This window comes from Sprattus sprattus (genome assembly GCF_963457725.1).
Source record: "Sprattus sprattus genome assembly, chromosome: 16".
NCBI lineage: Eukaryota > Metazoa > Chordata > Actinopteri > Clupeiformes > Clupeidae > Sprattus > Sprattus sprattus.
Window position 1 is genome coordinate 27,995,974 of NC_137914.1, and position 71,921 is coordinate 28,067,894.

Consider the following 71,921-nt stretch of genomic DNA (forward strand, 5'->3'; position numbering starts at 1 on the left):
GGTGCCTTTAAAACCTGTTTCATAAGCAGGCACCAGACATTATTCTGAGACAAGACAGTGACCCTTGTCTGACCCTTGTCTGATCAGTAGGTGTCTGACCGCAAAAATGTATCACTTCAGCAAAGTGTCACAATCATTCATAACGCAAGAGATGGAACCTTAATTCCGTACATGGAAGCACTCAGATTAAAAATAGAATAACAATGTATTAAATGTCTCTATCAGTTAGGAAATCAACATAGGCTGTAACCTTATGGGTGTCGTCCCATAGATATTTGTAGTTTTTCCAGATGTCAAAGGTCATCGACCTCAGTCTCGTCTCAGGCTAGCACCCAAATCAATGAATCTCACGGCAAAAATCAGTCTTCATTAATCTCACGCCAAATAAGCCTTAGAAGTTTGCAACCTTCAAAACCTAAGTCAGCTAGTTTGTAATAAATTACACTGCCCAATGTATATTATGGACAATATGTGCCTTCTTTATGTCGCCAACAGTGTTGGGCAAGTTACTTCAAAACTGGAATGCATTATTTATTACTTGTTACTGTCATTTTAAAGTAATTCGTTACATTACAATATTACTGTTTTTAAAATGTAAGGCATTACACTACTATTGTATTACTTGTAAGTTACTTGCACCAAAATCACTGGAAGTATGGATTTGGCAATCTTACTGTAATGAAGCTCAAGACGCTCAATTAGTGAATCACACATCCACTGGAAGGTGATGTGGTATCTGTACTTATGGTAAACAGTAGAACATAATAGCCACAGTGATGGCTCATGGCACAATACAAAGAACAATCATCGCAAGAACAGACAAAAGGTCAAAGTCTGGCAAATTGTGATAGAAATACTGTAACTTTAGGCGTATTCATATTAACAATAATTGGACTGTATTGTAATGTCTAAAAATATGACAGGATACAAAATTAGCATTTCTATGCCTTTATTATTTCCAACTTCACAGCATTAAGCATAGTTTATGCGTCATAAAAAATAAAAAATTGTTTGCAACTGGATAAGTGTATGGGCTGTACACCTATGGTGGGGAGGCAGTACACATAGCACCTGGGCATCCAAGTCCTTTGTGAAGGTTTTTCGGCTTTGAAGTACATGCTGAAAATATAAGAAAATAGCCAGATTTCAAATTCAAGAGTCTAAGATATAAACAATACATATAAAGGGGCCTTACAATGTACAACCCAAATGAAACCAACTATTTTTGTAAGGTATGGCTGTGCTGAACATGAAGATTGAAATATTTGGGTGCATTAGGCTACCTGCCCCATGAGAACATTTACATTGAAAAATTAAAGTGTGTCAAAATATTTTTTTCTATGGGAAAGGCTAGTGCACCCCAATATTTCAATGTTCATGTTCAGCACGCCCTTACAAAATTGCTCCACATTATATTTCAAATTTATAAAACGCATACATGTATAGGCCCTAGGCTAGATCTAAAACATAAAATAAAAATCCATATGGGACAGAAACAGGCAGTGCATCACACATTTTCAATATTAACCTTCAAATTCAAGTTCATCTTATGGTTTATTGTATTAAACATACTTCTTGTAGACTACGTTTCATCTTAATACATTGACGTGGTTCACAATTACGTTATGTATCTGTTCTGATCTAGAACTATGTAGGTTAAACCAGATACATAGAAGGATTCTAGAAAGATAGAAAGATTCTATGGCTCTGGGCTAAACTAGTGTTTAATGATTTGTAGGTAAAGTGCACTTTAACAGAAAGACGCTTTATCCTACCTGTACACTGGTAAAATAGCTAAGTTAGTAACGTTACCTAGTATTTTCAGCTAACAAGCTAGCGGGTTATTCAGTGAAGAGGTGGGTTTTTAGGCGTATTTTTGATATGAAACAAAATCCCTGTGTTCAGTTAGGTAGCGGAACTAGAGACTGCCAATACATTTGTTTGCTTTGATAAGAGTCTTAAGTCAAACGATACAGCCACAGTGGCGGGTGAAGTAACATCACATAGCCTAGCCTAGGAGGGAGAACCTTGGTGCTAAATTAGGCTAACGTTAATTCTCTGAACTTGTCTGATCATGTTGATGGCCACATATTTAATCGTTTGTGATTCATTTTTTAAGCTCTATTCTGAGAATGGAAAAGTACATTTTCATTCATGTCTGTTAGAACCAATGAATTTGTGGCTCCAAACCACATTTAATTTAATTGTGACATGGCTTCAGAAGGAAAGTTACCTTAGCCCAGTAAGAAAAAAACATGTTGACGCAATGGTAGTGTGGGTATGCAAGGATACCATATCTGAACGTTTTAGCCTTACCTTGTCATCATTGCTGCTAATGGCCACAGGGATCTTGCTGCCAATTTTTCGGAAAGCTGGCGATTCCACCGTTGAAAGCGGCATCGACTAGCCTTAAGGAAAAGGAAGTGAAACATTTTGCGCCGATGTTTCACCTCTGCTGATCTCGCGGTGATTTTGGCGAATTTGGATGAAGGAAAATAAAACACTTCATTCCAGGTTAAAAATGCATTGTAGTGCGCGTTACTGACATTTGTACCGAGGTAAATATTACCAATTTTTTTTCTGTAATGCCTTACATTACCGCGTTACCGCAAAAAGCAATGCATTACAGTAATTAGTTACTTTTGTAACGCGTTACTCCCAACACTGGTCGCCAACAACATTATATTAGACATACTCCACATTCAAACGCTTAGAAAACAGTGTATATAGTGTGTTTAACAAAAATGGCTCATCCTTCATTTGTTATGTTAACTGTTCATCTCCATTGTCACAATAAATAAAACTACGCAGAGTCATATTTCTGTCAAATCTTTTTGATATGATTGTTTGGCTTCTGGTGTTGTCTTTGCTGGTTCAGCATCCTTCAGCTTGTCAACAGATACACATGTAAACTACCACTGTCAATTAGGGGGTCTCAAAGCTCGATTTCTATTCACAACAGCGGTGTAAAGGTGAACTTCACTCCGTAATTTTTGGGGGAGCTCAGTAGCAAAAAATACCTATACTAGCATAACAGGGCTTTAAAATCAAACAAATTCAAAGGTCTTTTTTTTCAGTGTAGGATACACTGTTTAACATTTGGAATATTTGTATGATAAATGGACTGATGGTTGACGCCCGCAGAGTTGATACAGCTCCATCTTTGTAGCCTGACTACTTCAAGTCGACAAAACTGTCCAGACTGACATGCAAAAGCACATCACCACTGAATGACCCCTGAAATTTCTAACAACTCACCCCAATTAAAGTTTAGCCTCTTTTTTGGATGACCCTTTGGAAGAACATATACATTTCTTCCTTAAAGGCCTAGTCTGTGATTCTAGCGAAAAGTTTGATATTTGATAGGTTAGATAAGGTTAGATATTTGTGCACAACAGGCCAATCAAATTACATCCCTCCATTTTGTGCTCCTCAACCAACATGTTGATAGGCTGGAAGAGTGTATGGCTTGGTCCGAACTCATTCACAGAGCCAGGACTGTGTGCAAAAACCAGAGTGCCCTTGCTAAATATAGGCTATCCCTGCCCATAGGCGGAGATCCCGGGGGGGACGGGGGGGACACGTCCCCCCCTTGCATAACGTTGTCCCCCCCCCAACAAAATTGAAAAAAAAGAAGAAAAAAAAATAGTTATATGAAACAAACGCACGTCGACACAAGCGGTGCTTATTATAAATGAAAAATAATGTCAATTTTAATTGTTGAAAAATCATGATCCCCCTATTCCTCAAAGAGGTTCGGTTCACATGCTGTTTCCAAAGGGCGGGGCTACAGCTCCGTGTTCCAGTCAATCTGCCCAGTATACGGTCAGGTTGTGAGAACAACGGCAGTAACCCGACCGGTGGTCTATCGCACGCCCATTGAGGGAAAGGTAGTGAGTGCCTCACCTCCGTGCTTTTTCGATGTTTTATTTCAGACCAACAAGACTGAATAGGTTCTACGCATGTGCACGTTTGTGGTTCAATTCTACAGACTTCCTGGGATTTAAACAAATAAAATAATAATAATAAATACGGCAATATGTCTACATTCATTGTTTCCATCAGGTCCGCTTCACCTGCTCTCTCTCACCTGCTCTCTCTCTCTGACAGCCGGTCAGTCATGTCCTTACGTTCACTGGATAAAGGCATTTCCCATGAGGCTTTGCTCCGACCATCCTACATTAATTTATGAACAAAAAATGTTTTTAATCGCTGGCCAATTTATATTTTTGGTCATGAAAGTTATGTAAAGTCTGAATAAAAAGAATTAGATCAAGGTAGGAGGCTAAGCAAAAATCAGTAGGCTGGATTAATGAAAGTGAGTTTATCTCACCATAAGTGAGATGTTGTTAGACAACAAGAGCTATATTGGTTGGACCACATCTTTTCATGCCTACGGACTTCTTGGAGATTATCACGGGAACTTGACATGTTTTTATTAGTTATAACTCACTAGCCCCTTATACATGTGTCAATGTGATCCGGTCAAATCGCGTGTGATCCGATCAAAGCTCGTAATGCGTTTATAATTGCCTCATGTAGCACGAGCCTAAATATGACCCGGTCGTTTTTCCGACGATGTCTGAGCCTTTCGGGAGAGGTGGTCTACGCCGATTATCCGCTCAGAAAAGGGTGTGTCAAATAAGGCCGATGTGCCATGGGGGAGGCGGTGACAGGAGGCTAGAAAGTTAGAGGCTAGAAAGTTCTTGCCTGTTCTTGAAAGGAGACTGATCCAATGCCGCAAAGATATTTAAAGGATAAAGTCCCTAGTATGATAGCCTATTGACTATGTTGTAGCCTATCCCCAGAATATTATCAGTGAAGTGACGTCTGTCTCCGATCGATGAACATGGAGAAAAATAAATAAATATCCAAGCACATTGCAAAAAAAAATAAAATGCAATTTGGTACACCATTTCAATATGGTAATATAGCCTACTGTTTTTTGCAAAATGAAAGAAAGCCTATTAAGGAAACGCCGACTCGAGCCTATTAATTCCGTAATGTCACCACATTGTAGGCTATACTGTAACAACCCCGACACTTGCCTGCTTCCCTTGCAAATCAAAGTTTTTTTAGCTGTTGATGTTACTGAGCTAGAAGTTTAACTTGTTCTGAACATCTCGTGCTGCCAATGCCCAATGTCACTTCTGAGTCAAATCACTCCATCATCTCTTTGAAATTCCTTATTCCACGAGTAGTAGGCTACAATGACTGGCTGTTTTAATATATAACTAATAGCCTAACGAAACAAAATAACCCAGGCAGTTTCAATGAATGATGCCAACAATGAAATATGCCATTACAGTCAGACAAACTTCTTGGCATTGTGTTGCGCCCAAAACGCAAGCTATATGCCTAAACGTAGCCATCCTAATGTAACCAAAATATACCTCTGCTGATATGCCTAACCTTCTTTCTATTTAGAATTTGTCTAAGCACTATGCAGCAATAAAATAGCATCTACAGTGTCAGGATTCAGGCGAGAGCGCCTGGCTTCTATAACGCGCCCTGCTGCACTGAAGGAGCGCTCACTCGCAGCACTTGTTACTGGAACGCATAGAATTCGTTTTGCAAGGTGCTGTAGTCGCGGGAACGACTGGCCTTGTTTTTCCCAAAAGGAAAGTAGATTTTCCTCTGCCGATCCCGCGTCTATATGGAAGTTTGTAGAGAGAATGCAGGGGAGTAAAATGCTCCGCTGCCGAAGTAGATTACATGTTTTTAACTTCGGGGTTAATTCCCTTTCCTTTACGTCTGCTGCTGGTTATACAGACAGCCGGAAAGGTTAACAAACGGAATGAAATAGCTACACATTACACACGCTATGCTTTAATAAAACCCACGTTACTCACATACTGGTTAACACTGTTTGTTACAGCAAATAAATGTTTGTCGCTACATCCAAACTATGCGTCACAGTTGTCCCTCCCTGTATGTGCTCCAGCAATGTGCACCTTAATCATTTTCTACAAACATGATATGCTATGTATGGTGTAGTAGACCGAGACTCTATTCACTACTGCACAAAAACTAGACACGTTTGCAAAACTAGACGTTTGCAATGAAGTAGGTTAAACAACTTTCGCCAATATCTCCGTAAGGGAGATGGGTTATTTGCTCAAATTTCTTGGGATCAAAGAAGACGTTAGTATTCATGTGCAAACTAAAAATCACGTCTCAGGAATGCCGCGCATTCAAGTTATTTCAGGTGTATCAACTGTACCCATGTCTCAACTGTACTAATACCACTGTCATATAATTATGAGTTCAGTAAAAGACGGAGCAAACACAGTTTTCTACCGTTGTTGAAACACATCCACGCGTAGACTCGTTTTATTTCCGTCCGGTTATTCAAAGAAAATATTAAGAACTATATGCTGATAGAAAGAAGGGAACTTTTAGCCACTACACTGCCTGTGCACGATGTGGATCCCCGTTGATGTTGTTAGTAAACAAACCAGGTGGGAGCACATCTCCAGCGTCTTTGCGCATGCCCGAGGCAAGGTAACCGGATCAAATTTCACACATGTAGACACGTAACGACAACATTTTCACACCTACACGCGAATACGATACGATAAATTGACCGGGTCAAATTGACACATGTATATGGGCCTAATGGACGGCTCATGGACTCCACACGGCTACGCAGGTCACTAGAGAAGACGTTAATTTGCATGCAGCTGAATTCCTCCTTGAAGAGCCTTGATTTGCGTTTGAACTTTCAACATTATTTGTCTGTGAGTAGATATTGTGTGTTAGGACATGTATTGTCGTTTAGAGAATTTAAAACTGACTTCGAATTTCTGTTTGTCACTGTTATTAGAGAATTCGGTATTTAGCAGCTAAGTTATGCTAGCTCTAGTGACAGCAATTTTTTTCATGTCCCCCCTCCCGGAATTACTCTCTGATATGTTCCCATGTATTGTCCCCCCCTGCAATGAAATGGGATCTCTGCCCCTGTCCCTGCCTCTGCTGAATTATTTTTACCCCCGGCGGGAGCATTGGCTTCACCAATTGACCATATCAAATACTTAATAGAAAACTAGAATGCGTTTCGTGAACGAACTGCGAGAGTGTGCTTGCTCTGTTGCGGCCATGACCGAGAGAACAAGTGCCTTGGAATTGGGGCAGGTGTCAGCTCTCCAGCTCTCCCTGCTGGATGAGCATGCACAAATGAGTATGCACAAATGAGTATGCATGAGTGAGTATGCATGAGTGAGTATGCATGAGTGAGTAAACATGAGTGAGTATGCACGAGTGAGTATGCACGAGTGAGTATGCATGAGTGAGTATGCATGAGTGAGTAAACATGAGTGAGTATGCACGAGTGAGTAAACATGAGTGAGTATGCATGAGTGAGTATGCATGAGTGAGTAAACATGAGTGAGTACGCATGAGTGAGTACGCATGAGTGAGTAAGCATGAGTGAGTAAACATGAGTGAGTAAACATGAGTGAGTATGCATGAGTAAGTATGCATGAGTGAGTATGCACGAGTGAGTATGCATGAGTGAGTATGCATGAGTGAGTATGCATGAGTGAGTATGCATGAGTGAGTAAACATGAGTGAGTATGCACGAGTGAGTAAACATGAGTGAGTATGCATGAGTGAGTATGCATGAGTGAGTAAACATGAGTGAGTACGCATGAGTGAGTACGCATGAGTGAGTAAACATGAGTGAGTATGCATGAGTAAGTATGCATGAGTGAGTATGCATGAGTGAGTATGCACGAGTGAGTAAACATGAGTGAGTATGCATGAGTGAGTAGAGCCCTGGTATGGAAGGTGTCTCTTAATATTCCTAGTTATACAGTTGAATGGAGAGGGACAGAGAGAGAAGAGGAACCGTGCGCAGGTGTCAGTGAGAGTTGTCAGTGAATCACAGGTGCAAGCCAGTTTAATGAGCCTATTATGATGTCATAATGCCTCAAAGTTCTGCCATGCAAGTCTATGGAGAAAAAAGGTGATGGAAAAAGAGGAATAAAAAAGGAGTGGCAAGGAGTACCGCCACGAAAAGTCATAGCAGCTTGCACCGGATCGGGCCGGACGTTTTGGTGTTTGAACGGCGTCTCTATCTCAATCGGGCGAGGAGTAGTTAGCTGCAAGAAAAACTACTAGAATAAAAAAAATAGTAAAAAACGAAGAACAATAGTGTGCTTCCCTTCGGGCAAGCACACTAATTACTTAATAAATATATCATAAGTTAAACACTTCAAAAAATATGTAGTAATTGCATGAACAAACAGTTGGATCGTGACTGCAGTGCACACCTGACTTTTGCCTTTGCATCTTAAGACAGCTACCACATATCTATTAAATCAATAAATCCTCAAATCAACCAGGGCCATCTGGGAGCACTTTACAATCACTTCAACTCACACAACTAATGCAAGGCCACAATAAGCAGAGGCAGGGATGTCAAACACATATTAACAGGCAGCTCAGTCAAATAAACAAGAGAAGTACAGTAAGCATGTGGAAATATATAATAATAATATAATAATAATAATTAATGATATGCCAATATTACATTAATTTGATGCATTAAAAGCCCAGCATTGCCATTGATATTAGGTTAGAATATACAATATTGAATGTGACTGCTGGTACCAGCCCATTGACCGTCGCTACCTCAAGTCAAAGATGAGCTGCAGAGATGAGAGGTGCCCAAAGTGCAATGACCGTCGCTACAAGTTAAGATGAGCTGCAGAGAAGAGAGGTGCACAGGGTCATAGAGAGAGAGACTGTGATGGAGTGCCGTCACTACATATGAGTATGGGCTCTGACTGACATGCCAATGAGCCTGGCTCTTTGGCGTTGCGGTCAGAGTGCATGTTTGGCAACCTGTAGACCCAGGTTCAAGTCTGGGGGGGCTGACTACACTCCTCCTTGGCTACAGTGACACAACCAACTGGCTAGTGGTCCCATTCATCAATCCCAGTGGCTCAGTGCATATCCGGGGAGGGCTAAACTATCTTAATGATAACTAAGAGAGAGAGAGAGAGAGAGATACACGCTGCCCATCACAAATGAGACTCTAGCTAAGTTAGCAAGGGCAACAGTGTTTGTGTTATTAGACGCAGCATGTGGGTTTTAGCAGATCCACTTTTGACGTGAAAGCAGCCCTCTCACAACGTTCATCACTGCAACTGGGCGTTAGTGTGCCCGTAGAGTATCTTTTTTTTTCACCAGAAATCTTTCAGAGAAAGATGAATGAACTATTAGCCAACCTGGAGGGGGTAGTCGTCTCCATGGACGGTGTGACCGTATACCGGGACAATCCAGAAGTACGCGATAAGCACCTCAGCTGGAGAAATGGAAAAGGATGGACTGAAACTAAACAAGCAGAAGTGCGTCTTCAGGCAGTCACATCTAGCTATGCTTTTTGCCATGTAATGAATCAGCAAGGAACAAAAGAAAAACTCATCAGCCCTTGCTTACGAACACACATAATGTACACTTTTAAGCACAAATACAGAGACAGAAATGACATGTTTCAGCTCACAAAGGCATATGATTAACTAAAGTCAGAGTTTCAAATTTCTCCATCAGTGTTAATGAAAACGATACATAGTTACTGATTATTCATAATGGTAACATAATTATTAAAATACAAATACTACCGTCCATTTCTGCGTATGGATCCCCCTAAATACCCTGGTCATGTCATTGATTTGGGTAACTTTACATGATTGCTTTAAGGGGAATGCCCTGAAAAAGCACGATTGTGAATTTGCTCAATATAATTCTGTGCAGGGACGTGCAATGGAATAAAGGGGAAACACGTTCATTTTTGTCACCGCCGCTACCACGCCCCCGTCCCCTGGACGCATATTTGCCTGTATCACTTGAAACTCTCACAAACCGCCGCTGCCACACCCCCGTCCCCTGGACGCATATTTTGCCTATATAATTTTAAACTCTCACTAACCTCCGCTGCCACGCCCCCGTCCCCTGGACGCTTATTCCTCGATTATTTTAGCTAGGCACATGAAGTTCTGCAGCCGTAATACTATTTTAAAATATATATATATTTTGTTCGGAGCGGCAACTTCAGTCGAGGAGGGCAACAGGCAGTTGCCCGAGCAACCTTAGCCCCCCCTCCTGTACACATCCCTGATTGTGTGTAATATTTTTACCTTAGTTTTTTGAATAGTTCCAGTATAATATAACACAAAACTTTTTGTTTAATTGGTTTATTTGTTTTTGCTTTGTTTAGCTGTCTGTCTGCATTCTATAAAGCAACTTGGGCTTTTGCCAAAAACATGGGGCAATTAACTAAATTAAATTAAAATACTAGGGAAAGAGGGCATCACTTAATATGAAGATACTAATTTCAGACATCCTTCTTTAATTAAACATCAATGCCAAGCTGTACATTTTCAAAAATGGCACTGCAAGACTCACCATGCACATGGTATAAAACAGTTGTTACATTTTCAACAAAGTCTCCTGGTATTAACTTTCAATTACTATCTTTCTCTGCATTAAGCCTACATAATTTCTACATGTTAGGTCTTCCATGTATTTCTGTTGTCAACTCAGTTCACAATCACCATGAAAACAATAGTTCTCATTTCTTCAACAGAAAAACCAAACCTCCAGGTAGGCTATAAGCTTTCAATGATGACCTTTCTCTAGTCTACACCTACCCCATTACCACACATTGGGTGGTCTACTATGTAATTTTGTCAATAGCTATTTCAACAACTGTCTCTAGGCCTATTTGCAAATCACCGTTATAAAACATTACTCTCAGAGGTTAGAAGTAGTTATTGTGAGGTATATGTATTGTGAGATATGTGTCTGGTGAGCCTCTGATGGCCATGCAGGGATTTCTCGTTCCACCTTTAATGAAACCCCGCCCTAAAATCAGTCGATCAAATTCTGCATCACACTCATCGGCGTTTAACCAATCTCAGTGCAGGGGGAGTGGTCTTCAGATGGTGGTCCGGGACTGCCTTAGCCAATAGTATTCAGAGTTCATTAAACAAAAGAGATTACGAAAACTGTCGTTGTTGTCTGCAACAGGACATTATTCATGTGGCCAGTGGAGATTCTTAAGGAACCATACAGAATTCTATAACTGCCATTCGCGTTTTGCCGAAATACAAACACAGAACATTCCTCTTGCATGGAATTACCTTGTATTGGTTATGAACATCGTGGTGTCTCTTATGAATGTTGACTTCAATATTATTTTATCCGGGAACAACCGACGGGAGTCTATTTCTAAAACTTGTAAAACAAATCGCTAAGTAGGTTAAGCCAAATCATTTCAGTATTATTTACAATCGTTAAAATGATTTAGAACCTTGGCCAGCCATGAATTGTACAAGACATGCGATACCATTTCGACTTTAAAGTGATTGTTTTCCAACTTAACTTCGTAATTTATCTTGTTAGGCGCAGTGGAACTTGATCAACATTATTTAGAAAATAGCAAAAATCACGTTACAATAACTGGTAAGGAGTTACTATAATAAAGTGTGAAGCTAAAACACACCCACTGCCTCAATCACCCAAACGTCTGTGCTCGCATGACCGTGTTCATTTAAATTAGTAGGGAGGGAGCAGAGGTGTTCCTCCGTCCACTGCACATCAGCTGGTATAGTCACAGCTGCAGTTATCTCTGTTGAAACCACGGAAGAGGCATGTTGTCTCTCTGTTAAGAGTTGAAGGAAATTTATTTTGAAGTAAAGAAAAGGACAGGGCGTCCGATAGGTCAGTCGATCAGTACTTTGACGAGGAAAGACGAAAGAAAACCGGATTCAAAAAAGGAGTGGTTGTCAGAGACTCTCAGCGTTAGTATTAGGTAGGGTAAAAACTGGGCTTAATCTACATCAGTCATACTCTCACATTACAATATGACGAGAAGATCGTGTGCCATTTATGGTACGGGAATTGTCTGTGCTCATCTACTAATTCTCGGGATCGCGCTTCTTGTGGCTCAAGTCTTCCAAACGATGATCCACAGTCGCTTGAAAAAGGTAAGATGGTCTCTCTCAGCAAGTGTGGTTTGTTAGCTTTGTAGCTAAAGGTATAATTCAAGTAACGTTAAATCAACAGTAAGCGTACATTTAGGCTGTGCGTTTTAAATCTCTTCAGTCAAGGAACTTTAACTTGATGCGGACATTATATGGTGTAACGTTAATGAATCAGTGTAACAGGAAAATGTTTATTTCGTTCTCCAGTCACTGAGAAAGTGTAGCCAAGCAGTAAATACCTATATGAATTCTTGTGTGGACTATTTTCTGTAACGTTTTGTTTAACATTTAATGTTACACCACGTGTAGGGGGCAGAAAGACGGCCAATTTAATCTCAAGTCAACCAACCATGTGATGCGAAATCATATTCTATCGTTGGGTTTAGGTTAACCTCTCTACTTCCGTCGTCTCGGTGGGGTTCCATGTCTATTCCTACATATGCCGGTCAGCGCTAGTGTAGTGGTGGTTGGGAGGTGTCTCGGAGAATGCGTAGGGGGAAGGGTCTTCTCACTGCAAAAGGATTGCGAGGCTACCTTTCTCTGAAATACTTGGAATTCTATTGCCCTCCAACTTTTTATTTGTGCCTGGTACCGACCTCAAGAGGAATCTCAAAATGTAGGGGTTGTCTCAGAGGTCACATTGTGCCTTCGAAAGCTGACACCGCTGTCCAACCAAAAAGTAGGAAGTTGCTCTTTTAAAATCTAAGGTCAGCATTAAAAATACAGAACCATCGCCTTAATGCCTATGTGAGGCAACACTGCCGACACAGAAGTGTTAAGTTAAATCGCTAGCAATGCCAAATGTGTAGGCTATGATAATATTGTGTAATTGTCTAGTTATTTCACCTACACACGATCTAATATCGTATAAAGCATTATATGCCTCTTGGGCATGTAGGATAAATTACAGATGCCAGTTCGTTCATGCAATCTGGAACTGCTCAACTTGGTTAGCTAATTTTCCTTAAATTAAAACAAAAATTGTTCCTCGTTAATTGTAGTGTTGTGTGGGATATTCACACAGGTAATGGATTGAGGATTTGTAAAGATGATTGTGGTATGTTTATTTGGATTTGAAAATATTTTCGTTTTGATGATTGGTGCATGACAACTGCCTTTCTCATCCCATTCCCAAGGTTGGTAAAATAGCTCTGCAATGAGATTTAATCTTAACTGAAGGCCATCTTAGTTGAAGGTGGTTCAAGTGTGAAGTTTGAAGGCTCAGGCTACCTTTTTCGTCACACCATGCCAATGACAAGTTAAGCTGTTCTGATTTATGAAACATTTTATATTAACATGATCTGTTTCAACCACACTTTACACACACTGTGAGGAGCACGGAAGGGAGGGGTAAAATCTGATTGGCTGTTGAGCTCATATATCAGAAACCTTTCGCCTGAAATGCAAACTGTATCTTTTATTAAATGTTTTGTATTGTAACAGTTTTTACAGCGTCAATTTTATCAGGCGTAGTTAAATGCGTACGTTTTATTTTTCCCCAGATGTTGTATCATTAACATTGCAGATAAACATATTTTTGCTTACACTGCTTTGTAAAATTCATAAGGACTCAGAGAATGATTGTATAAAATATTGTAAGTAACCTTATATCTGGTAGGAATTTCACAGATACTTGGAAATGAGTGGCCTTGTGATGTTTTTGCCTGCACATGTTTTGACAAGGGGACATTGTCTGTTGTGTGCCTTGACCTCTGTTTTTCTTTTTCTTCAGGAAATTACTTTGACTGAAAACAGTCGAGTCTTAGATGGATGGATTAACCCTCCTCCACCCGTTTACATGGAGTATTATTTTTTCAACGTCTCCAACCCCGATGTTGTTCTAGCTGGTGGAAAGCCTTCAGTTACACAAATAGGGCCCTACACTTACAGGTATGGGAAAAACATTTTGAAGTGTCTCCTTAACAGATGTTTAGTTTTTACTGGGGAAATACAAGATACACCACTAGAAGTCAAAAGTTTGAATAAGCCAGCTTGGAATTATTCAAAAATCATTCTCTGAAGGGCTGAATTCGCAGATCATGTGGCCAATATACTCAGCTGCACGGAAATACTCAGAAGGGAAATCTGCAGGGCAAACATGTCAATGTAAACATGGTGTTTGACTGGTTGTGGGTTAAACGGATGTCATTTCCAAGGAAATCCCTGTTTCGTCCCTGAGAAATGCCCCTCATCGTTGTTGTGACTGCCAGGAACATCAAGATCAAGATTATTATCAAGGTTTCAGTGTAAAACATTGGCATACTGTCAAGGACGTGTCAGCTTGCAACATAAACAACCAAAGCGTTTCCTTTTCCAAAGCAATTATGAAATTTTAAGGTGTTGGAAATGTGTACTTTCACATGTATCGGTCATGCTCTTTCAGGGAATATCGACCACGAGAAAATGTGACTTTTCTGGAGAATGGCACAAAGATTTTCGCCTTAAATCCAAAAAGCTTTGTGTTTTTGCGGGAAAAGTCTGTGGGCGATCCAGAGGTTGACCTCTTGACTACAGTCAACATTCCTGTTGTGGTGAGTATGCGTGTGTGTCTATTGTGTTTGAGCTCTCTATGGGTCTGTTTTGGACCGGTTCTCATGCCAAATGACCTTTCCACAGAAGCCTTCTGCTCAGCCTTCCTCTCTCTCCCTCATTCCTTGTAGGCTGTGATGAATGAGCTGAACACCTACAACTTCTTCCTTCGCACTGCGGTGGCCTTTTGGATGCACTCCCAGAATATCAATATCTTCATGACTCAAACAGTTCAGGAGATTCTTTGGGGTTTCAAGCATCCTTTGATGTCGAAACTGCACTCCTTGAAACCTGACGTTGATGAGTATTTTGGACTCATGTATAAGGTAAGCATCTGCTTTGCATTTTGGGAAAATTGTTGTCTTTGTCCTCCTGTCATCGATTTGAATGTATGTCAAACATACCTCACACAAGTGCTCACTTGCGAGTAGAAATGCATGGCAGCATGAAGTGCTCTTAAAGTGAGCACATGTGTAGACTCATCTCCTGGAGACAAGCGGGAGGTTTGAGCATGGCAGCATGTAGTGCTTCTTAAAGTCAGCACTTTTGTAGACTCATCTCCTAGAGTCAAGCGAGAGTTTAAAAAGCTTTTCCTGCCCAGCAGAACGCCCTACAAGATAGTAGCAGATATTCCTACGTGCAAGTGTGGTATGAAAGTCCAAGAGGGCGTTTATGCCCCAGAAGGGATGGGACCACTAAAATTTGTCCTTGAGTAATTTCCTCTGGCTAGCTGGTTAACAAGCCATAAATGCAGAAACTGTGTGGAGCAGATACGTTTCAACCAGTGACTATGACCAGCACGGGCAGCATGATATCGGCACTATGATTGAAAAACAATTCCAAGTTCTATTGTTTTATATTTGTTCTAGGGATATTCTATGAGGCAAGTCTTGATTTTGTAAATGTATCCTATGGTAGTTCATGTCCTCCTGTTTTTACTACTAGAATATACCCTTTTTTCTCTTTCTTTTCTCTTTCTCATACAAGTATAAACATTAAACATTACCTTCAATATCAGGTTTGGGTACTCGGTTTATGGTTATACCATAGGTGGTCCCAAAGTGTTTTGGCCTTGTCAATTTAAGAAGGGGTGGGGAGTATTTAGAATATCAGGACACAGTACTGAAAATCACAGAATTGTCTTCACTTTCTGTACAGCACTTAGAATGTACACAGTAGAGATCATAGCAAAGTCTTTTCTTTTTAATGCTACACAGAAAAATGGAACCCATGAAGGAGAATTTGTCTTCAATACTGGTGAAAACGATTACTTGAACTACGGAAAGATCGACACGTGGAATGGATTACGGTAAATATCTGAATGATTTAGTCAGATCTGTTCACATTTAAAGGTTGGAACAAATGGTGCAAGTACAAGTGGATTCTTATATACACGAAAGCGTTTCAGTATCATTTAGCTTTCGAAAGCATTCCAAACAGGCTTGAATCATGTGAATGAATACCTTGGTGAATAATACATTGGTGACTAATATATTTGTGTGATTTTGGTCTCCTGCAGACAAATGTCATGGTGGTCGTCCAACCAGAGCAACATGATCAATGGGACAGATGGCAGTGTGTTCCACCCTCTTCTATCAAGAGATGAACTCTTGTACATTTTTGCAGCCGACTTGTGCCGGTACAGTCTATATTGTTCTACTGATCCCTGATCAGCTTTTGTCATTTCATTCTGTTTAATGAAACAGTGTTATTTGTCTTGTGTGCTTTTGCTCATGTTTGTCTTAAAGTTAAACATGACGTGTGAAATATCCCATAATACCCCAGGTGTGTATTTGCTTTAACAATTGAACACACCCAGTTCTTACTGGAAACCAGAGGATATAAAGAGACCTGTTTTCTTTTTTGTACATGGAAGCCGAAGTTGAACTAGATTCCTCCTACAGAAATACTAGCGATGTAGCTCACGGTCCTCTTCAGAGTGGCCTTAGCGACCCCAATGTTTTTGTGCTCGAATCGGCTTTATACTTTATAGGAGAATGAAATTATTGTTATCCTGCTGAACTAAATAGTGATGGTCATGGCAAAATCAATATTAGGAAAATAAAATGATCACCAAGCTTTTTTACCAGGCGGCTGATGGTACATTTGCAGTAATGGGAACATTTTAGTTATGTTTCCAGGGTGTGTGTGTGTGTGTGTGTGTGTGTGTGTGTGTGCGCTCTCTGTTACTGAAATGTTCTTTGAACTCACTGACACAGATCCATTCATCTTGGCTATGTGCGGGACGAAGTTGTAAAGGGCATTCCTGCTTACCGATTTGCCCCACCTTCTGACGTGCTAGAGAGCCCGGACAAAAATCCTGCCAATGCCGGCTTTTGTGTCCCTGCTGGTGATTGCCTGGGCAAAGGTGTGCTCAAAGTCAGCGTCTGCCGGGAAGGTAAATAAAAACCCTCCCTCCCTAATACACCAATCCACTTCAGATGTAATGGGCTGTGTGTTTACTCTACAGGCTGGTGTATAGGCTTTCTCTTGAACACACACATGGTTCATTATTTAGGAGGTTTAAAACCACTCTGGGATAACCTCATCTTAAACGTGGTTTCCTCTGTAAATCACTGCTGCTAGTATGCATAATGCCAAATCAAAGCTTTATTGCTTGAATCATGTACGAGTGGCAGACTTCTTCCTCTAATAATAATAATAATATTTGTAGATGTTGTCCTATACCTGCTAGATAGTTAATGGTTTATGTGAAAACCATGTAAGAATCCCTTGTTTGTGATTTCCTGTTGGCTGCCTAACCAGAGTAGCCTAGCACAGGTATTTTGGTCTAGCTATGTAAATTATTATCAGGGCTGCCAACTCGGGCAGTTTCCTCTGATGTCATTTTATCTCCTACCAAAATAACTCGTGGAGGTTTTGAATGTCCATCCTCCAAACCTTATGATATTTAAAAATGGATAGTATATGTACCATGAGAGTGTCGTTTGAATGCGTCCCAAACATACATGTGTGAAGAGAGTGCAATGGTGCAGCCATACTGTGAGCGAGGCTCTTTTGTAAAACATAATATAAGCAGGTAACGTTTTCCTTCTCGTGCGAGGATCAGTTTGAATGATGCGTGTTCTAAAAGACACCGGATGATGTAGATCTGTCAGCAAACTGCTGTGGTTTAATCAATGACCTGATTTCCATTTACCAACCTGATGCCAATGCAGCATTTGGGTTTGCAACGTGTCGTCCTGCGTTGACCTTTGTCATAACCAGTCGATGCACGTCTGCCTAAAAAAAGCAAGTGACAGAATCCATTGGTGGGCTATCCATTGGTGGGCTATTGACAGTATGTAGTATTTCTTCATATTAGGGCTGGGCAACGATTACAATTTTTAATCGCGATTAAACGCATTATTTCCCTGATTAATCGCGATTAATCGCATTTTTATACGCAAATTCCAAAGATGAATTAAAAAGTAGTGTATATAGTGCCATTACATTGGTTGTGCAAACAAACACTTAACATCAGCATTTTTATATAGTAGCAGTTAAATAAAATAAATAATTTGTGTTAATTTCAACTTAAACAATTGTATCAAACACAAAACTAAAGCTTATTGCCACTGCATTAATGTTAGAGTGTGGTGAAGCACCAAAAATGTGATTACATTTACGTAAACCAGAAACAGCAAACCTATAAGGAAGTTAGCCAAGGTGTATTTAATTGTAAAGACATTTTTTATTTTCTAACATAGCCTACTGTAGGACTTTACAAAGGGAAGAGCTATGAACAAGATTGACAGTTCAATCAGATTAACTCAACCCACAGCAAACTCAGATACCACAATTACCTCGGAGTTACAGTGCATTATATCGATGAAAAGTGGGCGCTGCATTCACATGCTTTGACTATGAAAACTGAGGAGAGACATTATGCTGAAACGTGTGCCGGTCCGCCAGACACTTTACTGACGTTGCACAGCAGTGGAATGTGTCAAGTCGCCACACTTAGCATAGATAGTGCACGAAATATGATCGCTGCTGCAAGACAACTGCCTTTTGATCATGTCCCCTACTTCGCCCACAGTCTCCAGCGTTCTGTCACAGTATCTCTGCATAACAGTGCGTTTGACAATGTCCTGGCCAAGTGCAGAAAGGTTGTGGGGCACTTTAAACACAGTCCAGCAAGTGCAGCAGAATTAGAGCAACAACAAGTTGAACATGGACAGAAGAAGGAGTCGCTTATGCAAGACGTTCAAACCAGATGGAATTCTACCCTGGACATGATGAAGAGCATCCGCAGAAACAAACCGCCACTTTTGCAGTCCTCTCCTCTTCATATAACTTGTGTATTCTCCGTGTGATGGTGACCGTCTTTAAGAACTTTAAATTGAAAATGCCCATGTAAAATCTCCGTACCCTTCTCCATGTTTGTTTAACCATAAGTGTTTTACCGCAAATGTATTTCCTTTTCCGGTTCCACAGCAGTCACAGGCAAACTTTTACAAAATAAAAGCCTGTGACAACAGACATTTAGAATAATAAAACCTGCGTTAACGCGCGTTAATAATTGTCGGCGTTAAATGATTGATGGATTAATGCGACATTAACGCGTTAACTTGCCCAGCCCTACTTTATATACTATGATATTTATATTTTATTGATATAATATTTATGAGGTGTGCTGAATAATATTGTGGTTGCACTTCTCAATCATTTAAAGAAGTATTTCTTCTCTTTTCTTGGAATGAAAAAGAAAAGTTAATAGTGATGTGATTATCACTAATAATGAATATAAGCACATGTAGTACATGAAGTCTTTTGAATATGAATGAGCTCTGTTTCAATGACCACACTCTTGGCATGTGAAATGAAATGTCACACTGACACTTAAAGTTGTATGTCGAAGAGCACACAGTTCCTCATATGTTTCCTCCTCACTGAGTCATAGCCTTGACTTTCCAAAGCACAATACACTTAGCTCAGACTTCACTTAAACAGGACGAGGCAGTTCCCTAGTTTCCCATGATATCTTATCACATTTTTCAAATACACAAAATGTGATGGTAAATGATGTAATGACATCACTGTATGTTTACCAGTCCAATCATTCACATGATTCGCAAATTCAATGCAAAAAAAAAAACATTTCGGCAGCGCTGCATATTTTCAGAAAATAAGCCTTGATTGCTGCTCATTTATGCTTCTTCTGGCCTCCTGGTGGTGGTATAAGGTTAGGCACAGTCAGTCACAACCACTGCCACTGCTTCTCACTCGTTTGGTGTCAGTTGTGTGATGGATTGATGATCGCAGTGAAGGTAGCTCGGTATTAGACGGAAGCTTAACGTTCATGACGCAGCCGGATCTACAGCTCAACTGTTCTCTCTTTTAAAGTTGAATGAACTACGTACACATTATGTTATTCTGCCTTGCTTTCAGTTGTGAAATTTTGAATAAAGTTCAAAGTTCAAACATGATCTTATACTTTAGGCACGTTGTTGTGTCCAACTGTTAGCCAATTGGTATTTATTCAGCCGGTCGTCTTGAGTGGAGATGGCATTTAAAAGTAAAGGCACATTCCTAAATTCACGCGTAGGACTATTGAAGGATAATTTCAGTAAGTAGAATATCGGTGATGTTTCCATGCAATCTCCACTCAAGACCAATACAAATTGGCTAATAACATTATGAGCCTGTCAGTGGTGTTAACAAGCGGTTTACTTTGACGCAGATGCTTGCCCCATGGGATTACTTGTATAGCTGTTTTGCGGTTGCCAGTTATAACGTTCTAACTCCATAATGGACCGATTTTGATTGTTAATTGTTCTTAGTAAAAGTTTGGACCCAAAAAGATCTAAAACTTGGGCCCAGGTTGAAGAGTCCCTAAATTTCCCTTTAAGTGGAGTTTGTAGAGAAACAATAATCGCAGAAGTTTTTGCAAACATTTAGAAATCACCATCACATATTCTGTCATTTTGATCACAATCATCTCAAAATCCTGGAAGGATTGGTATACCTGTTATTAAATGCAAGCTATGTTAGATTTTCGTACGTTGCTTTAAAAACCCTTTGTTTCTCCTCTGTCTTCTTCAGGTGCACCAATAGTCGTCTCCTTCCCACACTTCTATCAGGCTGAGGACAAATACATAAATGCCATTGAGGGGATGCACCCAAATAAGGAAGAACATGAAACCTATCTGGACCTGAATCCGGTAGGTTTGAGTTTTTTGGTCCAACTTAAAAAAAACAACGACAGCACAGTTGGCACTGATAAAGGCTTGCTGGCATGCTAACTTGGCAATACAGTTGGCAATGTCATGCCTTAAAAGCTTTTCTTACATTTTGCGGGGTGGTCCGTCCTGGATCACAGAACTACATAGCCAAAACTAGTTCCTTTTTAAAACCAAAATGTATTGTAGAATAGAGACCAGACAAAAATAGATTAGGGATAATTGGCAAGGAAGAAAATGTGCACAGCTTTATCAATACCTCAAAGTGCATTATTTTCTACTACCCACACACTGTATGCCTCATATACCACCGGTGTCACACTTGGATATGTTAATTTGCAAATGCTCATATTTACATTAGAACTAGTAATAGGAGACACGAGATTGAGGCTTATTGTAAAAAAGTATGGACAGAAATCAAATGGGTTTTGTCATGGGCACTAGTCCATCATGGCAGTCCAACCTATGGGCGTCTTCAGGAAGCATGGGCGGACATTTCTGCTTTCTGCTCTCTGATTAACCTGATAACATGTGACTTGTGCCACCTTTGGATAGATCGATCAGTGCATGTAGTTAAAGAACATGAATCATTTCTCCTCCAGACGACAGGCCTGCCTATCCGTGCCTGCAAGAGAGCCCAGCTGAACATCATTCTACAGAGAGTTTCCGGCTTCCCGTGAGTAATCACACAAATCATGCTGACATTCGTCTAGTTCAATATTTCAAATGTAAATGGTTAACAACCTTGCATTCTAACCACATTTCCCTCTTTTTTTTCAGTAAAACGAAACATCTCAATGGGACTATTTTCCCCCTCATGTTTGTAAATGAGGTAAGAGATACTCCTTGAAGTTTTGCAGTCCTGATACCTACTGAAATGTACAGAGCTGTTCTTGAACTACTAGAGAAAGGATGAACTCAAACCCTTAACCTACCTGTAACTGTGTCTGTGTCTCCAGACTGCCACTATCGATGATGAATCTGCTGCCCAGATGAGGACTCTGCTGCTCATCGTCACACTGGTGTCCAATTTCCCCCTCATCATTGTGGGAATGGGTGCCATCCTTCTGCTGGTCCTCATCGTTCTAGTGTGTCGCTCGCGCCAGGAGAAGGTTAGTGTGGGACATTATTTTATAGAATGGAGCTTCTTGTTCATCTGTGGCAGATAAATGGCACCTTCACACTGCATTCTCATATGACGTTGTGGGCCCTAGCTTGAGAGCGAAAACGGCTGAAGACCTCAAAAGTTAAATCATATTCTGGCAGACTTAACAGTTAAACCCCTTGAAAGACTGGCATGTCTTCTTCTAAATTTGTCCAACTTAAATGAAGTGCTCAGTCAGCAGCAAGCGAATGTCGTCCATGATGTAAATAGACAAAAGTTCTTCTATTCACATTTTGGAGTCTAATTGGACTAAGGCAGAAGAAGAAATGCCGTGCCACACCAGCGCATTTTCCTCAAAAGAGCTCTTTTCTTTGCCGTAATGGAATACAGAAAGCCATTGCATTCAGGTCCCCGTGTTTTAGATTCATCAACATAAAGTTGGCTTGCAACCTCCCATAGCTTAAGGATTCCCCATTCATACTGGTCAATGCTGCTTTTGCGTTTCACGCATGAGGTTCTTTCCCTGTCTCAGGGATATCCCATATTGTCATTATATCTACAGTCACCAGCAGCCTTATGCTATGCCAATGATTGCCTTCATATGTCTACCTATGGTACATATGGTTGATCCAGTGGTCTAAGTAAAAAAAAAAGCCATTTTAAAGGATAACGTTTCACCTTAGTGACCTGACACACACACTTAATATGCTGTAGCAGTAAAAGTTTAAGATTACTTTCGATCATTGTAGATAATACTTTTTGGGAAACGGGTGAATGTAGCCTACTAAAAGAAAAAAGACGGGTTTCTTCTGCTCCCACAATGTCTGCTGAAACATTTAACATTTCAGATGTGAGCTTTGGACACTTTACATTTAGGCCTAAATTAATTCTCCAGAATGGGCATGAGATGGACTATTTCGATTTTGACGAAATGATAACGAAAGCATGCCATGCCAGTGAGCAAAACATTTTCTTATTTAACACGTTCAAAATCGCATACCCATAACAATATACGTCAGGTCAAGAGATAATAATAATAATAATTCATTTTATTTGGAGAGCACTCTTCATTCCAGGAGAATCTCAGAGTGCTAGTGGCTAGTGTATTTTAAAATCCCATACCCATAACAATATACGTCAGGTCAACAGATAATAATAATAATAATAATAATAATAATAATTAATTTTATTTGTAGAGCACTCTTCATTCCAGCAGAATCTCAGAGTGCTAGTGGCTAGTGTATTTTAAAATCCCATACCCATAACAATATAAGTCAGGTCAAGAGATGTGGCTAGTGTACTTCAAAATCCCATACCCATAACAATAGAACGGTCAGTTGGATAAATGTGGCTAGTGTATTTTAAAACTGGTCTGACCAGAGGTACTAAGGTTTATTCCTTGTAAAACGCTGTATAGAACCTGTGGCGATATTGCCGTCTCCCTAGATTATTATCCCGTCTGACTCATTCAGTTTAGAAGGCTTGCTCAGCAATGTACAATGTCAATGTTTGATGAACCCAATGTGCTAGGATTAGTCAGCTAGGCGGGCAGTAAGGGTGTGTGACGCGATTGCGTCATTTTGCAACAAGGCAAAAGGGCTGAAATTCCAACAAGTTGTTTCAGGCAGCTGAGACGAGTGGTTTCTGTGGGGGAGAGTTTCTCCCTCTGCCGTGTCCTTTGGGCAATAGGTCCTCTTTAACCAAACGTTTCACTAATTCACTTCAGCCTGGCTCTGTCCACTTAGTGCCTTTGACCACTCCTTTACCGCTCGCTTGGAATCGTGTCTTTTTGTGCAACAGTGCGCATGTGCTTCTGTTTCCGCCCGGCGTGTTCGCCCTCAAAGTAGGGCCCTTTTATATGAAAATTCTGTGATAGTTTTGTACATAGTTTTGTAAGCAAGTGGCAAGATGACCTATAACACGAGCTACTAAAGTGTAGACATACAGATCTCTATTAGTGTAATGTGTAACTACAGATACTTTATTTTTTTCTAACTCACTACATGTGGTCCTACTCTCTGTGCCTTCACACTGTACTCAGCCCTGGGCTAAAGATACTTATCATGAGACTAAGGTTGTGTGTTAGCCCCAAGCTGTGAAGATGTTCACACTGAAGTATCCTGAAGAGCTAGATCACCAACCTTGAACCACAGAAAGAAAATAAATGCAAATCCATTGATAACGTTAAAAGTACATGCATATGCCTGATTACAACACACATGCATATGCCTGATAAAACCGTGATCATGAATAGAGGTGATCATGCAAGACATTGCCTACCTCCGGCCCAAAATAAATGAATGAACATACGTGTGAGATTAGAGACATGCTGTCTGGGTCTCATGTTAGCCTGGGACCCCCAGTGTGAAGGTACAGAATATGAGCTTTTGCCAGTTATGTTTTTGGATTATTACTGACTGGATGAGTTGTGTGCCTGAAGGAATGTAAATACACAACACATTTCATCGAAATGTAGCAACCCTAATGATTAATTGAAAAGGTGGCTGTATTTTGATGGAGTTATATTTTTTAATTCAACCCTAATAATTCATTGAAAAGGTGGCTGTATTTTGATGGAGTTATGTTTTTTAATTCAATCCTTTTTTCCGTTCCTATTCAGAGTGAAGTAAAACGTATTGATTTTACTGAAGCTTTTCATTCTTTTGCTGTAAGTCCTCATTTTCCCCCTTTTGTTCCTTTGCATTACTTGGCGTAAATTACATTTAAAAATGCTAATATTTCAGTATGAGTACAGAAGCAGAGTATGCAATGATTTACAACATTTTCTTTTTATCTATTTTATTTGATCACTGTTGTCTCCAATTCTGTAAAGAGTGCAGATTCAGTCTCTTTAAATACTGTTTGATATGTCATATTCTTGCATATTTGTAAATTTCACTTCTTTTTTTCATACATTGGCTTTTCTACAGACGGCCAAAGAGGACACCGCTTACACACAAGTCAGTGACAAGCCAGAAGATTCGTCTGAAAACCGCACGAGCCAGCCAATGAGGAACGGCTCCTACATTGCCATGTCACCCGTGGAGGCCCAGAAGTGTTGAGGTCATGAGGGCTTCTGACCAATGAGCCTTTAGCTTCCAGGGGTGCTTTCTGTCTAATTTCTACTGTCCTCAGTGCGCTTAAGTTTAGCTTGAAGACATCATTCAAGGCATTTTCAATGTATTCACCCTCTCATTTCAGTGTGTTTTAATGAGTATCGGCCTCTTGGTTCTCTTTACCATATGTAAAAAATCCCAATGCTATATATGGTATTCTTTAAGCAAGTTTGTCAGTGTTAAAAAGTTGGCGGCGAGGGTCTTGCATGATAGGGTATAGTACGTTCTCAAATTGAGCTGTGTGCTCAGCGATCAATACTGTCTGTGTGTTTTCTAAGTAGAGGCCAAAGAACTCTTGTGGGGTCATGAGATAAATGGAGTAGAGGTTACTTTGCTTTGGTCACATTCTAAGGGGCAAACCTGACTGAAAAATCCCGTTCGAAGTTAGTGCTGTGTCCCTGGTGAATCTCCACTACTGTACCGGGTTCGCTGAGAGATGAGAGCATTGTTCATATGCAGTCCTTTTTTACTATGGGAGAATGAATCCGCTAAAGGCTAAATCATCTAACCTTTTGTATATGTAGGGGGTTGGAGGGGGGGGGGGGCACCATCTTGTCATGGTATTGTGTAGGTATGCGTGTGTGCATGTGTATGTGTGTCCTTTTGCCAAGTGCACTGGCAGACCAAGAACCACTTAAATGTAGCACTACTGACCTAAAGATTTTCCTAGCCTTTTTTTTTATTTCTCTTTTTACAAGTGCTTTTATAACATAAATGATGCCATTGCTTGGTCACACTAGCCCATTTGATCTCCATCATGATGAAATCATATCCTTGTCACAGACAGACAGACAGACAGACAGACAGACAGACAGACAGACAGACAGACAGACAGACAGACAGACAGACAGACAGACAGACAGACAGACAGACAGACAGACAGACAGACACTCTCTAAGGTTACCTTTAAAATACCAGAGGCACGATCCTGGAATCATGATGCATTTGTAAACTTCTTTCACAGTGAAAAATAAGATATTTGTTCAAAACTTACAAGCGAGACTTGAAAGCAAATGTTCTGCCTTATGTCTTCTGCATGGCAATAACATATACCATCAACTGAACAGTCAGACTGCACCCAATCCCATACAGAGAAGAGCCATATTGAAGTGTGTGTGTGTGCACGTGTGTGTGTGTGTGTGTGTGTGTGTGTGTGTGTGTGTGTGTGTGTGGGGTCCATTGATTCACCATATCTTTTGTCTTTGTAATAGAAGAACTTGAAAGCACAATAGAACTCCATTGGTGTGGTGTCCATGTGGCCAGGTGTTTACATGTCTTAACTCTCCACGGTTCTAGGGGAAAAGCCTGCACACACTCAGATGAGGGGGATGAAAAATGGAATCACTTTTAATATTTCTTTGTTTTATTCCAACTCTCTGGATTATATTTGAGCACCTGACTGATATTTCTGAAGATATTCATCAGGAAAATTAGTTTATTTCCCCCTTATTTCCACTTAAGTTTGATTCAATACGTTTCATGGTCAAATCATTTCACTGGTTTCATGGTCCAATCATTTCACTGTCCTCTTCATGTTCATGTTTCAGGTGTTATTTCACAATTTATGAATGGCTCTTCAATTTATCATTCTTGTACTTGAATGAATGATTCTTATAGTATTTTGCTGCTAATGAAATAACTTTTATGCTTTTTCTTTGGGCTGGGAACTAATCTTCATTAGAAATCAGCAGAAAAGCTACAAACTTACTGCACTGGACCAGGTTTTTTGTAAATCGTTGGCGAGAACAAATAGTTCACATGCCCTTTGCTTTATTTTCATGTTTCATATTTTCAATTTGATCATCTCAGCTAACCACACGTGCATATAACATGTTTCAAACTTTTTTTATAAACACGATTGCATTATTGTTACATATTATGATTTCTGTGGTATCAATTTTGTCAAAAGGGTTGACTTGAGAACTGGAACATTTCACGTGTTTATTGAGACTTGTTTCTGTTGTAAACAAAGGGAAATGGTCGGAGTGTTGGTTTAGCTATAGATTGTTTGGGATAACCGTCAGCCTTTTGGCTTTTACAGTGATGTGCACAACAGTCAGTGTTAGGAATGGCCTGAATGATGAGCCCTTACGGAAGCCTTCAGGATTGTAGCTGCTGGATTTGGTGGTGCACCAAGGTGCAGATGCTGTAAGACACTTTGTGACTTGAACCTTTAGACCTTAACCTTGACAGGCATGCGCCCTGGAAACCATGGTTGACTGCTTATGCTCAAGTAGTTGTTGTTCATTCACAACCCCAGCACATTTGACCAAAGATACCCTGATGGACCTGTCCCAATGTTGTTACTTTAAGCCAATATCCCTCCACTTCTACACCTGCTTAAATGGAGGCAAAATAAGAACAGTATTACTGAAATTAAAAGTTACAATTTCAAGTTCTAAAATTCTGATACCATTATCAGTTTGAATTTGTATAAATGAATAAGTAAGTGTTGCCATGTGATAAAACACTCAGTATTATATATTGACCGCAATATCGGATTTGTTTTGAAGACAAACATTTTTTTTATAGACATGTTAAACCCTTGGTTGTGATCATTTCAAAAAATGTGTTTTATATAACTACATTTTTGTAAACACAGCATTGTGGTTGTGTGTGTTTTTTTTGTTTTCTTTAATGGAGGCCAGATGTCTTGCTGTGCAAAGTCAGTATGAGTAGAGTGAAGCAGAATGCCTTGCGATATGTAGGTATGTGTGTTGACATCTGTAATCACAGTGGGTCTGCTGGGATGTGTCAGACTGGTGTGGTTGTCAATGGAAGGCTGAATGTCTTTAGGGAAGACTAGTTGGGATTGCTAAAGTGTCATGATTTGCGGGATGCATAAAATGTGCAATCTAACCTTCTGCTTAGATGAATGAAGCCTGCCAATCAGGGATGTACTCTTGGTGCCATATCATCCTTGTTTACGTAATCTGCTTTTTTTTTATTTTATTTTTTTTAAGTAACACTATGTTATTACTAATGTAGCATTTGGAATTTGTTTTACCCTTTTGACATTCTGATGCATCAACATTTCCTCTAAATTGGTTCAGATTTTTTGCTGTCGCCTGCAATGAAGTTTTTGCTGCTGAAAATGACAATCTTAATGTCATGTTAGGTGCAAAATCATTTCAAAATGATATCCATTCTTACTTTTGATAAATTACACTGCACAAATGTTTCTACAATGCTTTTGTAAACATTTTTAGTGTTCTTTGCAAAAAATAAATGATTAAATAAATAATAAGTTGTCATTTTTCCTCTGTTTACATAGAACTCCCCCGTAAAAGACAGTCACTGGGCATCCCTCCTTTACTCAATCATTAGTTCATTTTTTTTTTTTTAAAGATGCTAAACTAAAAATTAACACAATGATCAACAAAAAAGGGGGTTGAACTTCCCTCCTGTTATCCTTACCTGGGAATCATTCATGGCCCATAACATTCAATTTCAAGACGTCGTCTGCCTTCTAATCCGATGCATTTGGATATTTTTGTCAAATTCAACTAATTGCTACTCACGGTCCTCTAGCTCTTCGATCTATGTGCGCTCAAAAACCTCCAGTGTTTGTACCCAGTCCTGGTTCTGTTCATGAGAAAAGCCATAATGACACAAGCCATGAAGAATTCTAGCCAATCAACACGGTGCTTCAGGTGCACAGAATGGAGGGTAGTCATTTCATTGGTTGAGGAGCTAAAATGTCAACAACCTTTTGACAGAATAGCTGACTACTTTCAATTGTTAAAATATTTATATTCTTTTTGGAAATATACTAGCATACATATTTGCAATAAAAGATACTGAGTGGGAAAATATGTGTAAGTCTCTTTTGTAATTGTAAAAATGGTGATAAGTTGCAGGGGGGTTGAATGCTTTTGCAAGCCACTCTATCTGGAATAGAAATTGATTGCTAGGCAAGCATAGTTCAGCATACAAATGCCCTTTTAGGCAGTGGAAATCCAAGCACAGCTTCTAAGAGCCATCTATTTACTCTGGCAAATACCTCTGTATTTAGCATGGAAGGTTTTATCTTTTGAAAGCTTGGACACCCAGTTTGGTTGTTAGGTGTCCCTGGCCTTCAGGACGTCCTTCTCCAGGCTCATTACAGGATGCCCTGGATTAATGTCCCTGCCACCATTTGTGCCATCATGCACCAGTGCTCAGGGATCTGGCTGCCTCCTGACAGATTTATTGAACTTTTCAGAGGGGAATGGCTTGAGAACCAAGCTTGGATTATTCAAGAGTAGTCTTTTTCTGCGTTGGTCATGGTGTTGCTACTTACAAGAACTTTCAATAACTGATCTGTCAATGTACAGACTGGGGTCAGAAAGATGATATAGATAAATATCCACACACAGCTGGTTGACCAGATGTGACCCATTTGTGAGACTGACAGCCAAGCATGTTGACCAGTGGGGAGAACACATTTCCTTGAAAGATGGTGGGGAAAAAAGCAGCTTGTGTTACCAGTGGCACACTCATAGTGTACAGTCATGGCCAAAAGTTTTGAGAATGACACAAATATGCATTTTCACAAAGTTTGCTGCTTCAGTGAGCGCTACCATCAGTCCTGTGTCAAGCCAACAGTAAAGCATCCTTAGACCATTAATGTGTGGGGTTGCTCCTCAGCCAAGGGAGTGGGCTCTCTCACAATTTTGCCTAAGAACACAGCCATGAATAAAGAATGGTACCAAAACATCCTCCGAGAGCAACTAATCCCAACCATCCAGGAACAGTTTGGTGATGAACAATGCCTTTCCCAGCATGATGGAGCACCTTGACATAAGGCAAAAGTGATAACTAAGTGGCTCGGGGAACAAAACATTGATATTTTGGGTCCATAGGCCAGCAAACTCCCCAGACCTTTATCCCATTGAGAACTTGTGGTCAATCCTCAAGAGGCGGGTGGAGTGGACAAACAAAAAAAACTATTTCTGACAAACTCCAAGCATTGATTATGCAAGAATGGGCCGCCATCAGTCAGGATGTGGCCCAGAAGTTAATTGACAGCATGCCAGGGCGGATTGCAGAGGTCTTGAAAAAGAAGGGTCAAAACACATATTGACTTTTTGCATTAACTTCATGTTATTGCCAATAAAAGCCAGTGACACTTATTAAATGTATGTAATTATACTTCAGCCTTCCATAGTAACATCTGACAAAAATATCTAAAGACACTGAAGCAGCAAACTTTGTGAAATGCATATTTGTCTCAAAACTTTTGGCCACGACTGTAGATCAGTGCTGATCAACTTCTTAACACTAGCTTAACGTATAGTGTCTGAAATTTTAACTTATTTACATAAGCTTAACGTATTCAGTGTCTGAAATTTCAGACACTACATTTTTCACAGAAAATCTTTTGCGATTAGACCACTACAACACTTTCCTGTCCAGATGTAGCATCAACTCACTACAGAGCCTCCAACTGAAACCAAATTAACACTTACTAGCACTAAACAGATGAACCTCTCACCTTTACCTGCCTCTACACTGGCAACATGTCAAGAGTAGAATTGATTTCAAACATAAAAAGCAAAGCTCTAGATTGCGCTGGTCCAAATTACCGCAAAGAATGATTTGTCCTCGTCTGCCCACCACCCTGCCCACCCACAGCCATGTTCACCACTCCCGCTGGCCACCCTGTTCACCAGTCTGCCAACCACTCTGTTTCGCAGACTGCAGTCCTTCTTGTAATTCCAAAAGTATCGAAAGCTCAATAGACAAAGGCATATTCGGAGAAGGCATCTTCCAATCTCCATTTGAGAAGTGGACACCCCCTTTACGTTTTGGGTGCATATCGTTAGGGGTGCATCGTGAAGGTACATCAAGATCTGGAACCCGTTGCAAAATACCTCTCATACACCATGCTGGGTAACCTCTCTTCCTACCTCTTCTTCCCTATTTCGGTATCATGATGTGTGGTTGAAGCTCATGCAGTGACAATATAACGTGTTCTCTTTGGGTGCCTACAAGGTGACCAGGGTTTGAATCATAGTTTCTTCGCTTTCCCAGAATCCAGGTTCGTATTCCCCGGATGCTACCCCACCCCCTCACCCAAACCTGGCTGTGTGTCCAACCTCAACCTTTACCCTGATTGTGGTTTCATACCCCCGAGCCCCCTGCTGGCTACCATTACACTTGCTCTAGGGGGTGCAGGCCTTGTGTTCTGTAAAGCACTTTGAGACAATGTCGATTGTGAATGGCACAATATTAATAGAATTTAAACTGAACTGAATGCTGTCCTACATTGTCATTAAAACGTAGCCTATACCTAATCCAATGCTACTTAGTTTAACAAGCTAACAGTAGGCTCATGCCTTTAATTTTCTTAATGGGGAGCGAATTTTGCATCGTAAAACAGAATGTAATGAATCCGAATGTCTAGCATGGGCAGTGAACATTTTAATTTCTGCTAAGCCTCTTTCAATAAATAGCTTACTGAACGAAAATATGAACACAACGTGGAATGATCTCAAATATTGTACTGAGTTACTGTTCAGGAAATCAGCGCATTGAAGGAAAACGAAAGATTCCACATGACAAAGTAACAGATTTGTGCACAAAATTTGACAGAAATGAAGGACCAATCAGGGATTACACATGGTACCAACACTTGACGTTTATTGCGATTTTGCATTTTTGTGTGCATAAGTGTTATGAATACAGAGGAAGTAATCTCGTAAGAAAACAAGTGAAAGGCAGATGACTTTTATTATGACGACTGAAGGCCATATCGGACATATGCACATATCCTACGCACTTCAGCACAAAATCAGCTGACCATCTGCCAAAGACGGTATGACAAGTCTGTAAGTTATAACGTTAATCAAATCCGCAATCATACAATGACCAAATTTGTCAGGAGCTTTGCTAGCAGATCGGACAACTGACGAATTGTTCACAATGATATGCAGGCAATTTGCCATCTGTTGAACACTGCTAGCTCAGCTAATTTGGCAGAATTCGTGTGTTTACTATTGCTTGATAGCAAACAAGTCAAGCTACTACATATTCAGATTGACATTTATAAGTGATTTCATAAATGATATGTGATATATGTCCTTATATAATCTAAACCTAGTTGTTAGTTGACTGGAAGTTCCATCATCTGAGTCATATATCGATAGCTATGCTATTTGTTAATGGTTCTGTGACTGATCATCCTAGCAAGTGAACAACCAGTTTAAAAGTTAGGGCTGGTACGGATTCGCTAGCGCTAACTAATGCTAGTTACCCAGTCATAGTCAAATCAGTTAGTGTTTTTTATAGACAGCAGACATTATTGTTCTTACCACTATCTAATCACTTAAAGTAAAGAGGTGAATGTTAATAATTTTTTAATTGTGTGGTGAATTGTTTTTGTTTAATTAAAGATGGTAGATATATTCTGTTAACAAGCTAGTGATAACAAACGTATTTTAAACCACCTCTTTCACAATATCTAACGTTATATGACTGCAGTGAATTAAGATGTATAATCATGTTACTGTCACCTTATATTTAGGCCACCAGAAAGTATCCAGACGTCACGGATTTTTGGTCGAAACAGCCCGATACGTTTGAGATGTTCTAGGGAACCTGAACCTTGTTCCTTTTGCTTTGTGTGATATGGAATACAATGGGAAAAGGTAAAGTAGCTGGCAAAGCTAAGTGCCTGAATATCCATGATTACTCTTTTAAAACTTCCTTGATCTTTATTTGTCAGGTAAGGTAACAATGTTAATATGTATGTTAAACTATTTTTAGGTTTTGTCCAGATTACAAAATGTAATTCACAGAGATGCAGTGAACTAAGTTCGGCTTTCAGCTTTGTGATTTTGTCTTGATAAAGCCAGAACTCTTTTAGATTTCAAAATTACCATTCTATGTTTACAAATTGAAAGTGCTGTTCGTTTATCAAGTGCAGACAATCATCATGTGAGTGGCCCCAAGACACAGCGATATCACAGCTTCTATAGAAACAGCAGAGCCATATCCCCACATACTCATCCAAAAGAGGGTCAACGTGGGTTGTACTACCGAGACTAATAAGGTTGGTCCTAAACAGGTTTATTATATGTGTCTGTAATTTGAGTTTTTATTGTGATTGTGTATAATAGATAGAAAACAAGCTATTGTTGTGTATTTGCCTCTTTTTTCTTCTTATTTTTACAGTCGTCATTGCCATAGCTCAACCTGGTTTTACACAGCACCCAAACCAACAAACAGTTAACATCACAACACAGTTGCCCATTAATATTAGGAAGCATTTCGTAGCCTCTTGACAAATTAAACAAGATGGTTGAAGACTCCGTTCACAATCTCATCTATGGTATTCTATCCAGCCTGTACAGGTTTTACAAGCAGGTATGGAAACAGCCTTACACCACAGTGAGAAGGAGAAAACTTTCAAGAAATCATTGGATCCAAAGAGAAGAGGTTAGTCCATGAGGGTGTATAATGGTCTTGCACGATAGTTCTCAGCACAGTTGACTTCAAAATGAAATTTAATATTATGTATTACAAATGTGTTCACATTTAATAAGCTAAGCACAAAAGTTCTGATATGTGTTTATTTATTTTTTCTCTTGAAGGCAGACATGGCACCCGATCGAATTCTTTCTCTTCACGTCAGGATACAGTTGTGTCAGGGAACGTAACAACCTTTGAAGTAAATTTATCAGACTTCCCAGAGCTGGGGAATGGAATACCTAGTTGTCCCAATGAACCTCAGACATGCAAAAGTCCGTCTGTTCCACAGGCTGCTCCTTCAGTCAACCAATCAAAAAGAAAAGTCTCTAACAGCAAAGTAAGTGAATATCACGTCCTTTTAATAACACCACTTTTGAATGACCTCGAGACTCGGGTATGCTTGAAAATGAAAATAATATGAATTGAAATCATTTAGCCATGAAGTTGAAATTTTGCCATCTCATTCCCATTTCACAGGTAAATGCCAGCCTGTATTATGACCCTTCATATTTCCGAAATTATCTTTTTATTACTTAGTACAGTTGCATCATCTTTTTGAAGTAATTTTTTCTGTGTAAAAAAAGGGGTACCATCAATAGTTATTTTATGTGGAAGAAAATGACACGTTTAAATCTGGGGGAAACATCAGATTGTATGAAACCCCAACTTCAGTTTGCATCATCTATGAAATTAATGCTAGCAGGTTAAATCTGACATTCTGATTCTAAATTCTGATTCCATAGATGTAACTTAGTTTAAGTACAAAATGCGATCTAGTAACCTCCAAAGTGTTAAAGATCTGCGTGAGGATTTGTTAATTAGATTGGACATGATTTTGAGTTTACTCAGTGTTAAGCTATGGAATTTAAAATGTATTTATCATTTGCATAGTGCTATAAAAATAATTTATACACACATATACAGTAGTGTTAGAACATTTCAGAATTTTTGAAAATCTATATTGATATTACTTAAAATGTGATCAGATCTTACTCTATGTTTCAAAAATTGATGAGACTGTTTTTGTACACACACAAATATGGAGCCTTTTATGCCATGACGTGTTTTAAGAAATGCTTAACACTAACTGTTAACGGAAATGATCAACAGGCAGCCTATGAAGTCACTGTTAAGCATCTGGACTGTGAAGGATTGCATCCAGGGCAGCAGGAAAAAGGTAATTTCACTTTTTGTTTCTCTTGTTTCTTCTTCACAATGTTCGATACTGTCGTAGGGTTGGGTACCGAGAACCGGTTCCAATATGGCACTGGTTCCAATACAACCGGTACCTACCCGGACCGAAATCCAACTCAGATTTCGGTGCTTCCTTTCGGTGCCTGAGCCGATTGAAATAAATAACTCCAACAAATCACGCAGCTTAATGAACAAACTATTATACTATTATATACAAAATGTTGTCTTATAAACAGGAATTTCAGGCTGCAACATGAAACATGGAGGCTGGTTTCAAAACAGTTCAAAACTAGCGATAGCTAACGAGCAGTCACGTTAGTGGCGTAGATCTGTCTGAGTACGATTCTTTATGAATCATTTTTGGGTTGCAAGGCAGATGACGTGGGGCACATTTAAAACTGCCCCATCTCCCAATGTTAACTTTGGCCTGTGTCGCTTACGCTCACATAGCAGCAGTCTTATGACAGCTAAGAGCAGCAAGCACAAACAGAGCTAGACATCAATTTAACAGAGAAAATGCCGAACAGTAAACGGTGAAAAGTGTGCCTGTATTTCGCACAAAAAGATTCAAACAACGCGACGTGCAGCAGATGACACAAAACAGTTGAATGTAAAAGGGGGGAGAGAAGGCAAGCGTCAAAGGCAGATCAGCAACCGCAGAGTGAAGACTAAACGGAGATGCAAGCAAAACTAATACTAGTCTCTTAAAGCGGCAGTACGAATTTACATACCTTCAAATAAATAGTGGATTCAAATGAAGTGTAAACAAGATAGAAAAGATAGCTATAATCAAATCAGAAAATGGTGAAATTTCATGAAATAAATACAAACAAAATTATAAATGTTTGACTCCGAAGGCAAATATGCTTATGTTGATGCAAAAGAATTACCGTAATTCCCGGACTATTAAGCGCACCTGAATGTAAGCCGCACCCACTGAATTAAAAAAAAAATACTTATTTTGAACATAAATAAGCCGCACTTGTCTATAAGCCGCAGGTTCCTACCGGTACATTGAAAACAAATTAACTTTACACAGGCTTTTACGAAACTCGGCATGACAAGAACAGTTAGTAGGCATGCAACGTATTAAATTTTACAAATATATAGCTTATTATAAATGCTAAAGTGAACAATCGAGGATAAGTTAACACGCAGAAAGTGATGTTGCTCAAGAGCAGGATGATGACGATTTGCTTAAAAAGGTGGCACCTCTGTTTGGAACCGGTTTGAGTTCAAAATATCCGATCTCGACCAAAGGTGTAAGCACAAGCAACGTAAAACCATCATTCAATTGGCAGCTCGAACATTGTCTATTGTTTATCGTATTTCATATTATCATTTTCACACACATAGGTAAGGTACATACAGTTGGCAGCTGCTAGCTTGTGATGAACTCGTATTAATATGTGAATATGAACTATTTCATACGAAGTTGCACAGGCACCCTGAGGGCTTATACCCCTTCCCATTATAATTTTATGAGTTAAATCGAGGATACTAGATGACTAGCTATCGTTTTATGCAACTGTAACTCTTCCATTTAAATCGTTTATGCTGAGGTTATTTAAAGTTCCCTTAGCTAGCACAGCAATTCGATAACCAGTAACAACCAGGAAACACAACTTAAGCTGCAGAGTTTAATTTTTCAAAATCATCTCACCATTGAAAAAGCAGTCTTGGGTTCTACGTGATTACAACCACTTGTGGAATGTTAAATGGCTTCACATAGATATAAACATACCTAAGAGAAATAATGGGAAATCGATAGAGCAAGGGCTCACTCTGATATCAATGTAATGTTAGCGAATATTGCTCATGCTTTAGACTCCGCTCTTCGTCTAAAGCCAAATCTATTCTTGAGGTTCCAACATTTTTCAAAAGCAAGTTGGTTTTAAATGTGAGTTGTCGATCAAGTTATTTTCTGTCCCGTCGTTTGAAGCATACCTGTTTGCTGCGGCATTGATCTTCCATTATTTAACATTCACGTTTCGATTTAAAGTCCAGTTTCAGGCTCTCGCACGCCCCCCTCATTTAGGCAGAGTTACTGTTTGCCTCCCCGCAGGCATTAAGCTTGTGAAAGTGGGAAAAATCCATAAATAAGCCGCGTCATTGTATAAGCCGCGAGGTTCAACGCGTGAGAAAAAAGTAGCGGCTTATAGTCCGGGAATTACGGTACTGAAGTTTGAAGCTGTAGTGTGTACAGAGTCTGTTTGTGTTTTGTATTTATTTAAATGTATTTAAGTACAGTACTGTGCAAAAGTTTTAGGCAGGTGTGAAAAAATGCTATGAACTAAGAATGCTTTGAAAAATGTAAACAATAAATGTTTATTTTGTATCCATTTACATGGTAAGACTGAGACACAGCAACAAGACACAACGTAGTTATACTGCATCAGCAGGGTCTCTCCCAGACAAATATTTCAAAGCAGACAGGGGTTTCAAAATGTGCAGTTCAAGCTCTTTTGAAGAAGACGTTGAGGATCGTAGACGCAGTGGTCAGCCAAGGAAACTTAATGCAGCTGATGAAAAACACATCAAGCTTATTTACCTTCGAAATCGGAAGATTTCAAGCAGTGGCATCAGCTCAGAACTGGCAGAAACCAGTGGTACCCAGGTACAGACATTTACTGTCCGGGGAAGTCTGGCCAGAAGTGGTCTTCATGGAAGAGTTGCAGCCAAAAAGCTCTACCCCGACAAGGAAACAAGGCCAAGTGACTGAACTAAGCACGAAAACATAGAAACTGGGGTGCAGAAACATGGCAGAAGGTGCTCTGGACTGATGAGTCAAAATTAGGAATATTTGGCTGTAGAAGAAGGCAGTTTGTTCGCCGAAGGGCTTGAGAGAGGTACAATAATGAGAGTCTGCATGCAACAGTGAAGCATGGTAGAGGTTCCTTTCCAGTTTGGGGCTGCATTTCTGCAAGTGGAGTTGGAGATTTGGTCAGGATGAATGGTGTCCTCAATGCTGAGAAATACAGGCAGATACTAATCCATCATGCAATACCATCAGGGAGGCGTATGATTGGCACCAAATGTATTCTGCAGCAGGAAAATAACCCCAAACATACAGCCAATGTCATTAACAACTATCTTCAGCTTAAAGAAGAACAGAAAGTCCTGCAAGTGATGGTATGACCCCCACAGAGCCCTGATCTCTACATCATCGAGTCTGTCTAGGTTTACATGAAGAGACAGAAGAATTTTAGGAAGCCTACATCCACAGAAGATCTGTGGTTAGTTCTCCAAGATGTTTGGAACAATTTACCAGCCGAGTTCCTTCAAAAACTGTGCGCAAGTGTATCTGGAAGAATTTATGCTATTTTGAAGGCAAAGGGTGGTCACACCAAATATTGATTTCATTTAGAATTTTCTTCTGTTCCTTAACTTCACTTGTTAATTTATGAAGAAATGATGAAAATAAACTGTTAACACTTCCATTTTTTAAAGCATTCTTAGTTTACTGCATTTTTTCACACTTGCCTAAAACTTTTGCACAGTACTGTATACTGTAAACTGTTGTTAACCGTTAATATATTGTACATAGTTTGAAGTTAAAATGTTTGAAGCTGTAGGTTGAAGCCAAGTGTTTTGTATTTATTTATATTTATAATATACCTTAAACAGTCAATATATTTTTCAATTTAAAGATTTTTTGTGCCTTTTTTGCTCTTTCTGAATTATTATTATTTATTTTTTTTACATATCGGTTCAGGCACCGTTTAGGCACCGGTATAATTTAAAAAGTATCGGTTAAGTACCGGTATCGTAAAAAAAAAAAAACGATACTCATCTCTACTGTCAAGTACTAGTAACATTTCGAAAACCATATTCTGCTTATCACTGGGAGTTATGGACACATGAGCCAACAGCTACCCAGTCAGTTGGTTATGTAACTCCTAAAACTTAAGAACATTAACTGATCACCAAAACCTGTGTTCGTTTAGTTATTAGTCAAGTAAGACGTTAAGACAATTTTCCTGGATTAATTCCTTATTCTCAAAGCACCAATCCTCTCGACTCAAGACCACTCATTCTAAGCAAGAGATTGGTTACTTGATTGTAGTCTAACGGCATTATATTTTGTACAATGACACCATAAAACAGTCATCCCATGGCTTTGACAGATGGTAGTGTAATTAAGATTTAATTGTATTGATGCTATGCAAATTATTTTCAAAGTTATCAGGGGAACTGGAAATGGGGGTGGGAATGTGATACTTGCCCAATTTTAACTTGGTAATACTTTATAAGTCTCATTTCTTTTAAGTCTTATCTTGTATAAGTCCCACCCGCATAAAACAAAAAATATTTCAAAAGAAGCATGTATATGGTTTGTGGCAAAGTTTGTGCCTTTCAGTCTTGTTATCACACTAATTCCAGGATGCCTGCGCAAATAGTATTGTTGACCGTGGCGTGCAGTCAGTGCTGGTTTTACAATGGGGCTTAAGCCACATGCCCTGCAGGCTGGCAGTGCCCTGGTTGACTGAAGAAGGACAAACACATGGGTTTGGTGCTCATTGCCCATTCCCTGTGGGTGCGACAAGTAGTGCTATAAGTACTGGTATTGGCCAATAATGCTATGAGTACTGGTATTGGCCAGTAGTGCTATGAGTACTGGTATCGGCCAGTAGTGCTATGAGTACTGGTATTGGCCAATAGTGCTATGAGTACTGGTATTGGCCAATAATGCTATGAGTACTGGTATTGGCCAATAGTGCTATGAGTACTGGTATTGGCCAATAGTGCTATGAGTACTGGTATTGGCCAATAATGCTATGAGTACTGGTATTGGCCAATAGTGCTATGAGTACTGGTATTGGCCAATAGTGCTATGAGTACTGGTATTGGCCAGTAGTGCTATGAGTACTGGTATTGGCCAGTAGTGCTATGAGTACTGGTATCGGCCATTAGTGCTATGAGTACTGGTATTGGCCAATAATGCTATGAGTACTGGTGTTGGCCAATAGTGCTATGAGTACTGGTGTTGGCCAATAGTGCTATGAGTACTGGTATTGGCCAGTAGTGCTATGAGTACTGGTATCGGCCAGTAGTGCTATGAGTACTGGTATTGGCCAATAATGCTATGAGTACTGGTGTTGGCCAATAGTGCTATGAGTACTGGTATTGGCCAGTAGTGCTATGAGTACTGGTATCGGCCATTAGTGCTATGAGTACTGGTATTGGCCAATAATGCTATGAGTACTGGTGTTGGCCAATAGTGCTATGAGTACTGGTGTTGGCCAATAGTGCTATGAGTACTGGTATTGGCCAGTAGTGCTATGAGTACTGGTATCGGCCAGTAGTGCTATGAGTACTGGTATTGGCCAATAATGCTATGAGTACTGGTGTTGGCCAATAGTGCTATGAGTACTGGTGTTGGCCAATAATGCTATGAGTACTGGTATTGGCCAATAGTGCTATGAGTACTGGTATTGGCCAGTAGTGCTATGAGTACTGGTATTGGCCAGTAGTGCTATGAGTACTGGTATCGGCCAGTAGTGCTATGAGTACTGGTATTGGCCTATAGTGCTATGAGTACTGGTATTGGCCAGTAGTGCTATGAGTACTGGTATTGGCCTATAGTGCTATGAGGACTGGTATTGGCCAATAGTGCTATGAGTACTTCTATTGGCCAATACCATGTCTCTGTACGTGTACTCGGTGTTGGGAAAAGTAACCAATAGCTAGAGTAAACATCTGATTTATATTTATATTTCTAAACTGCATGTCAGAATTGAGAATAGTCTCAGTCTAGAAATCAACTGGCTGAAAAAATAACTTTCCTACCTACTGTTCGACTATACGCGTTATTTCCGCCAAATACAAATACAGAGCTGTCTAAACATTATTGGGGAAACCTTCTGTCAATCTGAAAGGAAAGAAGTGCATGTCATGATGGCAGTCAGGTATTTCATTATTTACTAAAGGGAAAATCAGGTTGTCAAACAGAAATCCTCTGTTCAACAAAGTCAAATAGTTTAAATACCAGCAACTCAAAAATCTTAAGAGCATCATCGTAAGTATGCAGAGTTAACGAAAGCTACAGGCAGCAAGCAGTCCTGGAGAGAAAGGAGACGACGGCACTGAAGATCACCAAGGCTGGAGCTGAGCGCACTGCTCTAGACAACCAGCCCCTATTCAATTATCAGTACTCTTAACTAGGATTGGAGCTTCTGCTAATCCGTTGAGAAGAAGACGCAGATTAGACTGATTTCACTTTCTCTACCACTATCTAGTTCTCTCACAAATATGTGAATTGAATAAATATGAAATCTCAAGGTGGTGTAATAAATAAAAGGGCCTGATCATCCTCCTCGTCATATTTACTGATGTCTTGTGCCCAAATCACTTTCTGTAGTTTTTTTTCTCTCGTACAGTCATATGAAGGGAAGAGATGCGCCACATGAAAGATCAGCTTTGCCAACACACATTAGCTAGTAAGCTACCTACCATTAAACAGTGCCAGCTGTGTTGTTGTTGATGTTTGCAAAGCAAGTCTATTGTTACCTGTTTGGGTTAGGGTTAGCTATGCAGTAAGTACGGATGTGTGGACTCCATTCATCCATTTCTTTATTATGGACTGTTAGTGAAGGCCTAGAAAATAGTAAAGCATTTATTTGGGATGAACGTTTGTGCAAAGCTGTTGACTGTGTAATTATTTTGAAATGCCCATCCCTGTATCAGCAGTCCATCATGGATTATTCACTCAAAGAACAATTCAATTTTTTTTCAATTCAATTTTATTTATATAGCGCCATAACAATACAATTGCCTCTAGGCGCTTAAATATCCATGGGATCTTTTATGTGCTGCAGGATTGCTTGAAGATGCCAGTCACCAACAGACTTCCTGGGCCAATGTTGCATCCCTGCCACCAAAGAAAACCACTCTCAATAGTCCCGCCATGCCAAGTGCATCAACTGAGGTAAGAATGTTTTTTAGTGAGCTGTTTTCCTTTCAGTATACTGGTAATGTGACAGAATCAGTGACAATGGAACACAATATAGACACTGATTAATCTGTAATGTGTCTGGAAAATACTGTAAAATTGTTTGTGTGAAATCCATGTTTAAAAGGGGCCTTCAATGTAATTGTCTTGTTACAAGGTTATTACAATAATGCCTGTTCTTTGGTCTAGAGCATGGATAATACTTCACAACAAACAAAGGCAATTTTGAAAAGGAAGAAAAAAAGGCAGAAGAAGAAGACAACTTCGTTGACCTCTGAAGATGCTGACATGGAGAAAGTCGATGTTTTCAAACTAAAAGAGCCTCCAAAATTTGAAGTAAGCTGTCAAACATGAAATTTAAAAACTCTTTTCTGTTTCATTTGTGAAACTGCAGACGTTTGCTTTATGTGGCAGTCATAATGTTCAAAACATGTGAAGCTTTCCCGCAGCATGTTTTATTTGTGAAGGAAATGAAAGTTATGTTTAACTACAGGATGTAGAGGAGTTCCCTGAACTGGTTCTATCACCTTTATATCTTCGCAAAGTTCAAAGGGACCTCAAAACAAAACCAGATGTAAGTGTTGAGCAAATATTAAACCATTGTAGTTAATCTGCCGTCTGCCATCTGCCATCCATTGACTGTCAAATCACCATTTTTTTTTTTTTACAGGAGGCAGTATATAATGGATTATCACAAAAAGATGTCACTGCACCGCAGTCCGAAGAAAAGGTGGATAGAAGACAGTCTGGTCTGGTCCAACAGAAGGGGCAAGGGCAGGTTGGTGTTACATTTTGATCTTATTGAGTGAATGGTATAACTGGTGAACGTGCCAACTGTTAAACTGTATTATGCCAGTTCTCTCTGTTTAGCTCTGACGTTAGTTGTAGCTGCAGGGTGGATTTAGCAAAGGACGTGATGGATTAAAACATGACATTAGGGTTTCATTTCTTATTAGTGTAAGACCTGACTGCACAACCTTTCAGCATTCCAATGTCTCTCCCACCTTAGTAACTGTGCCTCTAAAGACTCTGCTTGGGGATATAAGTCATCAATATTTGAACCTTTTCCTCTGTATGTACACATAAACCAATGTCAGTGAAATAAGTCATGCAGATACATAGTTATATATAAGCACTTTACTTGACTGTAATGGGATTTATAATATATTATAAATATAATCTACAGGGTTTCTGCGGCTCCTTACAAAGCATTAAATTAATGTATCTAACAGTCATACACTACACATTCAATACACTGGTATTAAAACGTCTTAAATCAATCTTTCAAAAGTCTGCTAAGACATGGAAAGTAGGATGGTATAAATTGTTTGTTTTCTGACTGTGCCATTTAAAACCTCAAAATAATTGGTAACTAAAATCTATTTTTACAATAATTTACATGTGTACGGTATCATCCATATGAGAAGTGTTTAGACCCAACGTGACTCTCCCAGTCTAAGGCCCAAAGCACACTGCCTGTGTTGTGTGTGCATGACTGCTGCCTTGTGGAACTGCTGCGGCTCAGTTGTGTGTGTTTATTCATATATATGAGTTTTCCTTTGATAACGGCCGTCAATACACAATCAGATTGTGGTCCGAAGACCAGAAAGTTGACCAGTTGTCACAAGATTTTTGTTACCCCTCGTTCAGAGCAAGAGCGAGAGCGAGAGAGAACGGAAAACTACTGCCCTTCACCTAATGTTCTGTTAACTTATCGAAATAATGTAATTATGGCCTACATTGGGTTACTTTTTCGTACACATGTAGCCTCCACTTTCCCCTTTCATAAGGTGCAATTGCTTGAATGATTACAAAAATAAAGGCCTGTTTTCATTTCTGTCATGTCTGTATTTATATATAGTGGGTGGGTGGGTAAAATAAGTATTGAACACGTCACCATTTGTCTCAGTAAATATATTTCCAAAGGTGCTATTGACATGAAATGTTCACCAGATGTTGGTAACAACCAAAGTTATCCACACCTACAAAGAAACCAAAACAAATACGTTCAGAAATTAAAGTTATGTGTTACAGTGCCTTGCATAAGTATTCACCCCCTTGGATGTTTTACCCTTTTATTGCTTTTATAAATCAGTCATGGTCAATATAAGTTGGCTTTTTGGACAAAAAAAATCACAAAAAAGCCCTCTTTAATGTCAAAGTGAAAACAGATTTGTACACAGTTATGTAAATTAAATAAAAATATGTAATGAAAATAAGTGATTGCATAAGTATTCACCCCCTTTATATAGACTGACCTAATTCAACAGAGGTCCAGCCAATTGGTGCTAGAAGTCTCACAATTTGTGAAATGGGGATCAGTGTGCAGTGAATGTGTCTCAAGTGATTGTAGTATAACGACACCTGTGTCTGGAAGGTCCATTCACTGGTCAGTATTCAGGAATCAGTATTACTGGCTATTGTTAAACCATTAAGATCCAAGATCACTCTAAGCAACTCAGAGAAAAGGTTGTTGAAAAGTATAAGGTCTTGCAAGGATGTCAGTTTTACACAAGGTCGAGGGAAGCACAGTTCGACCCGCCTTATCACCTCTGGTCAAAACATGCTCTTACACACATGCAGACTAACTGGCGTCAGTTACACACACACAGAAACACAGAAGAGCCATGTTACCGCTCACATTAGCACAAGATTCATGCGAGGTAATTATTAATACAAGACACTTGATTCATATATTCTTAAGTCTTAAACCTAGTATTTTAAAATTATCGAAGTTTCGAAATTATCTCCATCTGTTTTTTAACTAAAAATGTCACACTGTGTATTGGCTTTTACAGCAGAAAGCAGAGAAGACCAGCGGGAGGAAAAGTAAGGTTCCTGTTCAGTTGGATCTTGGGAACATGCTGGCTGCTCTGGAGCTGAAGCAGCAGTCCCAGAAAGGCAAACCGGAGCAAAAGCCAGTTTCATTATCAGGTATAACATTATGACCAGTGCTGTAGTGGTAAAATTAGAGGTGGGTAAACTATGAATTTTATGATCAGACTGGCCTCGACGCGATGCAACGCGACGCGAAGCAACGCAACACAATGCGTTGCGACTCTGTAAGGCTCTCCTCGATATATTACATTATGTTATCAGTTAAAGTCATATTAAATCAATGACAGTGAATAGATGTGTTTAGAGTTTGTAGTTTATTAAATTTCAAGAAAACAGTAAAGAAAAGTATGTGTAAGCCTCACAAAAATGAAGGGGTGGTGGGGGAGACAAAAGAAAGGACCTCTACAGAACCTGGAAAAAATTAAGTACATGACAGGAGGCAGGCAGGCTACGACGTGAACGCGAACCACAACGTGTATGTGTTTACATACTTCCTGGACCCTGATTGGTGTCGCCGTCGCAGTCGCAGCAGCAAGGCACTGATTGGAGGGTCACAGACCATAATACGCAGATGAAAATGATTCCGGCTACAGCCTTTATATGTTAAACAATATTGGTTTTAGGTGTTTTATATGTTAAACAATACTGTTTTTAGGCCCTCTATGGGCCTTGTGGAGATTATTAATGGAAAAAAATTACAGACCTTTTATTTTAAGTGTGTTTAGGTCTAGAATAAATATTTGGAGCTCACTTTCCACATTTGACCTTTGACCTTTATTTTGGGGTACCGTCATTTATAAATGACTACGGCCCATTAGGGTAAAAAAAAAAGAAAATTTTCCTAATGTAAAATACCATTGATAAAAACACAGAGGCATATATATATTTTTTATACATTTTAATGAAAAACACTTAAGTTCATATCATAAATCATCTCAAAATTCATCATTTAAAATCAATTATGAAATTCAAAGAGACAGTTCTTTTGTGGAGTGAAGCACAAGTGAACATCGCATTTGCCGCATTTCACTCTCGTTTGACCTTTGCAGTTGTAATTTTTACAACGGCCTTGCTTCTCACTATAATGAGGAAAGTGAGCAATGCCATCCTTTGTAACCTCAATAGGTGGCAGTGATTCTCTCTTCCTTTTCTGCCTTGGACGAGATTCATCTTGGCTTGGTCTACCAGGTCCCTTCCGAACAGAGGTCCCTTCCGAACAGAGAACATCTGCAATGGCTGCCTTGTACTCTCTAAGGCTAAGCTCCCCTTTCTGTGATGGATCACTTGCTTCCCGATCTCTGCGGTAGAGTAACCACGCATTGACACAAATCATGTCCATGAAATGGAAAAAGATACGTAAATACCATTTGCGTGACCTTATCTTTGTACGGTAGAGTGCTATAAGTGAGTCCATGAGGTCAACACCTCCCATGTGTGCATTGTACATTAAAACAGAGGAGGGACGTTCCACATTGATAATTTCTTTTGTCTTTTTTATCCCATCTTTCAACCATGGAGAGTGGGTAGGCACCTTTGAAAGTGCTGAGTAGTGTGACACAACTGTTGTCTTGCCACTTGTTTACTATTAGCTGCACCCCATCACATGTAGCAACCGTCTCCTGAAAAGAGCCCCTCCCCATCTTCTTCATTTCCTTGTCATTTTTCAAGGGACATCCCTTCAACCTGTTGGTTCTGACTGTGCCAAGGCAGAAGATGCCTCTCTTTGCAATTTCTATCTCGAGGCCTGTGCTAGTGAACCAGTTGTCATGGTAAAGCTTGAAATTCTGGTTTGAAGGAACTATGGATGCTAGGTGTAGGACTTTATTGCTGCTTGCACCCAGGTCAGGCATCCCACTGACTGGCTGAATTTTGCCAACATGCATCTCAAAGTTATATGCAATGCCCTTAGAATCACATAGCACATATACTTTGTATCCCCTCTTATGAGGCTTGCTTGGGTTGTATTGTTTCAGATGACTTTTTCCTTTATATGGAATTATCTGCTCATCGACACAGAGATGTTCACTAGGTGGGATGCTTTGCATTCTCTCAAGTGTATAGGTAAGAAAAGGTCTGACCTTAAAAAGTGGGTCATGGCCTGAATTACTGGTATTGTCGTTGAAATGTAAATTTTCCTTGACTTGTTCCCACTTCTCATTGTCATCACATCTGCAATTTTGTCTATGCGAGAGCGTGCCTGCCAGCACATGCGTGTTGAGGGCACGCCGTAGATGGACATATGAAAGGCACATCCGATGAACTGCTCCATTTCTTTCTCTGTACAGTTCAGGGGTGTGTTCACATTGTTCTGCACAGAGTAGAGATTGGTCTGCTGTACAATGTGTTTCAGACACTCAGTAGGGAACATCTGCCTGAAGTAATGAGATGGAGAATGCACCCTTTCTACAGGGGCTAGACGCATCTTCCAGACAGGGACAGGGTAATGGATACGGATCCCTGACTTCCACAAAAACCTGTGGCCTTTCCCTGGGACAAGCCTTTCCTCACTGTCTGGCTCCTCATCCTCATCCTGTTCTTCCTCACCACTCTCAGCATCACTGCTTCTGTCATTCTGTACTTTAACTACCTCATCCTCATCACAGCTTGACTGACTTTCTTCACTTCTCTCAGGAATTGGCAATGCTGTCCCTCTCACCTTTACATAAAACTTAGAAACATCCTGAGAAAGACATACAGTATGTGTAAATGTGTGTATACTGTCTGATAGTGTATCTAAATAATTGGAAACTGTACTGAGCAATTGCGTAAATTTCTATTCCCTTATAGGACTTTGTTAGTTATACATGACATGAACTTTTTCAAGGTTTTACACAAATATTTCAATATACCTCAATATATTGCAAAAAAAATAAGAAAACAGTTTAGGCTACCAAGAAATATTTTTTTGGTTGGTGTGTTTTATGTCATATTGCTTAAAAACTGAACTTACCATCGTGCTCTTCCGGCATGTGACTCACATGTGCTCTCCTCTGCTATACTTCCTTATAGCAACAAATATCACCAAGATATGTAACAACCTTTGATTTTATTGGTTGAAGGGGATGTCATGTGACACATTTTTAGGTTAATATTATTGGTCAAAGGTTTAGGTGGTTTTTTAAAAGCAGTTTTTCTTAGCGTCATTTATAAATGACAAGTCCCATAGAGGGTTAAATGACACCAAATTTATTTTGGATTGTTACAACGGAAGAATACAGTCACAGGGAACTTTGAAGTGCGTACACGCTATTTAGAGGTGCGTAAACGCTATTTCCAAAATTCCAGAGGTGCGTAAACCGCGTTTACGTGCGTTTACGTGCGTTTACGTGCGTTTACCCTCCACTACAGCCCTGATTATGACTGTTACATTATCAGGTATAACATTATGACTGTTACATTAACAGGTATAGCAATATGACTGTTACACTATCAGGTATAGCAATAAAACTTACATTATCAGGTATGACTTTATATAGAAATACATTCTCCTCTTCCATAGCCAGTTATATTATCAGGTATAGCAATATGACTTTATATAGAAATACATTTTACTCTTCTAAAGAACTACACTTCAACTTTTAACCACCATAAAATGATAACGCATGCATTACAGTGTCTGGTAAGAACGAAACAACTGTATGTTTAAATATAGATGTACACATATGTTCAACAGTTTATTTAACTATTAATACTTATACATAATGATGGTCTAGTTGGAGGTGCACTACCTGTGGCACACAGAGAAGCACCTCATCAGAAGAAGCCACTATGGGCTCAGGACAAGATGGCCCACAACCCCCTGGACTCCACCTGTCCTCTAGTGAAGAAGGGCAAACAGCGAGAGGTTCCCAAGGCTAAGAGACCAACTCCTTTAAAAAAGGTAAGATAAACATTTTGAAAGTATGCTCACATTTAATAATGCACGTTAATAATGTATCATTCATTTCCCTGATCAGTAAGGAAGGAACAGGTGTGTTGGCTGCAACTGTCTGTGATAGTTCAATACATGGTGATGGTTTCTGATTTGACGGAATAGCTTGATTAGCTGTGTGTGTATGTTTAGAGGTTCAAGAGGCAATGCTGCTGGTCTGTTTTGATTTTTTCCTGAATATTTTTCTTCTCTGAAACATAAGTCACGCCCACACAAAATTCTTGACCATAGATTCCAAATTGGTATAATGTAATGACTTGCACAAGTAAAAAGACCCAATTATTGGGAAACTTTCCATGAACACCTTTGTTTCAATCAATCATGAGGTTAATTGGAGCTATTAATCTGAGAATCATGGCAGTCATTAGTAAAGCTATGGGTAAGTGAGCTGCCACTCATATAGTGCCTTGAAAAGTAGCCAATCGCTGAGGTCTAAGGTGGTGGGATGGTGGTAAAATGTATAGAGATAATCTGAGGTGGTGGGATGGTGCTTCTGTATTGTAGTGGCAGAGATTGCAAGTAGGATTATTCAGAGTTTTGATTGGGCCATTCTAGAACATTCACTTAACGTTTTTTGAAAAAAGTACCTTTTTAAATCCTCTCCCAAGCCTTAGTTTAACAAAATACTGCCACAGTCTTCTTAAGATATTGAGTAAATTTGTTTCCATTCATACTCTACTCCACTCTAATTGACTTCTCAATTCCTGCAGATAGGATGCATCTCTAAAGCACGATGTTCCCACTGCCATTTCTCCCAGTTGGTGCATGATCTTATCACTGCCATTTCAAACAGTAGAGGCATTATGTCACCACTGCCATATCAAACAGAAGGGACATGATTTTCCCACTGCCATATCTCACAGTAGGGACATGATGTCACCACTGCCATATGAAACAGTAGGGGCAGTGTGTTTTCAGGCACTAACATTGTTAGATTTACACCACATGTTGCACCTTGAGCTTTGGCAAGTTTCATTTTGGTCTCATTTGGCCATCAAAACCTTTTGTTATATCTTAAGCAACCTCCAGACAAGTTTTCATGTTGATCCTCTTAAATTATGCCTTCTTTTTGTCACTCGCATCGAGTTTTATGGACCGCTCTTAAGACTGTGAACCCCTTCACCTGCACTCCAATCCTGGCCACTGAATTTGCCCATGACATTTGACCATGGTGGCTTCACCTATCAGTGGATGTCTTCCTCAGATGCTAGTTTTGGGTGCAACCTGTTCTACAAAGTATCTGGGTGTTGCCATTACATTGAAGTCTGCATTTTCAGAGCGTGTGACACATCTGCGTGTGACACATCAGCCAATCAGATTGTTCTATTTCTATGAGGTGGGCATAATCTATAGGAAAAGTCATGACCAAGGTCTTCTCAGTACGTACTGCTGGCCCATGTACGTCATCTTGATCTGGGTTTGTTTATGGCAAACAGGCCATAAATGCTGCGGTTCTCCTTAAGGTTTCTTCCTGCTTAACAGGGATATGCTTGCTCTTCAGGTGGAGATTCAGGCACTGTGCTATGTAAAGCGCCTTGAGACAGTGTTATTGGTTTGGCGCTATATATATATTTCAAAAAATGCATTCCCATGTATGGGACGCCCTGAGTATTAACCGCAGAAATGTTATAAAATCAATGTATAAATCGCAGTTAATAAGTTGATAGAAAGAAATGACTGTGTATATCTGAGGAAAAGTTATAATGGTTTTGGAATAATGGTGATGCCTGTTAGTGTTGTAGTAGCCATACCTCAGAGAGATGACAGAAAAGAGAGTATTGAGGTTGTATGGCATGAAAGATGGTAAGTCCTTGGCAGCCTAGGCCTGTAGCAGCATAACTAAGGGACGGTGCTGGCTGGTGATCATGTGGGTGTGTTGTGTGATCACGTCATGTGGGGTGACATTGAACTGACTTTATCCAGTCAGCCACTACACCCTGGCAGGCCACACACAGACACACACACACACACACACACACACACACACACAGGCAACAGGGTGTCCTAGAACTGACTATGCAGTCAGCCACTATACCCTTGCATGCCAAACACACACACACACACACACACACACACACACACACACACACACACACACACACACACACACACACGCACAAACACAAAACACAAAGCACAAACACATACCCTTGCAGGGCACACATAAAACAAACACACACACACACACACACACACACACACACACACACACACACAAACACATACCCTTGCAGGGCACACATAAAACACACACACACACACACACACACACACAGGTGACCGCAAAGGCAGCCCTTTCCACTCTTCTTTGAATGGCAGACCTCTATGCACCATTCCTATGGGGTGCAGTACATGGGAAAGTCTTCAAGGTGGAGGGGATTCCAGGTTACCCAATAGAGCAAGTATATTCATTTATATAACATATTCTTTAAACAGTTGTTGATGTACCATCTCTTCCACACTGTACCCTCCAAACCCCTTTAGATATTGCTCCCAATCCTGATGACCTATTAGCACATTGCCCCTTTGAACAGTGAGTCAGGGGGCCACCAACCCCATGGACCACATGATTATGTAGCATTATGTAGCTATGTAGCATTATACTTCACACTGGTGGTTCTTATGGCAAAAACGTGTTGAATAATTTTTTGTATTTAATAGGTCATTCTGAAGGAGCGTGAGGAAAGAAAGAAAAAAAGGCTGCTGGAGGAACAAGGTTTATCTCCCTCCAATCCAGAGTTTCAGGACACAACATTCACTGCTGAAGAGGAACCCTGTAATCTGGATCAACCTCATTCTCCAGGTGCCTGTACCGACACATTTTTTGTTTGAATTTTAGTCAACCTTTGGCATAGAGCCTCTTTTTTTTTTTTTTATATGTAATCTTTTATGTCTGGAATTTAAGTCCAGTCATGATCACCTGATGTACATAGACAAAAGAGGGGTGAAGGAAGACATTTATGTCATTATATTCACAACACCATCTCTTCACATGGATTAGGATACACCCATACCGTGCAGAGATAGTATTTATGTCATTATATTCACAACACCATCTCTTCACATGGATTAGGATACACCCATACCGTGCAGAGATAGTATTTATGTCATTATATTCACAACACCATCTCTTCACATGGATTAGGATACACCCATACCGTGCAGAGATAGTATTTATGTCATTATATTCACAACATCAGCTCTTAGCATGGATTAGGATACACCCATACTGTGCAGATATAGTATGTTAACCAATGTGTATGTTCCCCGTGCATGATGTTTATGTTTAAACCAGGTGAGATCAGCAATCTTGTCACTGATGGCCCAGAAGAAGATCAGCCTCATGATCAGCCTCATGATCAGCCTCATGATCAGCCTCAGGAGCAGCCTCATGATAAGCCTCAGGAGCAGCCTCAAGATCAGCCTCATGAAAATACCCAGATGGAGGCTAACATTCCTTGTCACCCCAAAATCCACAGTAGAAAATTCCGAGAGTAAGCAAAGTGGTCATTTGTGTTGATTCTGTGGCCCAGGTCGGGATGCCATTATTTGACACCAGGTGGTACGGTTAATTGGGAAAGACAAATCATGGTTTCATGGTGATTATCTACTTCAGAACATAATATTCCCAAAATGAAAAACAAAAAGTATTCATTGCCCCTTAGTCACAGGACCGTAAGCTGAGTTTGATTGATGAAATTGGTGAGGTTCAGGTGATTATGGTTAAGGATTTACTATAAACTACATATGAACTCACTTTTTAATGATCAAGATCCTGTGTGTGTGTGCGTGTGTGTGTGTGTGTGTGTGTGTGTGTGTGTGTGTGTGTGTGGTGTAAACTTAATGTGTCATGCAGTCTTCTTCAGTCCTTGGCTAAGAAACAGATCAATAGTATTCTGTCTGAACATTTTTGTTTTACCTTCTTGGTCTATTTGCTTTCTGTGACTTTTGACATTGTAAGACCTTATTATCAAATAATGTATTTATTGTTATAATGCTTAGTATACCTAATCATTATCATATGATCATCGACATACTCCAATACTGAATCGATTTAGGACTTTTAACTCCAATACTGATTCGACATAGGACTTTTAACTAAATGGTTTGGTCTTAAAGCAGCAGAACGGATCAATAGCTACTCGCTAACGATATGCTAGCAGCTAAAACTAACGAAATCTCTTGAAATGCGCTGCCTTTGACATTATGACAAACTAGTTACTCAACAAATGTCCTTACACAGTCAAACATCAAGCAAGTGCAACACAAGAAAAAGCAAGACGGCAAATAAGCAACTTACTAGTTCGGCAGACAGTAGAAAGTCGGGCGGCCACAGGCAAAACTACAGAACGAATTTATATGCCTATGGACCCTGGTATGGCAATGGCACGAAGTCGATTCTCCATATTAAAAGTCATTGTAGCGCCCCAATTTTTTTCAAGCTGTTATTTTAAGGTTAACCTGCTTATCCTTACCCTAATCCTGAAGTATAATTGTTGCATTGTGTTACTTTAAGGCGTAGCCGTATGTCAATTCATCCACAACCCCTTAGTAACAAAATCAAGCTATGATAATGTCAACGCACAAATCTGGCAATCATTACTCTTAAGCTTTTAAGCAGAAAGGAAATAGGAATCAAAAGCGTACCAAGTTGTTGTTGCCACCTTAATAACCCCAAACATACAGCCAATGTCATTAACAACTATCTTCAGCTTAAAGAAGAACAGAAAGTCCTGCAAGTGATGGTATGACCCCCACAGAGCCCTAATCTCTACATCATCGAGTCTGTCTGGGTTTACATGAAGAGACAGAAGAATTTTAGGAAGCCTACATCCACAGAAGATCTGTGGTTAGTTCTCTAAGATGTTTGGAACAATTTACCAGCCGTGTTCCTTCAAAAACTGCGCAAGTGTATCTGGAAGAATTGATGCTATTTTGAAGGCAAAGGGTGGTCACACCAAATATTGATTTAATTTAGAATTTTCTTCTGTTCCTTCACACCTTAGTCAACATGTGGCCATTATCATGTACAATAGCCAACGTGAGCTAGCTGGTTGGCTAGCCACTACGGTAGGCTGTTTGTAGTGGTTATATACCAGCTGGCTAAATACAAAAAACAGCTAACTACTTAAAGTAAGATGCCGTTAGGAAATAATATACGTCATTAATTGTTTAATAATTTACTTTATAACTTGTCATTTTATAATTTGACATTGCAATCGCTTGCCTCCCAACAGAAATTAATGGATTTTAGAATTTCACTTCTGTCGCGCTGCTGGCATGTGTTTAAGTGTCATGATATAGACTCCACTAATGAAGCTTGATATTAGCAACGGCAATATAATAATAATAATAATACCAATATAACGGCAATTAGCAAGTTTAAGATTGATGTGCCGTACAGGGTAAGGTACAAGCACGGTTTAGTAATTGCTCCCACTCAATAAACATCTACATATAATTTAACATGACATGACTGTGTAGCTAGCAGTCTTGGATACAATAACCTTAGGTTTTTACAAAAAAAAACATGGCCCCATTTACATGTGTTTGCCCTAACACACCCATACAATACACCATCCCATCCTACCCTCATCAGCCCTTGCCCTGTGATGAAGTGTTTGGTGCTTGATGCTCATGAGTACCCATAGCAGTAGGGTCCTTTTTATTTTCTTCTATTTTTATTCCATGCTAAACTGTCATCTAAAAAAACAGAATTGTCTTTTGCCAGCTACTGTAACCAGGTCCTGAGTAAGGATGTGGATGAATGTGTGAGCAGCCTGCTGAAGGAGCTCGTTCGCTTTCAGGACCGCCTTTACCTGAAAGATCCCCGGAAGGCGCGCATGAAACGCAGGCTAGTCATGGGTCTGAGGGAAGTTCTCAAACATCTCAGGCTTCATAAAGTCAAATGTGTCATCATCTCACCCAACTGTGAGCGCAGTCAGTCCAAAGGTGAGAGTAAACACACTCTTCAGAACAGTCATGTAGTCGCATGTTTGAGAGTAAACAGACTCTTCAGAACAGTCATGAAGTCGCATGTTGGAGAGTAAACACACTCTTCAGAACAGTCATGAAGTCGCATGTTTGAGATTGAACACACTCTTCAGAACAGTCATGGAGTCGCATGTTTGAGAGTAAACACACTCTTCAGAACAGTCTTGCAGTAGCATGTTAGAGAGTAAACACACTCTTCAGAACAGTCATGTAGTCGCATGTTTGAGTTTAAACACACTCTTCAGAACAGTCATGTAGTCGCATGTTTAAGTTTAAAGACACTCTTCAGAACAGTCATGTAGTCGCATGTTTGAGTTTAAACACACTCTTCAGAACAGTCATGAAGTCGCATGTTTGACTTTAACTTTGTCATTAAAGTAGTGCTGGACCTAAAAAGAGTTATGTGCTCTGAAACCAAATCTGATGATTGGTGATTTGAAAGGAAAGGAGAATACTTAGGTGCGTAAGACCACAGTTGAAGTGAGGGACGAGAGTTTGCACAATGAATAAATAAGGCATCAAATTCATTTATCCTTCTTTATTGTAAAACTACATACTTGCTTGTTGCTATCATCAGTGCTTATAGTGTAGTAATTAGACACATAGTTTATGATGGAGGTATGAAAAATGCTGAAAAAAGGTCTAGTAAGCTTGACAAAAATACTTTTGGAATCTGAGATATAAGAGCTCAGCCGTGTCATTGTGTCACATAGGCAGGCTCCTCATGTTCTCTGACTGCATAGATTTGTAATCTTTTTGTAATATTTTGTGTGTTCTGTTTACTTCTACACTCATCCTGTTTTGTTTTTTTAAAAAAAAACAGGTGGTTTAGATGAAGCTCTCTACACCATCATCAATACATGCCGGGAGCAAGACATTCCCTTTGTGTTCGCCCTGTCTAGGAAGGCTCTGGGTCGCTGTGTGAACAAAGCCGTTCCTGTCAGTCTGGTTGGCATATTCAACTACGATGGAGCGCAGGTGACTAAAGCATCCTTACGGAGGATGGATCATACTTAAATATTTTTACTCATTTAGATACACAGCTCATTTCAAAGTTAAGATGTAACTACAGACAGTTTTAGATTTCACATCATTTTGTTCCTAAAAGTATATAGGGACACAAACGTGGATGACTTGCCCAAAGGAAAAGTGTATCACAAATGTCCTGTATTGAAATTAATAATGTCTTTCCGTCTAGCCTAATTGTTTATGCAAGATTTTAGGGTAAATGCATAGGTTGTACATTTTTGGTTGCACATTTCATATTTGACTCACTCCAGAAAGATAACATTTCACTTGCCGCTGAAAGCTTGACAAATACCAGAAAATTGCGACACTTAACAAAATCCAGTTTGACAATGCATACACAGGCTACTATTGACAGGCACTTGATACTGTATGGTATACAAGTGAAGTTACACACTGAAGTGTGACTTTTGACCTTAATTGATTTTACTGTTTGACTCTTTTTGTTTAGGACCTCTACCATAAAATGATTGAGCTATCATCTGAAGCAAGAGTGGCCTATGATGTTATGGTTGCAAGCCTGGATGACAAATCTCAAGATCAGCAAGAAAACTTAAGTGAACCAGCTAGTAATGAGTCCTCATCTATATCACTTTGTACTGAGGAACCAGCATACAGTAAGTAATTAATGCAGACATATACACATGCAGATTGGATTGCATTGCATCCATCCATACACTGACTTCCTGCTTCTAGTAGAATATATTTTTTAAATAAGGCATCTCATTTTGTGTCTTTTAGTGCTCCTTTTTATTTTCATCATTTTATCTTTTTGAATTGTGTTCTACTTTTGTAGTAGTAGGGCCAAAGGGGGCATTGTGACTAGAAATGTTATGTTTTGGTTTATATTGCAAGAACTGTATGGAACAGATCAGAAGCTCCTGAAAATAATTAACTCATTAACTCTTAATTTTTTCCAGAGCTGTATTTCAGTACGATATGCTTAACTTTGCATTTTATTTTTGTCAGTCACTGTGTGGAAGAAAATGCTTGAAAAGGGATACAATGACCCATCGTTGGACGGAGACGAGAGGTTTTCCAGTATCACCACTGATGAGGACTTAGCCCAAACTATGACTACTTGATGACTGCTAGACACCAGATGAGATAGCTGTCAAAAACAGGATGAACCTTGTGTGCCTCAAAATGATTGGAAGAATGCAGATAATGTGATTTAGTAGACACAATATACACTCAGAAAGAAGTAGAATTGCCTTTGTGAAAGACTGGTTATTGTGAAGAATTTCATTTGTTTTCAGATTGTAAACCTGTAAATGTGTAATAAAGTACAAGTAATAACTGAAGTGGGATTTTTGGAAATGTCTTTTTCTGGTCTCCCATTGAACTGGGACATACTGCAAGTCCTTGTCCAACATTTAGATTTGGCCACAATTAAGAGCGCCCCCACAGTACAAATACTTAACATGTCATCCCATTATTAAATTAATGTGTCTTCGATGTTATTTTACTGCAGACCATTCACTTGCAGGTGAAATTGCAGTGTTTTTTTTTTTTTTAATAAAAGAAGAAAGCTTTAGCCTTCACCTATTTCATGTCATTCCCTAGTGAATCCAAAAGTCAAAGTATTTTAAAATGTTTAGAATTACCCCTAAGTACTGTATATCACAGCTTTTTATAGGCTTTATTGTACATGACATGTAGGCTGTTCACACATGGCACTAGAATGTGTCCCCACATGCATATTGATTGACCACTTCTGATAGGCTTTAATAACCCTGCCCTATATGCATATGAATACTTCCATCATTTCCAGTCGCCCTCACTTCATTCACTGTGGCCTCATATTCCCCTCATCTTTCAAAAATAAAACTCAAATCATTTCATAATGAAATGTAGTATTGTTTTTAACTCTCTAATGCTTATTAACATGCCAATGAAAACCTGAAGGGCAAATAGAGAGATGGGCTAGACTAGAGCACTGGGCCCAATGCAGTCTGATATGAGACCTGTCTTGAAATGAATATCTCCAAGTAAAACAAGAAAAAGATCTTTCCACAGCACTTATCTTTATTAAATAAAGGCTGGTGTTGTGATTCAAATGAAATCTGTATTATTTTTTTAACTAGTTGGCTCAACTTACAACTGACATGGATTCAACATTGATTTTTTTTTTACCATATGGGCAACTAAAAAGCACAGGAGGGAACAGCAGCAGCGCGTGTTAAAGCAGTGGGCTGTGAACAAGTTAGACAGCTACTATCTGTTTGCATACACACAAATCCTTCGGATGTGGTCTGAGCGAGGGGGATCTCAATGCGTCCTCATTTAGTCTTGGATGTGTTTACACCTGTACCTAGAGCTGTCCACTTGTGATCAAACCTGGTGAGAAGGTGTTTCTTGGGTGATTCGAACACGGACATTGACTCAAGACAGTGCTGGTATAATGCCTTAGGGATTCTGACAAGTTGATACGCATTAGTCTCCTGTTCCACTCACATCAGTCTCCTGTTCCATTCATATAACATCATCGTCATTCTGGGTTGAGGTGTAGTTACTTGAAACATGTTGGTACACTGACAGCAGTTATAATATAATTATTAACTTCAGACGTGGTGTCTCAAAGTGCTTTACAGAGCCCATGGCCTTAACCCCTAGAGTAAGCACAAGGCGAATGTGGCAAGGACAAACTTATCAGGAAGAAACCTTGAGCAGAACCTTGCTCAAATGGGTAATCTATAGCTAATGTTTAATTTAATTTCAGTCACTATGTCTTTAATAACTATCATATCAGCCGCTAGAGGTCACTCTTTGTGGATGAGGTTTTGTAATGATTTAAGGGGAGATGCATAGACTTATTTCCAGAATCAGATTGATGTTACATCTACTACTGTTTGTTGGCTAGTATATATTTCCCCCTGTAGGCTAATGGAGACTCTTCTGATTACTTTGACTGAGTGGGTTGGTGGTATTTCTGGACCACAGGTTAATGGAGACTCAGTTAGGCAATGGTTGGAAAATCAGGAACAAGGTTTTTTTCTTTACAGTGATACCCATCCAGAGAGAGAGTGCTTGGCCTCACATAAAGGTTTTACCATCTTCTCTGATCAGAACAGAGAGTCTCTTGTTTAAATATTCGAGGTCTGACAGTAGAGGGTGATGAGTCAGGAGAAACACCAGGCTGCCATTATCAATTATTATCCTGGTAATTTAGAACAGATGTCTAATGAGATAATTGCTTCCCCTTCTGCCACACAACAAAGTCTGGTTTATGATTTAATGGATTCTAATGACATTCACAAGGTTAATATGGAAGTCCACAATCCACATTTCTGGCAGCCAAACTAAACTACGGTGTGACTAGGTATATGTGCTATTTTAAATAAATCTATTTTATGAGCTGAGCACTAGGGGCGTACGTTTTACTGAGATGCAAGTAACTGTGATGCGCGTAACTGAAAACGAGAAAAAATACTCACGAAATGGGAGAATAGGGTTCAAAGCATACAGTACATATTTCTTCAACACAAAAAGGGTCAACAGCTGACCAACATATCTCCACTCCACATACCCTTTAACATTTCAGTAATATTATAACAAAACATTAAGCCTGAAGCCATTGAAGCTTTGACTCTTGTTTGGAGTAATTCATTAAAAAACGTGTCACACTCAGTGTGTGAATATGTTGACAAGAAAGAGGCAAAAGGCGACAGCAGAGTTCATGTTTACATGTGAAATGCCTGTAACCCTAACTTTTGGTTCTGTTCAGACGTGACATAAAGCTGTGCTCCATCCTTACAGTTGCAGATGCGCTCTTTGTGTGCAGATTAAATAAAGGCTAGTCTGCCCTTTAAAGGTGCTATAAGTAAGAATTTTGGTTTGAAACATTAAAAAGCACTAGGAGAAGTTGCATTGGACAAACCAGATCATTCATTTGGACAAACCACCGCTCATCCATTTGGACAAACCAGATCATTCATTTGCAACCCAAATGTTTAGAGATTTTTCATTTCATTTTGGCCTCATACCGCTAAAATCACCAAACTTTGCCAGCATCAAGCTCCTCTGGACAAACGTTCACCATATTGCATCATATGACGTTGTGTGAACCTTCGAACATTGTGTCCAAATACAGTTCATCCGTAGGGCAGGCAACTTTTTTTTTAGCAGATGATTGTGCATGAATTTTCTCTCATGTTGGTTCTAGGTGACCAGACGTCTTGTTTTTTCCCCAAGACAGTTCAATTTTTCAGCACTTTTTTGTGTGTTTCCAGACTTCGAAAATCATATTTTGTCCCCTATTTCCTCTTGACTGAAAATGTTATAACGATTTAATAATAGTTTCAAGGCAATAAAATTACAGGGGCATGTGTAGACCTACTGGTCTTGGCAACGGGAAACACAGAACAGCTTGCCAAAATACATTCAGTTACCAACGAATGCAGTCTAATAGAACTGAACAGTCTTGCAACAGGTTTGGGGCAGGGGTAGGGGGGCTGAATCTGGTCACCCTGGTTCTAGGGGCAGATGCACATCATTAGCAATGTCTACACAGAGCTTGGACTAGAACAAACAGGGTTCCAACTCAATTCAAGCTCTTGTCACAATGTCAGTTTATTCTTGTGTACACAGAACATATAGAGAAATCACAAACAAGACATCCTTCCCTTTCCAAAACTAGGCCCCATTCAAAAGAAATTGGATCAGAAGTCTTAGAACCTGGTCATTCAGTCCAATCACATCATTATCAGTGATGTTTTCATAGAGTTGCATACTCTTTATCCCCCAGCACAAGTTCTTCCTGGGGTTGTCAACCTCAGCCTCGTCGGTCAAAGCTAAGGTGTTCAGCTGGTAACAGAAGAAGGAAAAGTGTTGTCCATCTGTGATGACTGCCTGAGACACAAAGGGCCTATCCAGGTCTTCATTGCTCCAGAACCCTAAAAGGAGAAAAGACAATTGAACTGACATTCAACTTTATTTATATAGCGCCAAAATAATTACATTGTCTCAAGGCCCTTGATAAGAATATTAATACTAGACTTATAATTATAATTCAGTTTTATATAGCGCTTTTCTAAATACCCAAAGTTGCTTTAAAAGTGTGAAGAAAGCAAAACAAGACAACAGTGAAATATAAAAGACAAACGATCAAACAAAACAAACAGACAGAACATTTTAGAAAGAAAAGCTGAACATATGAGTCTTATAGTTGAGGGGAGGGCGCAGGGGATTAGAAGGTGAAGGCAAGGTTGAAAAGGTGAGTTTTGAGGGTTTGTTTAAATAGTGCTATGTTGGGACCCTGACGGATGGGGAGAGGGAAGGCATTCCAGGGGGAGTGTGCAGCGACAGAGAAGGCCCTGTCACCCCAGGTCTGGCTCTTAGTCCTGATGGTCTTAAGAGTGTTTGCGCCGGGCGGACCTGAGGTAAAGGGTAGGGGCGTGGAGGGGGAGGAGGTCAGAAAGGTAGGGAGGGGCCAGGTTATTTAGGGCTTTGTAGGTGGTGAGTAATATTTTGAAGTTAATCCTGTGTTTGACCGGGAGCCATTGGAGGTTGCGGAAGACAGGGGTGATATGTTCACAGTGGCGGGTGGAGGTGAGCAGACGAGCGGCAGAACATATTGTAGTTTGTTGAGGACAGTGTTTGGAGAGCCATATAGGATGCTGTTGCAGTAATCCAGTCTTGATGTTATGAGGGCATGAATTAGAGTTTGGATGGTGGCAAAGGACAGGGAGGGCCAGAGGCGTGCAATGTTCTTGAGGTGGAAGAAGGCGGTTTTGGTGATGTATGACATTACTTACCTGAAGTCTACAAATGACATATAAGAAAGGGAACCTTCTGTATTTGTCAACTTGGGCCCTATTCAAGACCTTTTTTGGGTCCAAACTTCCAAACGGCTATAGAATGTAATCCTAAATAAACTGGTCACACTTTTTCACACAATTTCAGTGGTATTTTCTGTGGCTAGGCCTTCAATGACGATTTGTTTAGTAGACGATTTGTTTAGTAAAAGAAACAATTAGAAGGGTTTCCATTGGCCAGCAACCACTAAAACCTGCAGATGAGTGAGGACCGATCTGAAGCTACCATATTTGAAGTGGGCATATGTGAAGCAAACCCGGGCTTGGGTGAAAATTCACTCAAGTTATCTTAGGACTCTGGACTCCTGCAGTCAGTGATAGCCACTCACTCTCTACATCTCCCACAAGCTCCTGCAGTCAGTGATAGCCACTCACTGCCTACATCTCCCACAAGCTCCTGCAGTCAGTGATAGCCACTCACTGCCTACATCTCCCACAAGCTCCTGGGGGAATGGGTGGGCACCTTTAACAGAGACGTCAAAGCCCACCACACGGCCATGCTAGATGCTAGCATTTACCTGCAATGTTAATAATCGCTGATAGGTGTATGATTTCATTCATATGCCATGTTTCTGATTGCCCCTCCCCCCACAAGCCAGTAACTAAGGACTTTTGTTTGACTTGTGCATGTTAGCGAGCTAGTAATCATGTCATAGTAAAGTTACTTCTGCTTTTGAAAAGAGACCTTAGCTTGTTTAGCTAGCTAGCAACCTGGATAAGTTCTGACAGGTGGCTGAATCGGCTGAAATTAAGTAATTTATCAGCCAAATCAACTCACGGACAGTCTAAGGCTCGAAATAATCACAACCACTTGATGATTGTGATAAATGGCTCCAAAAGAGCATATGGCAATGTTTTGGTGAAATCCCATGAGTCTCCTTTTCTCTGATCTGCATTAATCCTCTCTAATGGTTTGGATGGCTCCCTGCCCTGCTCCCCCCAGGGCACATGAATGTCTCACATACCGGAAAATCTCTGATAACTACCAGAAATGCAAAGTTACTCATGTGGATTCCAATGGTGTGTTCTTCTATCACGCTATAATACATTTACATCGAAAATGAATTGTTCTTCTTTGTTTAATAATACAATGTTACAATGTAACATTGGGCAAGGTTATCACAAGTGCACACTCTGAAGTTAATGGCCAAGGTCTTTCATTTGGGACAGCATTTCCATTTCCACCATTATTTAGCATTGTGAGAAAAGGTGAAGTGTGACAACATGGCCTGCTCTTCCCTAAATATTTTCTCTTCACACTGCAAACAAATGATCAGAGGTATCACAATTCAAAACTAAACCAGTGGTACATAAACTTCTTATAATAATATTTCTAGTAATTCATAATACATCCTACATTTTGAAAATACTTTTGACATTGATATTCATATTTATGACTTGCCTTGATACATTGCCTGAGCTCCTGTCCAGGCAAAGAGACTGGCAATGGCATTTGCCCGCAAGGTAGCTTCTAGCTGCTGTTCAGAGTGTAGTTCGCTCGAGCGGTCTCTGTTCAAGCGCTCCGGCATGAGGTGGAACTGTGTGTGTCCGTAACAGCATGGGTCGTCTACCTTTGCACCTATGAGGAACATACATTTTTAGGATACTCAGAACAGGACAGGACTATTACTGAAGTCCACTAATGCATCCCATTCTAATATTAGGGGTATGAGGCGTAGTGAGTTCGGATGGACATACCTGAATAGACTTGGTTCTCATACTGCCTCCTAAACAGGGGAAGCCTGTCAGGCGAAAGATGCACGACTGGGACTTCATCAGAAACTTTGTTCCTTAATGGGACAAACTGAAGAACAAATGGAAAAAAATTAAGACACTGGTAACTTGGGATCATGAGATTGGGCATGCTGCATATTTATGTATCTCTGGTCACATTCAACACATCAGATGAGTGAAATGTACAGTAGTGGCCAAAAGTTTTGAAAATGACACAAATATGCATTTTTACAAAGTTTGCTGCTTCAGTGTCTTTAGATATTTTTGTCAGATGTTACTATGGAAGACTGAAGTATAATTAAAAACATTTTAGCAAGTGCTCCATCATGCTGGAAAAGGCATTGTTCATCACCAAACTGTTCCTGGATGGTTGGGAGAAGTGGCTCTCGGAGGATGTTTTGGTACCATTCTTTATTCATGGTTGTGTTCTTAGGCAAAATTGTGAGCGAGCCCACTCCCTTGGCTGAGGAGCAACCCCACACATGAATGGTCTAAGGATGCTTTACTGTTGGCTTGACACAGGACTGATGGTAGCGCTCACCTTATCTTCTACGGACAAGCTTATTTGCAGATGCCCCAAACTTTCGGAAAGGGGATTCATCTGAGAAAATGACTACCCCAGTCCTCAGCAGTCCAATCCCTGTACCTTTTGCAAAATATTAGTCTGTCCCTGATGTTTTTTCCTGGAGAGAATGGCGTCTTTGCTGCCCTTCTTGACACCAGGCCATCCTCCAAAAGGTTTCGCTTCACTGGGCGCGCAGATGCACTCACACCAGCCTGCTGCCATTCCTGAGCAAGCTCTGTGCTGGAGGTGACCCAATCTTGCAGCTGAATCATGTTTAGGAGACGGTCCTGGCGCTTGCTGGACCAAAACATCCTCCGAGAGCCACTTCTCCCAACCATCCAGGAACAGTTTGGTGATGAACAATGCCTTCTCCAGCACGATGGAGCACCTTGCCATAAGGCAAAAGTGATAACTGAGTGGCTCGGGGAACATAACATCGATATTTTGGGTCCATTGGCCAGGAAACTCCCCAGACCTTAATCCCATTGAGAACTTGTGGTCAATCCTCAAGAGGCGGGTGGACAAACAAAAAAAACTATTTCTGACAAACTCCAAGCATTGATTATGCAAGAATGGGTTGCCAGTAGTCAGGATGTGGCCCAGAAGTTAATTGACAGCAAGCCAGGGCGGATTGCAGAGGTCTTGAAAAAGAAGGGTCAAAACTGCAAATACTGACTTTTTGCATTAACTTCATGTAATTGCCAAAAAAAGCCAGTGACACTTGCTAAAATGTTTTTAATTATACATCAGTCTTCCATAGTAACATCTGACAAAAAATATCTAAAGACACTGAAGCAGCAAACTTTGTAAAAATGCATATTTGTGTCATTCTCAAAACTTTTGGCCACTACTGTACAGCTTACTCAGTCAGCCATTTAGATATCAGTCAGTATCAAATTTTAAAGTTTACGCCGACATAACAACTGACTACACAATGACAAAACAGGAACTGGAGTAATGGTGAAGATTTACTTCTGGAAGTTGATGTGGTATCCTTAACTGGCAATGTGGCTTGTCATCAATCTGAAACCGCGTGGGCTCCGGTCGCCCCCGGCGATGTCCCTTGGGGAGAATTCTCTTCCCTCTTAACCAGTAAAAGTTTACTTGTGGCTCAGAATCTGTGGAGAAAAACAGTTTAGTATTTCATTTCAATCTCAAGACACCAACATTTGCAACACCAAAATGTCCAGTTTTTAAGCCACTCTGTCACACAGGGACCTACGTTCATTTTGATCAGCTGGCTGAGTCGGTCAAGTTAACAGTTTAAAATGAAAAAATAAATAAAATAATAATAATATGAACTAGAATGCGTTTCGTGAACAAACTGCGAGAGTGTGCTTGCTCTGTTGACCATGACCTTTGACGTTGCAGCCATAACATCACACAAAAGATCAGACATGGCAACCAAGCTCAACCATTATATTTTGGCTCCACTGACGTCTAGACATATGACGGTATCTTTGTTGTTCTGTTTTTGTTTGCTTGTGTATTGTGAAAGGGTCTAGTGTGTTACATTTAGCTTGGAGAAGTCTTAAAGTAGGCTCCAAGTGACATTTGTCTTATTGTGTATGTGTAACTTACCTCCAAAGGTCGTGTTAATCCATGAGTGCACCTGAATTGTGCGGTATTTGCTGAGTTTTAATCTGCTTGTTTTAATTGTGTGTGTTGCGGCTGCAATAAATCTTGTCTGTGCTTCAAATGTAAATATATTTATTGTCTCTCTATGGTGGAAATCAGATGTATGATGGAACTTGCATATTTACTATGCACAAACATTTCAGCTGTCATGGTGATAACAGTTCCAGAGTTTCGTTATACTGACTTACTGAGCTAAGTGTTGATACACTTCGTAAGAAATTATGATCTAGGTAAAAGGAAACATCTCTGCAACAACATGGGAATTAATGCGGTGGCTTGTTCATACGGAAAACAGGTATGTAAAAGCGATCATATGGATAATTTGTAGGACGACGCACACCGAAGTAAGATTTAGTGTGATGCACTGTTCTAAATCTAGCTAGATAGACGTGAATTACATTGAAAAATCGCTGTAGTCTACACAGCTGTTTTTAATTGATGTAGCCTAGAGGTGTATTTGGCTCAATGATGGTTGGGATTGTTAAAATTGTCGATTTTTGGCCAGATAGATTGCCTACTTCTTGCAAAGGCAAACCTTTGTCTGGAATACAGGCAGCTCATGAGTATGGTTGTCTTTGGAACAGAATGTGTACAAAATTTAAAATTCTTTGGTGCCGGTTGGTGTTATTGTCTGAAACGTACTGGAATGTACCTTGCGAAAACTTGGGGTAGTGAACCGAAATCTCCAGTATGGCAGTTGAAATAATCGCACAGACATTTAATCTGTGTGCCAGTTGCATGTTAGCTCCCGCTAGCATGTATGCTAATAGCTTAGCTTAGGCTAGCTAGCTGCTTATTGTTTTACTATGGGGCTAGGCTAGTTGCTTCGCATATTGTAGCAATGGTGTTCGCGAATGAGTTGTTGAGCAAGCTGTCATGTATACACCACTTGCTTTTTACATTTCCATGGCTGTGTGTGTTGTGTTAACCCTGTCTCTTACTGTCTGTGTAAGAGGAGGTTGAAACTCTCAGCCCAGCTAGTCATTTATTTATTTTGATGCCACCGCGGTGTTACAGAAATAAAGTATCTTGTCCTAGAGTGGGTGACGTCACAATGGCTCAAGATTCCCCCATGTTAGTCTATGAGAGAAAAAGGTGATGAAAAAGAGGAATAAAAAGCGAGTGGCAAGGAGAACCGACACGAAAAGATATAGCAGGTTGCACCGGATCGGGCCGGACGTTTCGGTGTTTGAACGGCGTCTGTACCTCGAACGAGCGAGGCCTGATTCGATGCAAGAAAAACGGGCGGAATAAAGAAAATTTATGAAGAACAACAGCTTGCCCGAAGGGAAGCACACTAATAATCCGTTATGCAAAAACACTACCCCACTTCTCCAAAAAACAAACAAACAAACAAAATATCAAAGTTTGAAGAACAGAGGATTACATTTAGCTGTGTGACATATGCAAATTAGACACGTTGACAGCACATATGATGCCATAACACAATCTAGTGGCGTCTGGTAGGAATTTGTTTCAGCAACACTGCGTTTAAGCAGACAATTAACCAGACAGGCTCTGGTTGAATATTGTTGTACAAGTTAGGGCATAGTTATGTTTGACTCTATGTTCAGTGTCATTAACCATTCATGATTCAGATCACGATGAATGATCAATCATGAAAATGTATTTCAAAATAGAAAACATTGCAGCAGATAACGTGAAGTAACATGGCTTAACATTAGCTATGCTAACCATCTAACTAACGCAATGAGACGAGTCTTCATCATCCACAGAGCAAATGTGCCACTTCCTCAGATGCTCAAGCAATTACCCATGAGGTCTCATGCTAAAGACAGATTTGCAAATGCTGCAGTTCACAACCTTCTTGGCCGAGTCTAAAGTGTGAAATGCTGAGCTTCTCTTTCTTCATCCTTGCCACGCTCGTTCCCTGTTCCCTCCAGATCCAGGCTCTTTGCTGAGCCAGGGTAGGCTTAGAAAAACTAAGGTGTTACTCAGGAGTAGCACAGGATCACTTACCCTCAGCAAGTCAGACATGACAATGAAAGCAGTGCACAAAAATGCACAGCACCTTATTTACAACCCTATACCAAAAATGTAACAAGACAGAAAGACTGTGGTTGACAACCAATACATAATCTAAATGGAATACAAGAGACATTATATCGTCATCATTGCACTGGCATTCTCATGCAATCACGTTACATCTGTTTGCGTCCTCCGCTGCATATATAGGGCCGCAGAGGTATCACTTTCCCTGAAGCTCTTAGGCACCTTAGCCTATGGAAAAATTGGGGTTGTTGGCGTGTGCTAGATCATCAGCAATAACACAGAGCGAATTCTAAGTGAATTTGGGCTTTGGGTTTATCAAAATTAGCCTCTTTTTCAGTGGTTTAGAATTTAGCAGGCACTTCCATTGGTGCCACTCCAGGTTCAAAGTGTGTAAGGTACTCAGCTCATAAGTCTAATGAACACCTGAAGTTTCCAAATCACTACAGGCCTTAGTAACACTGCTAGTGACTAGATGACTTTTATGTATTGTGTTTTCTATTTTTTAGAACAGAAATCTGAAAATCTGTGAATACTGCCATAATCCATGCCAATACATTATGGAAATGTATTATGAATGGCTGGATCTAAATTGATAGGATAGTAAGAGCAGACAAGTAACTGTACTCGAAAAACATAAGCCCTGCCCAATCAACGTTAACCTTACCTAAAGTTGAGGATCGAAGTAAGGGATTCTGCTTGGCCAACACACACGTCATTCCAGAGGTCAAATTCTTCAGAAAGGGGGCCACATTGTACTGTAATTCTTTCAGAAGAGGCGCCCGTCCTTTCCTGACTTGACAGTTCTCCTGTAGAAGGGAATTGCAGACGATGGTGCGAATCTCAGCTAACGCAGCAGCATCGATCTGAGGCAAAGTGTTAGATTTTTCTGTTTCATGAGCTGACATGGAGTATTTTTCTGGTAGCTCACTAATATACGCAGTCTTTGTGAAATGCTGATACCATTTGTCTGCGTTCAAGGCGAACGTCTGCGGATACACCACATATTTCATCCGCTGGAGTTTGGTAAGAGAAGATAGTTTATCCTTCACGTTGGAGCCACGGAGCTGGTCAAAGAATTCCGCCACCCGTCGCTGTTTTGCGGATCGACTTTTAGCCGTAGTTGACGGGAGAATAGCAGGATACACTGGCTTGCTTTCGAAAGCCTTTTGGTTAGACAGAAGCGCTGGTCCCCCCGCGCAACTGAAGTGGCGAACGCTTAACCTTACCATAGCTGCCATGTTTGGAAGTCAGCGGCATGACCATGACAGGTGGTGTTGTGTGATCACTTCCGTATATCTCAGGGTTTGAACGAAGCCTCGCTTTTGCCATCTATTGGTGCGGAGTGAGACGTGAGTGATATCTTGAATTTGGTCTCTGCCTCGGCCCACTTTTGCATCAATGTTTTTAGTGAGGTGAAATATACAAAAATATCAAGACATGTCAGACTACCTCAAAGAGTCTCACAGGCCTAATTGTCAAAATGTTGAGCCAGCCACACAGCTTTTGTAAATTTGAGCACATAATCTCTTGAATATCCAACATAAATGTGCTTTTAAACTAATTATTAATAAAGGAGTGGGTGGGGAAGGTTCAAATCAAGAGCTGGGTTCACGTTCAAATCAAGTTAAAATTAGAATCCCGCCCTGTGTGCAAACATGTGGTGTTTTTAATTCTTAAAGCCATTTAGCGACCAAGAGCCAATAAATCTTGAAAAGGGAGTCCTGACCAATGTATTACAACAACAAAAGCTATGCTTGAATGATCGAAAACCTTTATCAGGCGAGAAGTGTAAATCAAGTATTCCCAATTCTGCCCTTTGTCAATACTTATGTCCACTAGGAAACACACATAGGGACATTTTGATCTGCTGCTTTTTGTATCGACACAAATATAGTTTGGGTTATGACTAAAGCTTCGATTACACTACACGGCTAAGAATATGAACATATTAGCATAAGACTGGTATGACACATTTTCAGGCTGATTTTTGCCCGCTTTTCATAATTAAGACCACCTGACTGAGCATACCATCATAGATGTTAGCCTGGGGTCCAGTTCAGTACACCAGCTATCGCAGACATTCAGTAGCTGGGCAGCATTATTCACTTGATGACTCTCCATTGTTGGAATGAAAACATCACACGTATCAGTACTCCTAATTCTGACAATCATAATTGACGGTGGAAGTGGAATCTGTGCCCATCACAGACTAAATGATTATCTGTGAACTATCGCTGTAAAAGACAGCACATATAACCACAACTAAACTGTAACAGGTAACAGTGCGCTAGCCATCTATGTACCTATGTCTGCCTCCTCACTAGTTGGACATAAACAGTACAGCTTTATAAACCTTGTAAACTACAGTTCACTCAGATAGAGCAGACCTCTGCCAAGCCCAAATGCTCTTATTTGCGATGATAACAAAAGTGAAAAATAGTTCCTGGATCTGCCCCTTCCTTCAGATCTGCTCAAATATTTAATGCCTGGTAGTTTTGCATAATCCTGCTTACAGACAAATAACAAAACAACACCATCTTTAAGGAGGTAATAAAATAATATAGGGTTAGATTTTATCAAGCAAGGATTGCTGTCAATGTTTTCAGTAGCCTTCAAAGAGACACGTAGGTTGAATTGAAGCTTAACACAGTTGTCCTTTAATTCAATATCAATATACATTCTTATGAACTCACTGCATTTCCATTTTATGAAGGTGTGTTTGTCATCCACTGTCCTCATGATATTAAAAGAGCTTCTGTTACCCCGGGGGCCAGTTCAACTGCCTTCCTCCAAGCACATGAACATGGAGGTGGTAGACAGACTGGGCGCCATTCTTCCCATCATTAATCACTGTCAAAAAGAGGGTACATTACTAGGTAAACATGAAAGAATGTACATATACATACATGTGGTAATAGTATATTTGCAGAGCTTCAAACCAATGTTTTAAGTGTAAAAACATATAAGTCAACCTTACCCAGTCTGTACCCTTCATGCAGTCCTTCTTTATGTGCTACATTTTTAGCAACAGTTAAGAGGTGGCCAAGTATCTGCAGGTAGATTGTGTGTGTTGAGTTATTGTCTTTATTATGGATATCATAGGAACAGGTAACAGAGAAGTGAAACACTGGGCCATATCCTCCCATTCATGTGTCTTAGTCTTAAATGGCACACCTGCAGTTACGCACATCTCAATTCAGTCATGTGTTTTCAACCCTACACGCTCAAATCACGCCCACAGCGTTTAACTTCAGAATGAAGGTGAGGTCAAAACCGTTTATTGTAGCTATCGGGAATACATGAAACATGGATTTTCACATTAACCATGTAAATGTCATTAAAAATCCATGAAAAACATTAACCAGACTTTGATTTAGAAAAAACCGCCTTCATGGTGTGCAAATCACAGATTTAAGTCAATGGCATAATACGTGAAGGCTGAAAAGTGTGTAACTGTGGGCTTTTTTCTTACAAAGCCCACGGGAGAATACGGCCAAATATAATTATAATAGACAAAGATACATACTGGTGTATCATCATCTTCAGCTTTGCTGATCCCGGGAATTATTTTTTTGGGAATTACCAAGAAGTGCACAGGAGCTTGTGGATTTACGTCTCGGAACGCTAAACACTACCAAAACAAACATCCAATTAGGAACATCATCATGAAGTCAAAACTATTGAAGTCATACAAGTCATTATACACATCTGCATAAGAGTCAAACTTCTGAAATTGAATGGGAGTTGATACCTATTAATTAGGTCTGTGAAACAACCATTCAGTTTTATTGTTGAATTCACACATAGACTGTAAAAAGTATACACTACACAGCATTGATTTAGTGGATTCTGTTTTACCTTATCATCCTCATATATGATATCAGCAGGAATGGTTCTCTCTATGATTTTTGAGAAAATGGTGGGGGCATGGCTCTTGGCTTTCTTCTGAGCCTCTGCTGCCAGCCGGACTTCATCTCCACCACTGTGCAATCTTTTCTACAAAAAATTTAAAACACATTGACCCAAATACACACACAGTGAAACTTTCAGTGGTGACAAGAACAATAACCTTAAAGGTAAGTCTGTGATTCAGTGAACTCAGCAGCCAATCAAATTACACCCTTCCTTTCTGTGCTCCTGGAGCACTGGGTTTATTGGCTGGGATTATTTGTGGCTTATTCCAAGCCATTATGTTTGTTTGCAGAGCTGTTGCAGAGCCAAGGCTGTGTACCTATTTATTGTAGGGCAAACACTGACCGTGAGGAGCAATTAGCTGAATTTGTCAAAAAAGTGTCTGGAATTGAATCATGGACTGTACATTTCTGTTATTTTCAGACTGATGTATAGGCCTAATCAGAATGAGATTCTGGAATCTTATTTTAAATTACTTTGTTCTAGGAAATCTTGTACAGAGAAGAAGGCCTGGGTTTTATCATTGATAATAATATTAATTTAACAGTGATAGGCCTCATTGGCTTGTACATGGCTGGTTGTTCTGCAACCTCCACAGCTGGCTTTGGACAATTTCTATAAAACTTCTATTGTCCTGTTTTACACCAGGTTGGCCTAGGCTACCTATGTGCCATTCTCTTAAGGGCAATCATTTCAGAATCTGACTGAGGATAATGAATTGGATAAGAGTACTTCACTAGACTTAGAGGCCATTAAAACATGCCAGTTAGTATTTAGACAGAAAGGTTTGCCAGTTTTAAGGCCAAACCACTGTCACTTCTGACTGCTGCTTAAATGCCTACGTTGTCATTAACTGAGTGACCATTAAAGTCAAAGCAGACTGCTTTTATAAGCAGTATCTGTTACTCTGAATAAAAGAAATCAGATTG

General features: G+C 39.9%; 4 protein-coding genes across 8 annotated transcripts in view; 2 read left to right on the plus strand and 2 right to left on the minus strand.

The window, feature by feature from the left end:
• The first annotated feature begins 11,674 nt into the window (after positions 1 to 11,674).
• On the plus strand, positions 11,675 to 28,077 carry scarb2a (scavenger receptor class B, member 2a). The gene is made up of 13 exons (XM_080854303.1): positions 11,675 to 11,993; positions 13,723 to 13,880; positions 14,374 to 14,521; positions 14,651 to 14,845; positions 15,737 to 15,828; positions 16,039 to 16,158; positions 16,739 to 16,917; positions 20,568 to 20,686; positions 21,307 to 21,380; positions 21,485 to 21,536; positions 21,664 to 21,816; positions 24,430 to 24,477; positions 24,740 to 28,077. The coding sequence occupies exons 1-13, from the start codon at positions 11,871 to 11,873 to the stop codon at positions 24,869 to 24,871; spliced, it is 1,593 nt and encodes a 530-aa protein (XP_080710429.1). The 5' UTR covers positions 11,675 to 11,870; the 3' UTR covers positions 24,872 to 28,077.
• Positions 28,078 to 31,655: 3,578 nt separating this feature from the next.
• Positions 31,656 to 57,169, plus strand: LOC308376771 (selenocysteine insertion sequence-binding protein 2-like). Of its 5 annotated transcripts, none has more exons than XM_080853234.1 (19): positions 31,656 to 31,737; positions 32,433 to 32,556; positions 32,675 to 32,739; positions 32,830 to 32,960; positions 33,253 to 33,346; positions 33,502 to 33,716; positions 34,490 to 34,556; positions 41,392 to 41,501; positions 41,715 to 41,861; positions 42,019 to 42,099; positions 42,196 to 42,303; positions 44,324 to 44,459; positions 48,077 to 48,243; positions 50,956 to 51,097; positions 51,590 to 51,788; positions 54,026 to 54,246; positions 55,112 to 55,266; positions 55,766 to 55,931; positions 56,284 to 57,169. In XM_080853234.1, the coding sequence occupies exons 5-19, from the start codon at positions 33,277 to 33,279 to the stop codon at positions 56,397 to 56,399; spliced, it is 2,100 nt and encodes a 699-aa protein (XP_080709360.1). In that variant the 5' UTR covers positions 31,656 to 31,737; positions 32,433 to 32,556; positions 32,675 to 32,739; positions 32,830 to 32,960; positions 33,253 to 33,276; the 3' UTR covers positions 56,400 to 57,169. The 5 variants fall into 5 exon arrangements, with proteins under 5 accessions (XP_080709360.1, XP_080709359.1, XP_080709357.1 ...); XM_080853233.1 differs by having other exon boundaries at positions 32,835 to 32,960; XM_080853231.1 differs by lacking the exon at positions 32,675 to 32,739.
• A 2,699-nt stretch (positions 57,170 to 59,868) lies between these two features.
• On the minus strand, positions 59,869 to 68,319 carry mrps30 (mitochondrial ribosomal protein S30). The gene is made up of 5 exons (XM_080854374.1): positions 67,745 to 68,319; positions 64,402 to 64,547; positions 62,829 to 62,934; positions 62,533 to 62,709; positions 59,869 to 60,209 (listed from the first exon to the last, which is right to left on the minus strand). The coding sequence occupies exons 1-5, from the start codon at positions 68,316 to 68,318 to the stop codon at positions 59,950 to 59,952; spliced, it is 1,263 nt and encodes a 420-aa protein (XP_080710500.1). The 5' UTR covers position 68,319; the 3' UTR covers positions 59,869 to 59,949.
• Positions 68,320 to 69,748: 1,429 nt separating this feature from the next.
• The window catches only part of hint2 (histidine triad nucleotide binding protein 2), a 2,825-nt gene continuing 652 nt past the window's right edge, over positions 69,749 to 71,921 (minus strand). The window contains exons 2-5 of the mRNA XM_080854651.1: positions 70,939 to 71,076; positions 70,607 to 70,711; positions 70,058 to 70,130; positions 69,749 to 69,930 (exon numbers count right to left, since the gene is read on the minus strand). Coding sequence (XP_080710777.1) covers positions 69,839 to 69,930; positions 70,058 to 70,130; positions 70,607 to 70,711; positions 70,939 to 71,076 — 408 coding nt within the window. The 3' untranslated portion in view covers positions 69,749 to 69,838. The remainder of the gene's footprint in view (positions 69,931 to 70,057; positions 70,131 to 70,606; positions 70,712 to 70,938; positions 71,077 to 71,921) is intronic.

What these genes read in the sequence shown, in the direction of transcription:
- scarb2a (XM_080854303.1), top strand. Translation starts at nt 11,871, where the DNA reads ATGACGAGAAGATCGTGTGCCATTTATGGTACGGGAATTGTCTGTGCT. An exon ending in ATAGGGCCCTACACTTACAG is followed by an intron (nt 13,881 to 14,373) that starts GTATGGGAAAAA and finishes ATGCTCTTTCAG; the next exon opens with GGAATATCGACCACGAGAAA. An exon ending in AAGCTTTTCATTCTTTTGCT is followed by an intron (nt 24,478 to 24,739) that starts GTAAGTCCTCAT and finishes GCTTTTCTACAG; the next exon opens with ACGGCCAAAGAGGACACCGC.
- mrps30 (XM_080854374.1), bottom strand. Translation starts at nt 68,318, where the DNA reads ATGGCAGCTATGGTAAGGTTAAGCGTTCGCCACTTCAGTTGCGCGGGG. An exon ending in ACTTCGATCCTCAACTTTAG is followed by an intron (nt 64,548 to 67,744) that starts GTAAGGTTAACG and finishes TTTTCTCCACAG; the next exon opens with ATTCTGAGCCACAAGTAAAC. An exon ending in TACCACATCAACTTCCAGAA is followed by an intron (nt 62,935 to 64,401) that starts GTAAATCTTCAC and finishes TTTGTTCTTCAG; the next exon opens with TTTGTCCCATTAAGGAACAA.
- LOC308376771 (XM_080853234.1), top strand. Translation starts at nt 33,277, where the DNA reads ATGGAAACAGCCTTACACCACAGTGAGAAGGAGAAAACTTTCAAGAAA. An exon ending in GAAAAGTCTCTAACAGCAAA is followed by an intron (nt 33,717 to 34,489) that starts GTAAGTGAATAT and finishes AATGATCAACAG; the next exon opens with GCAGCCTATGAAGTCACTGT. An exon ending in AAAGCCAGTTTCATTATCAG is followed by an intron (nt 44,460 to 48,076) that starts GTATAACATTAT and finishes ATGATGGTCTAG; the next exon opens with TTGGAGGTGCACTACCTGTG.